Source organism: Xenopus laevis, chromosome 5S (assembly GCF_017654675.1).
Source record: "Xenopus laevis strain J_2021 chromosome 5S, Xenopus_laevis_v10.1, whole genome shotgun sequence".
Lineage (NCBI taxonomy): Eukaryota > Metazoa > Chordata > Amphibia > Anura > Pipidae > Xenopus > Xenopus laevis.
The window spans coordinates 90,290,767-90,362,855 of record NC_054380.1 but is presented as its reverse complement, the minus strand read 5'-3'; the positions used below and the strand labels follow the sequence as shown (position 1 = coordinate 90,362,855).

The 72,089-nt window shown below is 39.2% G+C and overlaps 1 protein-coding gene across 2 annotated transcripts; it reads right to left on the bottom strand.

Annotated features, from left to right (window-relative positions):
* Window positions 1-13,546: 13,546 nt before the first annotated feature.
* Window positions 13,547-50,192, bottom strand: masp1.S (MBL associated serine protease 1 S homeolog). Of its 2 annotated transcripts, NM_001088871.1 has the most exon segments (11): window positions 13,547-16,829; window positions 19,584-19,658; window positions 20,911-21,048; window positions 24,827-24,905; window positions 26,504-26,622; window positions 28,338-28,485; window positions 29,161-29,357; window positions 32,460-32,591; window positions 33,329-33,506; window positions 44,727-44,952; window positions 49,930-50,020. In NM_001088871.1, coding segments are annotated over 11 exon segments (2,154 nt in total). In that variant the 5' UTR covers window positions 49,935-50,020; the 3' UTR covers window positions 13,547-15,972.
* Between the last annotated feature and the right edge of the window lie 21,897 nt (window positions 50,193-72,089).

Below are 72,089 nucleotides of genomic sequence, written 5' to 3'. Positions count from 1 at the left end.
GGTTCCACTAGGGCAGTGATCCCCAACCAGTAGCTCGCGAGCAACATGTTGCTCACCAATCCCTTGGATGTTGCTCCTAGTGGCCTCAAAGCAGGTGCTTATTTTTGAATTCCAGGCTTAGAGGCAAGTTTTGGTTGCATAAAAACCAGATGTACTGACAAACAGATACTCCTATAGGCTACCAGTCCATATAGGTGCTACCAAATAGCCAATAACATCCCTTATTTGACATCCCCATGGATGCTTTTTTCATGCTTGTGTTGCTCTCCAAATCTTTTTTACATTTAAATGTGGCTCACGAGTAAAAAGGTTGGGGACCCCTGCACTAGGGTAATGTCAAACTGGAATGTTCTGGGTTTGTAGTTAGGGTGGAGCATGAGGTTCTTTGCTTGGAAGGTTTGATCTGTGTTATCCTTTTTTGAAGTCCTGTGTTTACCTGCCAAGAGTGGAAGAAAACGACACATTCAGCATACAGAACAGTTAATATGTAGGATTTAATATTTGTGTGGGGCACTTTCTGTACAAAATGCAAATTATGGACAGAGCTTATATATGGGAAATAAAATCGAAGCAGTAATGATGAGCAAATCTGTTACTCTGTTCATGAAATGCTTTGAGGCCATTGGGCATTTTTCCTCTGCAACTTTTTGAATGCAAAAAAACATTGGCATTTATAGTCTTTTTTCACTGCTACTGCCCATTGATACTACATTGGAGTCAATGGGTGTTTTTTTTTTTCAATACTGCCATGTTTTTTCATCACTACAAATAAGTGATTAATTTAGTAGCTTTAAACCAGAAGTTCCCCAGTTCAATTCCGGCAGAACAAGGGACAAGCTGTAAGTGATGTCCGATTGTAAGTCTAATATTGCAGGTATATCTGCATGTCTATGGCCAGCTTAAGACCCCATTGTTAATGAATGTTGTATTTACAAGTCGTGCTTTTCTTGGGTGCAGTTTCAGACATGGAGAGATAAAATTCCAAATGAAATAGGACTTCACAAGAGGCAACCACTTCACCTCTCACTCTAAGGGTAAGGCCACACTAGGCGATAGCGCAGCGATTTGACTCGCGGCGACTTTTCGCCGCGACTTTTAATCCGCAATCGCTGGGATTGTGGCTCCTGATTGTCATACACAAAATCATATCATGACTGTTTTCCATATAGCCTGTGTCATTTTTTATGGGTTTCAGTTTACAATAATATTCCTTGCTCTCTGTGTTGGAGATTTGCACATCTAAAGCAGCTCAATTATCAACTTTATCATAATTTGTCAGTGATAATTGGGATAACTGTTTCTGGTATGTCTTGGACTTCTGTCTTCCACCAGCCCTGAACCCCCAGCCTCTACCTATAACCTGTCAATAGTGGTGACCCCACAGGTTTACTGCTGTTTGGTTGAGTTTGGGTTGAAATTTGGCCAACTATTACAACAGGGTAAGTACTGTATACACCTCCTCTGCTCCTGAAAATTTCTTGTCTTTTAACCTTTTAACCATAGGCGCACACAGGTGTAGCTCAGAAGTAGCGGAAGTATGTCTTCACCGTGCTATGGCTTCTGGTCATTATCTAATCATTATCAATATCTAGTAACTATAAAAGAAGCAGACCCCGTAGTCGTGAGGGGCCCAAGAAAAAGGGGGCTTGTGGACCTCTATATCACAGCAAATTTACATGTGCACAAGCTGCCTAAGATAGCAGGCACACATGCGCTTGAGTGGGAGGGGAGAACCAAGGAAGCTGCTCCCTGCACAGGCAAGCTCGCTCAAGCGGAAGGGAAGAGCCGGGCAGAGGCAGGAAATTTTTTGCAGGGGTGCACTGCACTGTCTTGTTATGCCACTGTATTTACCCAGGGTTACTCAGCACACAATCTCCTACCTGCCAGTCCATAAACAGTGACTAGACCTAACATAAAGTTACTGAGCAAAGAAAAGAAAAAGCTGTTGTTAAAATTCATTGTATCAGCAATGTAAAATTGCTTATATCTGGTAAAAAAAAAATCATCATTCAAATACTGTATTATTGAATTAAAATCATTAATTGTAGCACACCCATGAGTGTGTTATGAAATTGTGCTAATGGGTATGATCTTGCAAAGTATACTGGTGACACCCCAGATCCAGTGAACAGGCAAACAAGAATGGCAATGCAACAGGCACAGCCTTACTTAATTAAACAGCTGAAGCTGTAAGAAAAGGTTAGATATGGAGTAAAATAGGTAACGTATTACTGTAACAACAATGAAATTTTAATAAGAATAGCCCCAGCATAACCCTGGTGTGCACACCTAACCTCCCCCCGACAAGTTGCCAGCTGGATAGTGTACACCGGTGGGGGCCCCTTGTGACGAAAGCAATGCTGTCAGCCTTACTTACAGGATACAACAATGTAGGACTACGCACACCCTTCGATTCAAACAGAGATGCCTGGTGCACAAAGGTAGAGGCTCGGCAACCTCACAAACTTCTTAGTAGAAAAGGAACCAATAGCACACAGGACTGGTGAAATCTTCCAATTATTTTATTGTGCAAGCGGAGTGCAATGCAACGTTTCGGGGAACAATACCCCTTTGTCAAGCATACGAAAGTGTGCAAAAAATGCATTTAAATACACAGGTGAGTGTGTTCGATTAACATATCGAATTGTGATTGGTGTGCATCATAAGTGTCAAATAGCAACAGTTACCTCCTTCATTTAGAGGGTAAATGAACCATATATCTCATTAAAATTCAATGTGTTTAAAACATGGGAAATTAAATTTTTTACACAAACATTAAAATACAATGTGTATAAAACGTAAGAATTGAGCAATGATTAATGCAAGTGTATTAGTGTAAGATAAAAACGCACATACAAAAATATCAACAGAGGATAAATCGATGGAAACAACAAACAAACAGCTGTAACATAATTACTAGCTTACCCTACCACATGTGTGCAGGGCAGGACACTGATTGTTCATATAAGGTAAGTTCATTCCCACCCAAGTAATCATCTGTGAAAAAAACATTAAAAAAAACAATCTTTATTAAAAAGTATCACAAATCAGATGTTAATCTCTATAAAAAACAAGACATGTTAAAATCCTCATTCAACCCTTTGGGAAAACGCGTTTGCAAGAGCCAAATCCAATAAGCTTCACGTTGGAGCAAAGTCCTTTTTATATCCTGTCCCTGTCTCCTATTCACCTTCTCAATAATCTGCCATCTCACCTGTGACACCTGGTGACCCAGTGTAAAGAAATGTTTGGCTAGGAGTGTTTCCTTCCGTATTGACCCTTTATCTTTTTCTTTTCCTTCTTTGCTCAACTCGCCTTTGTAATTGCGTATCACTGATTTGTGCTCATTTAATCGTATTTTAATTGGTCTCGAAGTCTGTCCTACATAGGCTTTGCCACATGGACACTTGATACAGTATATCACATTGTGGCTGTCACACGTTGAGAAGCTGTTAAGCTGATGTCTAGTGCCTAAAAGAGGATGCATTATTACTTCACCTGCAATGATCCCATTGCAGTGGCCACACTGTCTACAAGGAAAAGTACCCTTAACCTGGGTGGTTAAATGCAAATCCATGTTGCGATTAGGTTGTGACTTAATCAGATCCCCAATGTTTCTACCTCTACGATACGAAAAAACAGACGGAAGAGAAAAAAGATGCCCATATTTGTGATCTGCTTGTAATATACTCCAGTATTTTAAAATGATTTTCTTACAAACTGCTGAATTAGCATCAAAGGTAGAAACAAAAGGGATCCGTGTGTTATTAGTATTAGCTTTTTGCTTTTTCTTTAGGGTTTCTATCCGAGGAATTTCTGCCACTTCATCTTTAATTCTGAGGAGGTCCCTTTCATTATAGCCTTTCTCTGCAAATTTCTTAACCACCTTCCCAGCTTCTCTATCATATAACTCATCTGCCGAGGTGATACGTCTAACCCTCAAGAACTGGCTTTTAGGAAGACCCTTAAACACCCCCGGAGGGTGGTGGCTGGTGGGGCGTACCAGGTTGTTCCTGTCAGTGGGTTTGGTGAAAAGAGATGTCACAAACCTACCTCCTTGTAATTGGATATTCACATCCAAAAATGAAGTTCACTGGCATGTGCTTCAAAGGTAAATTTAATGGACCTATGTGTACCGTTCAGATAGTCCACAAATTTGGTTAAATTCTGGATGTCACTAGTCCACAAAAAAACGTATCATCCACATATCTCATGAAAGAGTATATGTGGGATGAAAACTCAGTATGGGAAAATATGTGTGTTTGTTCAAATTGGTCCATAAATATATTGGCATATGCGGGAGCCATGTTGGCCCCCATTGCACAGCCTTGCGTCTGTAAAAAATATTCCCCTTTAAATTCAAAATAATTATTGGTTAGCACATTTTCCAACAGTGTGCATACAAAATTAATTGTGTGAGTGGGTAATGATCCTTGAGACAGATATTCCCGTACACACTCGATTCCCTCCTCGTGGGGAATCGAGGTGTATAGGTCCTTCACATCAAGTGAACATAAAAGAAACGGATCAACAGGTATTGGTGTGGTGCCCAACCTGTTCAAAAATTCACTGGTGTCAGACAAACACGGCTTCAACCTAGGTAATACCTCCTGTAAATATGAATCCACCAAAATCGCTAATGGTTGCCAAAGGGACATCTCATCTGAGATTATTCCCTCAAGGTTCGCCTCATTTAAAAGTATGTTAAGAGCATTCTTAAAACGGATTCATATTTACAGGAGGTATTACCTAGGTTGAAGCCGTGTTTGTCTGACACCAGTGAATTTTTGAACAGGTTGGGCACCACACCAATACCTGTTGATCCGTTTCTTTTATGTTCACTTGATGTGAAGGACCTATACACCTCGATTCCCCATGAGGAGGGAATCGAGTGTGTACGGGAATATCTGTCTCAAGGATCATTACCCACTCACACAATTAATTTTGTATGCACACTGTTGGAAAATGTGCTAACCAATAATTATTTTGAATTTAAAGGGGAATATTTTTTACAGACGCAAGGCTGTGCAATGGGGGCCAACATGGCTCCCGCATATGCCAATATATTTATGGACCAATTTGAACAAACACACATATTTTCCCATACTGAGTTTTCATCCCACATATACTCTTTCATGAGATATGTGGATGATACGTTTTTTTTGTGGACTAGTGACATCCAGAATTTAACCAAATTTGTGGACTATCTGAACGGTACACATAGGTCCATTAAATTTACCTTTGAAGCACATGCCAGTGAACTTCATTTTTTGGATGTGAATATCCAATTACAAGGAGGTAGGTTTGTGACATCTCTTTTCACCAAACCCACTGACAGGAACAACCTGGTACGCCCCACCAGCCACCACCCTCCGGGGGTGTTTAAGGGTCTTCCTAAAAGCCAGTTCTTGAGGGTTAGACGTATCACCTCGGCAGATGAGTTATATGATAGAGAAGCTGGGAAGGTGGTTAAGAAATTTGCAGAGAAAGGCTATAATGAAAGGGACCTCCTCAGAATTAAAGATGAAGTGGCAGAAATTCCTCGGATAGAAACCCTAAAGAAAAAGCAAAAAGCTAATACTAATAACACACGGATCCCTTTTGTTTCTACCTTTGATGCTAATTCAGCAGTTTGTAAGAAAATCATTTTAAAATACTGGAGTATATTACAAGCAGATCACAAATATGGGCATCTTTTTTCTCTTCCGCCTGTTTTTTCGTATCGTAGAGGTAGAAACATTGGGGATCTGATTAAGTCACAACCTAATCGCAACATGGATTTGCATTTAACCACCCAGGTTAAGGGTACTTTTCCTTGTAGACAGTGTGGCCACTGCAATGGGATCATTGCAGGTGAAGTAATAATGCATCCTCTTTTAGGCACTAGACATCAGCTTAACAGCTTCTCAACGTGTGACAGCCACAATGTGATATACTGTATCAAGTGTCCATGTGGCAAAGCCTATGTAGGACAGACTTCGAGACCAATTAAAATACGATTAAATGAGCACAAATCAGTGATACGCAATTACAAAGGCGAGTTAAGCAAAGAAGGAAAAGAAAAAGATAAAGGGTCAATACGGAAGGAAACACTCCTAGCCAAACATTTCTTTACACAGGGTCACCAGGTGTCACAGGTGAGATGGCAGATTATTGAGAAGGTGAATAGGAGACAGGGACAGGATATAAAAAGGACTTTGCTCCAACGTGAAGCTTATTGGATTTGGCTCTTGCAAACGCGTTTTCCCAAAGGGTTGAATGAGGATTTTAACATGTCTTGTTTTTTATAGAGATTAACATCTGATTTGTGATACTTTTTAATAAAGATTGTTTTTTTTAATGTTTTTTTCACAGATGATTACTTGGGTGGGAATGAACTTACCTTATATGAACAATCAGTGTCCTGCCCTGCACACATGTGGTAGGGTAAGCTAGTAATTATGTTACAGCTGTTTGTTTGTTGTTTCCATCGATTTATCCTCTGTTGATATTTTTGTATGTGCGTTTTTATCTTACACTAATACACTTGCATTAATCATTGCTCAATTCTTACGTTTTATACACATTGTATTTTAATGTTTGTGTAAAAAATTTAATTTCCCATGTTTTAAACACATTGAATTTTAATGAGATATATGGTTCATTTACCCTCTAAATGAAGGAGGTAACTGTTGCTATTTGACACTTATGATGCACACCAATCACAATTCGATATGTTAATCGAACACACTCACCTGTGTATTTAAATGCATTTTTTGCACACTTTCGTATGCTTGACAAAGGGGTATTGTTCCCCGAAACGTTGCATTGCACTCCGCTTGCACAATAAAATAATTGGAAGATTTCACCAGTCCTGTGTGCTATTGGTTCCTTTTCTACTAAGAAGCCTTACTTACAGTCCTTGCAGGTGGATGAGGTGGCTGTGTAATCCCTGAAGTCACCTCAATAGCTTTGCAGATTCACTCTCTCAGATGATGACTGTAATAATGAGGGAGACACATCTGAGCACTGTGGAAACATCCAGCAACTTAGGTGGTCCTCTGTCCATAAAAGCCACACAGTCTCACAGATACTATATGGGCTGAATATTAATCTCCCAAAATGGCAAGGTAGGGGTTAAAGGTGACTCACAGTTCAAAGGGAATTCTGCTTCTCCTCTCACTGTAGCTTTGTCCTGATCAAATTGGCTGGAAGGCCACAACTAGGGATGCACCGAATCCAGGATTCGGTTCGCGATTCGGCCAGGATTCGGCCGAATCTTTCTGCCCGGCCGAACCGAATCCAAACCCTAATTTGCATATGCTAATTAGGGACGGGGAGGGAAATTGTGTGACTTTTTTTGTCAGAACAGTAAAAAAGGAAGTAAAAAATGGTTTCCCCTTCCCACCCTAATTTCCATATGCATATTAGCATATGCAAATTAGGGTTAGTATCCGGCCGAATATTTTGTGAAGGATTCGGGGGTTTGGCCGAATCCAAAAAAGTGGATTTGGTGCATCCCTAGCCACAACCCAGGATTACACTGGCTACTGGGACCTTGTGCACTTTTCCACCAGGGAATAACAGGAAACAACTTTCAGCAAACTGCAGTGTCTTCCGCTGCAGATTAGTGACAGCGTCTCTTTCTGGCTAATCACTAAACTGGCTGCAACATAAAGGCTCTTATACATGAGCGTTCCGACCTGCGCTCCCCTGCATTCCGTTTTTTGGCGTTCAGCCGCAGGGGAGCGCAGGAATAGACGCAAGTCATTATTTGAAATGGGGCTGTACTCACTCAGGCGCGTGTAGGCGCCGAACGCAGGAAAAATGCAGCATGTTGCGTCTGAACCTGCGTTCGGCGCCTACACGCACCTGAGTGAGTACAGCCCCATTTCAAATAATGACTTGCGTCTATTCCTGCGCTCCCCTGCGGCTGAACGCCAAAAAACGGAACACAGGGGAGCGCAGGTCGGAACGCTCATGTGTAAGAGCCCTAACACTCCCAGTCATTAAATTTTCCAGCATAGCACAGTCCTCCTTGCTGGCTAATCCCCCCTCCTTCCTTCCGGTTCCATGGGCCGGGCTCTTATTGGCCGTCTCCATGCACTTCCTGTAGCAAGGGCTTGTTGGAAATGTAGTTCTTAACCCCAAGCAATATCAAATATTTGCAGTCTCTGTTTTATCAAATCAGGTGAGCAATTTAGTAATCCATTGTCCATTTATACTAATAATTGTCCCACAATATAATGTTCAGACAGTCTGAAACCCATCTTCCTCTCATTTTTGAAACCGTTATGAAAAGAAGGTTTAGTGACTTTGACTGACTGTAACAGGAAAGGGCAATCTGCAGACTACAATATGTGACCATTGAGGAAAGTGCACCTGAAAAAGGATGCCCTGTTGAATAATGCTACACGCCAGCTTTTGAACAAGTATTTTATTTTCTTGGAAATTGTCTGATGTCAGGTACTCCTCAAACTGTGTTATGCAACACATTGTATAAAAATGGTTCGTAAGTATAAAAGTTGCTGGTTACTCACACTGAGTGAGCTAAAATATGCCAGTTCTTCTCAGCTCACTGAAATTCAGTTAATATATACCTGTTGTTTAGAAAGACTTCAGGCAGTAAATACCTGCAATTTGGGACACCTGCTGACTAATTACAGTATAATTTTATGATCTATTAGCACTTGTCAGTGGCTAAAAAAGAAACTTCCAATATTCCAGGTGCAGACACCTTATATCTAGTTGTTCACAATAAAATGCAGCATACCCGTAATCTAGTATGTCTGGCACTCGCTTATCTAATAACTATAATTTAACTCCAAAATGTGCTAAAATGTGTGATGTAATGCACATCAGTTATACATAAAAGAATGGAGAATAGCAATAACAATGCCTTTACACTACACGTAAGTATGTTATATACATCCAACTGAAACATCAGAAAATAAGAAATGATACATAACAAAAAAAAAACAGTGATTAGAAGGTAACCCGATTTGCAGAGTAAAATCCTTGGACAGGTTAGAAAATGGCGGTTCCAAGGCAAATTTAGACCACACCCACTGTGCAAGACACACATCCATTAACCACTCCCCATTTTACAAATACACCCTCTGTGAATAAATAAATGAACGCGGTGGCTATTCTGTGTATAATATCCCCAGAATGCATAGTAGGTTGTCACAGAGATTATTTCATGTATAAATACCCCAGAACTCATAGTAGGTTGGCACAGAGATTATTTCATGTATAAATACCCCAGAACTCATAGTAGGTTGTCACAGAGATTATTTCATGTATAAATACCCCAGAACTCATAGTAGGTTGGCACAGAGATTATTTCATGTATAAATACCCCAGAATTCATAGTAGGTTGGCACAGTAGGTTGGTCATAAAACAAATTCATTTTTTTTTTTTCATTTTCAAATGTCTATTAAGACTGATAAATTCAATGGAAAAGCGAGCTGAAGGAGGTTCCCTTATCTTATTCAGTAAGTAGGGTTAGAAAAATATACAGTACAGTAAGGGAAATGTTTTCACACCCTCTAGTAAAAATATGCTATGCAGTCTGTTTAAAGAAACAGTTCAGTGTACAAATAAAAACTGGGTAATTAGATAGTCTGTGCAAAATAAAACATGTTTCTAATATAGTTAGTTAGCCAAAAATGTAATGTATAAAGGCTGGAGTGACTGGGTGTGTAACATAATAGCCAGAACATTACTTCCTGTTTTGCAGCTCTATAACTCTGAGTTAGTCAGCGACTTGAAGGGGGGACCACATGGGGCATAACTGTTCAGTGAGTTTGTAATTGATCCTTAGCATTCAGCTCAGATTCAAAAGCAAACAGTTATGATCCATGTGGCCCCCTTTCAAGTCACTGATTGGTTACTGCCTGGTAACTAATCAGTGGAAACCTGGGGGCTTTGCAGCGATCGCAACACTTCGCCAGGCGTAAATTCGCTCAGACAATGCTAATTCACTAAAATGCGTCCAGGACGGCGAATTTTCGCTATCGTTACTTCAGCAAACAAAGCGAAGATGTGCTAGCTTTGCATACGTCGGGAAATAATAAAGTTACATGGACATATATGTTGCAGCAAATATATTATATCACACAAGTCTAGGGAACCTTAATAAAGAAAATAGAGTTGTTATAATGCCCTACACATGAGCCCACTGTAAAGTTTATGTTCCATATGTTAAAAAATGTAGGGGGGAACCCAGTAACCCAAAAAAGTTTCTACGTACATTTGCAGGCTATCACTCTGAAAAAAGGTTTTTTGTGACTTTTTTCCACTAAAAATTGTCCTATGTCCTATGCACTCCACTGCACTTCACCTGGTCTGAGCTGGCGAAGGCAAGTCTGGCGAAAGAGGTAACGTTCAGTAAAATCCGCAACTTAGTGAATTTGCAGAGTTACGTCCATTCGCCAGAGCGAAATTTTGCCTGGTGATAGAGTGCGAATGATCGCTAGCGGCTGTCTATTTCGCTAGCGAAGTTACGCCTGCGCCCGCTAGTAAATCTGCAAATTGCCTGAATGACATCACGCAAAGTCATTTCGCCCTTTAGCAAATCTGCCCCCAAGAGCGCTGCAAAGCAGGAAGTTGTGTTCTGTTCTGTTATGTTAAGAATTCAGTCACTCCAGCATTTATACATTACATTTTTGGCTAACTAACTATATTAGAAACATTTTTTATTTACCCAGTTTTTATTTTCACCCTGAACAATTCTTTTAAGAAGAGCCAGCAGAGAGATACTAGCCTTGGGGTGCTTGAGACTAGTTTTAAAGGTGGCTTAATATTATAATACCATAAACATTTAACTAAAACATATTGTGTATAAAAATTCACAGTTGTGATAAAAATCAGCAAAGAACTATAACTTGGTCCTCAGCTTTTCAACTTGTTTATTAATGACCTGGAGGTGGGCATTGAAAGTACTGTTTCGATTTTTGCTGATGATACTAAATTGTGCAGAACTATAGGTTCCACACAGGATGCTGCCACTTTGCAGAGTGATCTGTCTAAGTTGGGAAACTGGGCAGCAAATTGGAAAATGAGGTTCAATGTTGATAAATGCAAGGTTATGCACTTTGGCAAGAATAATATAAATGCAAGTTATACACTAAGGGGCAGATGTATCAATGGTCGAATTTCGAGGGGTTAAATCCCTCGAAATTCGACAGGGGGAATAGAATCGAATAGAATCGAATAGGCAATTCGGGCGAATTTACGCGCTGGCGAATAGTCGAATTGGCGAATATTCGCCAGGCGAAAAGGCGCCCGATCGAATATTCGCTCGAAGGATTTTCGTTCGATCGAATGCCTTTTTATTCGATCAAAAACTTGGAAAACAAGTATATGGGACTTTCCCATAGGCTGTTAAAGCAATTCGGTAGGTTTTAGGTGCCGAAGTAGGCAGTCGAAGTATTTTTAAAAGAGACAGTACTTCGATTATCGAATGGGCGAATAGTCGCAGCGTTTTTGCGCTCGATCTATTCGAATCATTCTACTCAGGCGAATTTACGCCAATACGATAGTCGAGGAGCACAAAAAAAAACACTCGAAATTCGAAGTTTTTTAATTAGAATCCTTCACTCGAGCTTGATGAATCGGCCCCTAAATGTCAGTGTATTGGGAGTTTCCTTAACTGATCTGGGTTTTTGTAGATAACAAGTTGTCTAATTCTGGGCAGTGTCATTCTGTGGCCACTAAAGCAAATAACTGTCAAGGTTGGGGTTGTTTTCTCTGGAAAAAAGAAGCATGTGAGGGGACATGATTACACTGCCGGATGTTATTGTGATGGCTGATTCTGTTAATGCCTTTAAGAGTGGCTTGCAAGGATAATATCCAGGACTATTGTGATACTAAAATCTATAGTTTGTGTATGGGTATATATAGTTTATATGAGTGTATAGAGGGGCTCAGTGTGTGTATGTATGGATGCCGGATTTCATTTGGAGTGGTTGAATTGATTGACTTTGGTCTTTTTTCAACCTGATGTAACTATGTAACATTACTATTATAAGGTCCGATTAGCTTACTCATCACCATCAAATATTTGACTGATGACATTTTCACTGAAGAAGCATAAATACTGAGTTGACTAGTAGCCACTTGCAGGTAAGGATACATGGTCAATGTCCAAGAACAGACAAAGGTTATGACAAAACACTGCTGAGAAAGAAGAAGGTTTCCAAGAAGTAGCCTTACACAAACGCAAACACACTCACACTCAAAGTCGATGAAATATAGGTCCACTTCAGCTCTGGTCTAAAGAGATATTAAAATTTATATCTACTCCTTCTTCTGGAACACACTGCTCTTTGGTGTGTTTTTATAAATGACTATATGCTAATAGAATCTTCTGTAAACTATTACAGCGTAATACTAAAAAAATCTGGACACATTTCATGATCTGCCATGAACCCAAGCCCCCCTAGGGTCGAATATCGAGGGTTAATTTCGTCCGTTGAAGTAAAATCCTTCGACTTTGAATATCGAAGTCGAAGGATTTTGCGATATTCCTACGATCGAAGGAATAATTGTTCGATCGAACAATTAAATCCTTCGAATCGAACGATTCTAAGGATTTTAATCCATCGATCAAAGGATATTCCTTCAATCAGGAAATTGTAAGGAAGCCTATGGGGACCTTCCCCATAGGCTAACTGTCACGACCGGCACCCAATACCAGAACAGGTGCCAAGTACCCTGGTCTCGGTGTAAGGCCAAAGGCCTCAGAGGTAGTGAGGACCAAGGGAGGAGGTAGCAAAAGTCCAAGTTCGCGGTACAAATAGGGATGAGACGAGAGAATGGTCAAACAGGCAATAATATCAGTCCAGGCAGAAGAGGTTCGAAGTCGATGAATCAGGCAAGAGGTCGGTACACAAAATAGACAAGAATATCACAAGAAACACACCCAGGAATAGCAAGCTAAAACCTATAATTGGGCACTGATGACTTCCCAGAGTTCCTTCTTATAGGCCCAGGTTTGGCGCCAATTTTGGACGCATCGGCGTCATAACGTGTGCGCGGACGCGCTGACGTCAGCGACCAACGCGCGACTTGTGCGACCGACGCCGGCGCCGATTATTGACGCCGACGCCCATTCCGTCGCCGGCGACCAATCAGAGTGTGGGAAGAGGTGGGCGTCATCCGGCTGCGTCCGCGAGGAACCAGGGAGCCACCATCTTGGACGCCATCTTGGTCACCATTTTGGAATCCTGACTCAGACTCCATTACACTCGGCTCGGCTTCACCAGTAGCTAAGAGAGAACATATAAGGAACTAAGCTGAACTGGAGGGAAGGGGTTGCAACTCTTACTGCATTAAAGTCCAATGGGGACAGGGAGGGCAATGTTGGGTTGCAACTCTTACTGCATTAAAGTCCAATGGGGACAGGGAGGGCAATGTTCAGATTAACGTCTGTAACACCACCTGCAATTAATACCAGCCTGAGTGATAATGGAGCAAATGCAAATTTATATTTATATTTTAGTTTGCTTCTATAAGCGCTCTAATGAAGCCAAAACATCAAATGACAACAGAATGCGCATGAGTTCATATATCTTTATTATAAAATATAAGCACGAATATATACATAAACATAACATGGAAAATAGTTTGCAATCATAGAACAGGCAAAGAAATGTACAATTGCATCCACAGCTGCATTCATATGTCTCTGGCTATTTTTGGTAGGAGTGTTTTAAAAGGGAAATAAGATTCAAAACTATACATTAACAGCACAGTAAAATAACATTATTTCACAGTATTCTAATTCTATGAGCACATTTATTGTAACATTTTTGCTTTAAAAGCAAATGACCATTAATTTTTTCTTTTTTGTGTTTCCTTAAGGGCTTTAACCCTTTACGCATCATCCAATGACAACTCATAATCTCACCAAACTAATAATAATGTGTTATCCTGAAATGTAGAGCCTACTGTATTTGAACTCTGTATCTTGAATTTCAGTTCTGTAGATTTTATGCCCTAGGGCACTGTCTTTCTGTATATATTCCTGGGGGATCCTGAGGAAGGGATTTGGTTACACATGAAATGTTGTATATACATGTGAATATATTTTACAAAGATAGAATATTTTTCATAAACCACACAAGGCTGATATTATGCTTGACCTACTGTGCCAAAGCACAGTGTGCCAGCAATAAAAATTCTATATTTCCAAATTCCAAAAAAATTTAAGAAAATTAATTGCTAGGCCATGCACAGAACAAAAGCAGCATCCATGGTGTTTATTGTGAAAGTTACATACTGTATGATAAATGAAATTGCAGGCAACCCTAAAATTCTGATTTGATTTGTTACAGACTAAACTTAACTGGCCTGTGGTTTTACTGCCTGAGGAATGCTATTAGCTGATAGCTAAAATAGGTTGAAAAAATCTTGCTATTAAAAAGCAAAATCACTGGAAATCACCTATAGATTATAACTACCTACTTCAGTCCCCACACCAGAATTCTATGCTGCCAGCTTGTTTGCTTGCAGTGGCATAACTATACAGAGCTGACAGACCCTATGACCACAGAGAATGTCACTGGTGACCTGCAACACAAGCAAAATTGTGGGTGAACCATGATTTTAAGTGCACTGAAGGCTACCTCTGCTTTTTCAATGGAAGGAAGCTATGAAAAATTTTTTTCAGAGGAACGGGCCCCCTAATTTATGCCCCTGTGCAGCTTTTAGTGTTTAAGTACCAATTTTACTCTACTGCACATATGCACAGCCAAAGGCATCTACCAGGGAATCCTGGTTAGAAATTGGCCGATCTGTTAAATGTCTGATATCAAACAGGTAAAATTCAGGTACTGCATAATTCTTAATAAAGGGAGCCCACAGTCAATGAAGAGATAGAAACTCTAGCTGCCTGATCCTATTTTCTTACACTAACCACCTCTCCTGAGCTCAGCTTAAACATTACAGTGCTCAACCCAAGCAGAACCTTTTATCAAAGTATTGTGTGCCTTTGTAAACCTGCATTCTGCATTGCATGAACTTTACAGCATACATGTTCTGTTTGCAGATGTCAATGTTTGCTGATAATGTGTCAGACGGAAAATGTCCGCCCGGTGAAAGATGCTATTTGTTTAAGGAAAATGTGATGTTGATAGCAAATGGAGGGGGTATATACAGTACAAATGATGTGGCTTGGGTGGGGAAGATACAATATGCCCATCTAATATACAGAAAAATGTAGGCTTTACATGTCCTTTAATTTAAAAAAAAGACCCTCTTTGTATTACTTAATTCAAGTAGAGTTTAACTGACACTTTTAACTGCTGTTGATTAAAAATCACTTTACTTTAGACTCCCTGTTTTATCAACAGAATCTCTTTATTATACTATTTGGTTGCTAAAATATTTTTTCAGTTGGAAACACCAAATTTGTTAAGAATGTTTTTTCTCCATAGCATCAGATTATTGTTCTACATGTCTTAGCTTATATTATTTTTTCTTTATTTAGACAGTTCTGTTCATGAGATATTTCATTTTGAACTTAGATTATTCTGCCTCTACAAATGTGAATGTATACATATGCATGCGAGATTCCATATTGCTAGCTAGGTACAGGCATTCTACATTGAAACATTTTCATAACTACTTAAAAAAAAATCCACGAAGATGGCTCTACTGAAGCAAGCAATATCAAATTCCACAGTTGCATACATTGTACATTATTTGCACATTTTGCTCAAGACAAAGTTGGTCTTATCAGAGCCTTGATTTTGAATACCAGGATTGAGGTATTTTAGGCAGTCTCCTGAAAGCAGTAACACTTCACTTTTTAGTTAAAATAACAGTTTAAAAAGCAAAACTATATAAAAAAAGAACAATTATTTAATGTATTCATAAATACTTTTATACAATATTGTTAAAATATGAGCTTTGATTGTCTGACTACTTTCTGGGTTTTGATATTGTGGGTTACAGCTATAATTCGTAGTTTATCTTAGGCCAGTTTAGGACTTAAGTTTATCATCTACCCAGTCCACAAAGTTAGATACTTTGGTATAGACACCATATACCTGCTTGCTCCCACATTCTTCAGGTCCACCCCAAGAAACTAACCCTTGTGCCACCCAACGCTTTGTGTCAGTGTCCTGCATAATAAATGCACCTCCACTATCCCCGAAACAGGTGTCTTTCCCCCCTTCATAATAACCAGCACAGAACATATTTTCTGTAACACTATAATTTCCTGAGCGGGATTCATAGCTCTCCTTGCACACTGCATGAAGCACCACTGGAAGCTTGACATACTGTAGGATAGCAGAGTGTGTCCTTATGTCTGAGCTGATAACTTCCTCTACAGTGATGTTAGCACTGGAAATGCCCCAGCCTGCCACAAGGCCTAGAGTGTTAGGCTGAGGTCCTTCCAACTCATGCTCAAATTCTGGCAGGCAAACTGGCATCACATACTGGTTCATAATAACTTTCTCATTTAGCTTCACTAGGGCAATGTCATGGTTATAACTCTCTGGGTCAAACATTTCATGCAATATGATTTTCTCTATAGTTCTGTTCACTGAATCTGTCTTACTCTGCACATCATGCAAACCCAAATATATGGTGACATGCTCTTTGGAAACTGGCATCACTGTGTTGTCACGACGCTGGGATCTTAAGTTGTGAGCAGCTGTCAGTACCCAGGAGTCTGAGATAAGAGCTCCACCACCAAACCATTTGTTCATAGGAACTCGTGAAAGATCTTCCACAACAATAAGGACTTGCCATGGGAAGAATCCTGGCTCTGCATTCCGTCCTCCAATGATCCGCTTCACTATTCCAGGGAGAGGCTGAGTTGGTTTCCCACATGCTGCCCAAATATAGAAAATAAAGGAGATAATTGTATCAATGAAGGGCTTCTGTCACAAAAACTATGATAGGTATCTTCATACAGATTATGCCAAAACTGCAACTGAAATTCAAATTGTTTTCTAGGAAAGGAGCTAGTTTGCTTCTTGGCAATGGCCTAATCTACTAGCAATGATGTATCAATGTACAGTGACACTATTCATCATTGCATATTTGAAAATCGGAATACCTTCTAGTGATATCGTGGTCTTTTCCACCACAATATGTTATCCTGATGTAGTTCAGAGCATCAAAGCAAAAAGACTGTGTACCAATTTAATATCTTCCAATCCGTTCCAATAAAAAGATCTTCACCACATAAAAACACGACAGACAAGCAATTGCAACAACAGAATGAAGCAGCAGGCAGAACATGAAAAAGCCACCTCCATGCAATCATGTGTGTTGACTTTTTGTAAGTCAAGTAATGACCAAATATTAAATGCTGAAAAACAAATTAAAACCACAGCTGTGTCCTGGCATTCCTAGAGTAAAGCTCACTCATAAACACCAGGGTTCCATAGGAAACCGTGACAGACTGTAAAAGAATTTCACGTTGTCTGGTGCAGATATAGGGGTATATTTATTAAAGAGTGAAGTAATAGTGAAGTTCCGCCACTAGAGTGAAATGCCGCCACTCCCCATTCTTTTCTATGGGATTTTTAAAGGCGTATTTATCAAAGGGTGAACTTTCACTTTCACCCATTGATAAAAACGCCTTTAAAAATCCCATAGAAATGAATTGAGAGCTGCGGAATTTCACTCTAGTGGCGGAACTTCACTCTTTATCGCTCTTTGATAAATTTACCCCATAGTTTTTGATATTTGTGGTACATTATACTGTCATAGGCATTATAAATGCTGCTGTCTTAGACTTCATGGTTTTATAAGCATGAAAGGGGAACTATTCTGATATAATAAAGTTACTCTTCACTAGCATTTTATCAGCATCTGTCTCTCCTCATTCTCTTTTTAGGAGTCATGTGTCAAATTTTCATTCATAAGATTCAATATAGCTTTTAAAGGGGATCCCATTTCTAGCAGATGTGTTACAGCTTATTTAAACTCCAGCACAAACTGAAGCTAACAAAATAACCGACTTTGGGACAAATTCTGCATGTAGAGACGGGATTTCTGGTGATTTTAAAAGATTGATCTCTGATGATCTTTTAGACAAAAGAAGCAGGGCTGGGCCAGGCCGACCGGGTGCTCTAGGCAACTCGGCTGGTCACCTGCCTCCCCCGACTGCTAGTTTCATGGGCATGTACAGTAGCTGGGGAGAGGACAGGGGAGGGAGGGGAGAGCGGTAGAGGGGAGGAAGGGGAGAGTGAGAGATGGCAGTGAACTTGGACTAGGGGTTGGCAGAAGGCACTTTTATAGGTACCTGCCCAGCTCCCCCCTATCATTGCACCCTAGGCAGATGCCTCTTTTGCCTAGCCCTATTTCCGGCCCTAAAAAAAAGCCCCCTAAAGATATATTGGATCTAAGTGCTATTCAAAATCAGACACCTAGCTTCTGTATGAAAAGAGAAAGATGCTGAGATTGAGATGAGAGTGAGATAAGAGTGAAGAGTAACTTGATTATTTCAGAAATGTCCAAAGTTTTAATCTATAAAGATTAATTAATATATATAACATTTCTTATTTCAAAATGATGAAGCTCATATTTATTTTGCATTTCCCTGATAGTTCCCCTTTTACTAGTAAAATGATGCTGATAGTAGAGCAGATATTTACGGTTCAAAATTCTAGAACTGAGAAGATAAGGGCTCTTTGCCTTTTATTATATAAAGAACTTTTTATTTTTTATGTTTTTATGGTTTTAGGCTGGACTTATTAGGCAACTAATCATCAGTATGACAGAGAAGAATACTGCTGCACTGTAACAATGCACTGGGGTGCAGGCAAAGAAACTCATTAACAACAAGGCCCATACATATGTAATACATTATCCTGCACCTCCAAGTATTATAATAATAAAAAAGGCTTTATTTAACTTAAATATGTACAAACCCCACAAGCTTTAGTCTTACGCATTTCCTTTCCTTAGCACTTATTCATAGACATTAGCTTGACTAACTGTGTATATTTTGTATTGTATTATGAACAATGTTGTATAGTTATATAATTGAATATTTTAACTATTTGCCATATTTAATTATATCAAACATAACTATTTGAATTACCATTTCAAATTTGTGCAGATTATGTTATAAGATTTAGCAAATGAAAAATTAACCTAAGTGGCTATTACAAATGAATCATAACACACAGTTTGCTTAAATATGTCGCTCTAAAAAGGCAAATTTGAATTTGTTTTCATTTCTCACTGTATGACTGAGCTAAAGAGGTCATATAAATTTAAGCAGAACAAATTAGCATAATAATGGCAAACAATGGCATCTGGTTATTTTTCAGTTTACATTGAGGTGAGTCTTGATAAAACCCAAATTAATTCAAAGAGTGCATGTTTTGCAGTCATTACTCTAAAAATAGATTTTGATCTTTTAAAGAAAAAATAACTTAGAAACATAGAAATGAAAAAATAAAGAGAAATAAAAAAGACAACAATGCAAAACAATATACGTTATGATACTAATACTATTTTTTCAAATAATTAAACTATATTTAAGATATACTAATCTGATGTTAAACATGAATTACGTAACTAATTATGACTGCTGTTAATAGCAATATTTGGATGAACTGGTCTGTACCTGGCTGACAAGTAGGAATCTTTGCTTCAATCTCCTGGCTGGTCCACTCTCCATTTGAATCACAAGTATACACACCTAAAGGACAAATGTAGATACTGTATATGTAAGAAGGCAACTGTTAATAGTATGTACACTATAGAATCTTATTTGTTAATACATTTTATTAAAATAAGCCCAGTAATGCTGGAAGGTGGTATAAACTTTTGGAGCGTAATAACGTAATAACTATTTCATTAAGATGTTTCATTACATACACTACTCACTATCGTAAAATATAAAATTCACAATCGCTATCCTACTGTTGTATGAAGGGCAAAGTATTCACAAAGGTAATTTTTTTCACTTTGTGACCATTTATGCGCATTGTGAATGTTTTTTGCTATAGTGACCAATATTACATCCCCCATATATGTTAAAATTTAAATACTGCATACAGTATTGTTTCTGGACAAAAGGGATTTATTCAAGATAGGTTCATGCTATTAATAATAAATTATGTCAGCTAGAGCATTCACATAATTATGATGTTTATTCTGCACAGGGTTTGGACAAAATGGATATCAATCAGGTCCTTGGCAGTTGCAAATACTTATGGGAGAAGATATTATGCACCATGTATTTTGATCCTGTGTAAAAGTAAAAGTGTAGCCCTACTGTAGCCCTACAGATTCTATTGTTACAATTATACAAGTACAGTATAATCAGCTGAGAGATTTGGTCTTGAACCCAACTACTGTCTGTATTTTTCTGTATATTTTCAAGAGACAATATAGTCTATTTAAATTAGCACCAAAATGATAATAAAGTGCACCCATCTCATTGTGGTTAACTGTATTTTCCAATAGCCTTAGGACATTGATCTGTTTTACTATTAATTTGGCAGCAAAGCAAAAGGGTCAATCCATAACGGGAGAGAGGGTTGATATTTCATTAAGCAGATTATCATGATACAGGTATTGGACATGTTATCCAGAATGCTCAGGACCTGGGGCTTTCCAGATAAGGGGTCTTTCCATACTTTGGATCACCATACCATAAATCTATTAAAAAAACATTTAAACATTACATAAACCCAATAGGATTGTTTTGCCTCTAATAAGTATTAAATACATTGTAGTCAGGATCAAGTACTGTTTTATTTTTACAGAGGAAACGGAAATCACTTTTAAAAATGTGAATTATTTGATTAAAAAAAGGCTATGGAAGATGACCTTCCCGTAATTCAGAGCTTTCTGGATAACAGGTCTCCTGTTAATAGATGCCATATCTGTATTAACATGTTTGTTTGTGGCAACCATATTTTGTGAGAGTAGTAAAATCCACTTACTTGTTATGTTTGGAACCATAATATAGTAAGGTTCCCTGCAGGAATAGTTAAAGCTGGACTGGTATGTGGTATGATTATCTGCTGTAGGGTAAGTGATGAATCCATTCTCTATCTCCTTTGGTGTCCTACAGTCAACAACTAAAAAACAAATGTTTGGTCACTGTGATTAAACAATGCAGCACTAGAATTACCCTGGTCTATGAACCCCCCATAAAATGTATGATCGTTTGTAATCTAGCTCTTGCATGTTCTTGATGTGAATGTTGGGTGTACACTGATATCAACTCTAAAAATACTACATCAAGGGGCCCATTTACTAAGGATCGAAGAGAATTCAAAGTGAATTTTCAAATTCAAAAACTTCGAATTTCGAAGTAATTTTTGGGTACTTCGACCAACGAATATACCAAAATTCGATTAGAATTGAAAAACTTCGAAAATTCGACCATTTGAAAATCGAAGTACTGACTCTTTAAAAAACTTCGACACTTTGGCACCTTAAACCTGACGAATTGCTATGTTAGCCTATGGGACCTCCTAGAACCTATAAGCCAGTATTTGGCTACGTTTTTAGAAGTCAAAGTTTTTTTTGGAGAATCTTTCGATCGGTCGATGAAATCGTTCGAATCATTCGATTCAAACGATTTCTACATTCAATCGAACGATTTGAATTCGATCAAAAACGGCTAAAATCATTAAAAGAAAACTTTGACTATCGAATTTCTACAATTCGATGGTCGAATTTCAAAGTTTTACTACTTTGAAATTCGACTCTTAGTAAATGTGCCCCCAAATGTTGAAAAAAAGCTACATTGATGTGAAAAAGTATAAAAACTCCATGAACATTGCACCATGTTGAGTCTTTACTCACCTTATTTTCAACAAATAATATTCTTCCCAAAACAAACAAAATTCTGAGCTGGTACAAATATTTCTGATAATGAAAAAGCTAAATAAAATGTAAATAACAGGAAAAAACAATTATACCATAATAAAAATAGTTTTATATTATCTGTATATCTGCTCTGTTCCTTCAACACAACCACCAATAAATAGCAGATTATAAACTATTCTAACCTGGATTTTGGATTTAGCCAGTTTGGTACAAAATGACCCTATATTAGCAACCCCTGAATGGCAATCAAAAGAATGAATGGGAAGTTTGTTTACAAAGAATTAAAAATATCATCAGTTAGAGAGCAGAAAAACAATTCCACTGAAATACAAATCAGGATTTTGTATCCAAAGAAATTATATTTACAAATAACGGGTAAGAATAACAAGTACTGGAAATGAATCATTTTCCAAATGCAATATTGGTACCAGAATTTCCAGTACACCAGGATGTTTAGAAAAAGTACACTTTTTTATTAAAAAAACAGAACATCAGAAAAATAATCTAAAAACATGTTGCAACCAGCCTGAAAGCAGGTAATCCATTCTGTATAATGAATTATCATTTCTTTCTTCTGACAAAAATGGTGCTCTTTGTAGGAGTGTGAGTCTTAGACTGATGGGTTTTGTTCAGTTCTAGCATGGAGTCTATATTGTGCCTCACACATACACCCTTCTGCCTGAATGACACAAAGAACATCTTCTGCATTATCAAGTGCAACAGGCCATTTTGTAAAGAGATCTTATTCCTGTCTTCAGCTCATCCTGGCATCCTTTTCAGTTTCTTTATAAAGGCAAGAGGGACAAGAGAGCAGAGCATCCGTTTAAAAAAGAGAAAAGCAGAAAAGAAAAAAAAAGAGATGGAAAGGTGGGAATTAGTATTCATGCAGGCAGATTTCAGAGAGAAAACCAGAGCATAGCCAATTAACCACTGTGAATAAACAATTATAGAAATATAGAAACCTAATATCCACTATGATGAACTATACAGTATACTCCTATATATACCTATTTTAACATGAGCAAAATAAATAGAACTTTTGATAAAATAAATTTTTCCTAACATTTTTAAAAAAAACTTTTTATAAAGCAGTAACATAAAAGTGCTTTCACACTTCTTAAGTCCTGTGTAATTAGCTAAGCTAGTTCAACAATATATACCATGAGCCCTGTATAAACAAGTCTCTCGGTTCTTTCTTTTGGTGTTTCTGTTTTGACATACATATAAACAGAACTATGGATGGATATATCTCTCTCCACTGGGAATGCAATTATCTAACTCACAAGGACCAAACATGTAATTCAGACAATAGGCAAATCATATGTTTTGCACAAGCACAATTTATTGTTCAAGGAGGTTTACTATCCATTTAAATTCCTTTACATCTGGAGTAAGGGGTGTGCCTGCCATGAGGACCTTGCCCCAGGCACATTGCCCCAAAGATTATCAGAGGTGGCAATTTTAAACCACAGAAAAAGTTTGGTGATAACTTTTATTGGTTAACTGAATTAACTGAAGTAAAAATTGCAAGCTTTCGGAGCACCCAGGCGCCTTGGTCTTGGTCTAGGTCACACTATGTGACCTGACTGAATACAGACCCCTGGACTGTTTACAACACACTCTAATTACTTTTATTATCTCTACAAGTTATCTCTGTCTTTCTGTAACTTTCTAATTTATTGACCATAAACCCTTGTTCAGTGATTTATTTATATATCATGTGCCTTTCCAGCTTTCATTTGTATTTTGCCTGACAAAGGAGCCTGGGTGCTCCAAAAGCTTGCACGTTTATTGCGGTATTTGCACTGCTATACCGCAATAAACGTGCAAGGTGTTCCTTGCTTGCATCAGTTCTGTGTGCCTCTGGATTGCTTGACTTCTAGATTGGATTTGGGGTTGCTGGACCCCTACCATTGTGCACCAGACTGCACTATAATTATCTCACACAAGGGTGTGCGAGAGCCAGATTTCTCTTGGACACTGCTCCAAAAAATGCTCCAGTCTGCATTATTAATCAGTCTTGCTGTATCTGCTTCTGGCAGATATTATTTGACTTGTGCTGTTTTAATAATTTATGATGATCCCTAAGCCTCCCAACAGCAGCCCAGACCACACTGACCATGTGCATGGTCTTGCAGAGATGTTTAACAAAGTTACAAGATGGTGAATTTATGCGGTCAACTTTTAAAGCATAAATCATTTGTTTAATCATGCTTCTGGTGCAGTACTGTAAGTTCATGTTTATGTTTACTATACAAAATACAGCATTTCTAGCATTGTTCTATTTTAGACTTTAGTTTCCCTTTAAGGTAAGTGCGGTAGGGGGGCGGCATCACAGGAGCCGCCTCAAGGAGGTTTAGGCCCCCAAATCACCCTAGTCTGGAGTGCACATATAATCACTTTCCAGCTGCTGCTGAATGATCCCAGCTGGGGTATGTAGTTCAATAAAATATGATTGCCATAGATTTGGCATATAGTTTTTTTATGAAGTATTTACATGCTGCTGAATGATCCCAGCTGGGGTATGTAGTTCAATAAAATATGATTGCCATAGATTTGGCATATAGTTTTTTTATGAAGTATTTACATGCCCATTGGCAGGGATCTAAAGCTAGTGGTCCTCAAGTTTTTTTGAAATGCAGCTTCAGCCAAAGAGACAAATTTGGGATCCATTGCCAATTCTGGTGACAATTGAAGATTTTAAATAGTAAGCACATTCATTATTTATTTAGTGATTAACATAAAGAGATATGAAACATAAAGAAAAAGCTGTGAAAGAAATGTGGAAGAATAGCAGATGCAACAAAACGAACATTTAAAAAGGGGGGGAGGAATCTTGGTTAAACTTTACATCAAGAGATTAATTTCTATTGAGCATTGTTAATTATGCATAACAGCCTTCCATAACTGTGTACATTACCATCATAGATATAATAAGAACTGAAAAAGAACAAAGCTTCAAAAGATGGACAAATTCACTCTTTCAAAGAAAGCAACGTCTTAACTCTTTTTAGCTCTTACTTTGACACGGTGGAATTTGGTTACTCCATGTTCCATCTTTTCGACATTCAATCTGGAAACTCTCCATCTCAACATTATTCTAGGTAAGAATAAGAGCACGCAGTTAACTCTGAGTATATAAATAAATAAATACTGTATATATAACATAATATATACCTATGTGTATAAAAATATATAGAGTATATTTATGTGCATCCTATCTATCATGTGGAGAGCAATTCCTTCTTGTATATAATATCATATAAAAGTTTGGGATATTTTATCTGGAAACCTGATATACCCCGAAAGCTCTGAATTATCTCCCACAGAGTCCATATATACATTTTCTCTCTTTTTCCATAAGCAAATCCAAATAGTTGCAACTGTTATTAGTTAGTAAACATGAACTTACTGCATCAGAATTAAACAAATGATTTATGCTTTTAAAGTTGGCCACAGGGGTTCACCATCTTGTAACTTTGTTATACATCTCTGCAAGCCCAAGACCATGCACATGCTCAGTTCGGTCAAGAACATTTGCAGACCCGAATAAGCACAGCTACACATGTGCATAACCAGCAAAGCAGTATAGGAATTTTTTGTTTTTGCCCTTATACACAATTCAGAGATGAGAAGGAGAAACCAGGCTGATACCCCAGACTGATATTATGAGCTGAACTGCACCCTGCAACCTCTGAATCTCAGCACTACAATTACTGTCCCTATTCTTCTTTGTCTTTGACCTGTTGTGCACCCCCCAGCACCAGAACCACATACAACCAGGGCAAGTACGAGGCAAGGTTCATGGCTCTTATGTATTATACAGTAGATAATGTACCCCCCCCATGTAATTTACAAAGACATGAGAAATAATTGAAGCTTGCCTCGTATAATACAGGCTTCAGTCATTTTATTCTGAGATTACCTACACCCACATGTAATAAAAGGCACGTCCAGGTGTAGCAACCCATAGCAACCAATAAGATGATTGTAATTTTAAACAGGTGACCAATAAATGCTACCTGCTTATTTGGTGCTGTAGGTTACTGCAAAATGCTGATACCAGAGGCGCATTCAGGGTTGGACTGTGGGCGGCCCGAGGCCCACCAGGACTGTTGCTTTAGGGCCCCCAACCCCCTGTCCCAGTGGCAAAGACACCTCAGGCCCCCTGAGCCGCAACCCCCCTCTGCCCGCAGTGATCCCTCCACCCCACCACGCCTACTTTTCTTTCCTGCTCATGGAGCCAAACGGGCCAGAAGGGAGTTCAGGGAGCAGCAGTGGTAATAGTGGATCTGATCATGGCAGGTGTTAGGTAAAGGGGTTCCCTTATAACAGAGTGTAATGCACTGCAACTGGATTATTGGCACATGGCTGAGGCTTTGGGTGTGCCATTTTAATAGCCACAAATCTGCATAAATTTCTGCACCTATCACTGTGCATTGTGCTAGTAAATTAACCCCTTATATATCTAACTATGAAGATTTTCATTCATCCAGGTTATGGTATATCGAGTACACTGTAGGTACTGTAAATCTAAAAACAACTGGACTGAGTAATCAATGAAGACATTTCATGAGGATGAGTAGTGAAACGTCTTCATTGATTACTCAGCAAGTCCAGTTGTTTTTAGATTTACCTATACTAGATACACTTATATATCTAATATTTGGCCAATTTGTTCAGCTAAAGAGAACTCACCTTCAGCACTTGGTACCCTTGGTTGCAGCTAACTACAACCTGATCTTTAAATATATATTCAGATTGAGAAGGTTCAAGTTTCCCATTGATTGGCGGGTGCAGATTTGGACATGGTGCACCTAAAGAGAAAACATAATAAACCAGATGGATAAAATGTTTTGTGTGTTTTTTAATATGTATGGCAATATGAAGCATGGATTCATTCAAGAAAAAACTCTGGTGCTCATCATGTTTCTGGTTTAAATGTCACAGTCATGGGGGGACTGAGAGAATAATGGGTTATATGTGTTCTCTGCTGGGAGAACTTGTTTATTTTCCTATGTAACTGTAACTGTAGCAGTCCTGCATTTCCCACTTGCTAAAGGACATCGAACCTTATGTTAATGTTGTCAGCTTGATCCCATATGGCTGTGGAACTGTTGGACGTTCTCAGTGTTCTTGCCTTAATCCAAACATTATAAATTCCTAACCCATCATATGTAATCATATTAATCATAAACACTGTAAAACTGAGAGAAACTACAGCAATATAGATACAAAGGTTAACAAATGGGGAAGAAGAAGACTTTTATGTAGAAAAACATGTCTGAAACAGCGCTGCATGGTGTTTGGTTTGTTATCATTCCACTTTTAAAATGACAATATGGCATACAGATTCCTTTGGCCATGGAAAACAAACATATTACCTGTGTGTTTTGTACATTATGTACATATTGGTATTTATATTTTTGGGGGACATACTGTATTAATTCAATAATTCATGTATATAGTTTTGCATTTTAAATAATATTTTAACTTCAGCACAGAACACTGCAAAGAAATTAATGAGCATACCTAAAGCCATTTTTAAGCCTGCTTGAAGCATTTCTGTTGGCTACTTTGTGTACAACATGAATAATATTATTATTATTAATATTATTATGCTGCACAACAGCATAGTAAAATATCTGTAATTAATTCTTATGAATGCAGAGAGTAACAATAGGAGAAACACACAAAGCTGGTGGAAATTATACATCATATACTGTAACAGTCGGCACCCAACACCAGAACAAATGCCAAGCACCCTGGTCTCGGCTCGTGCTTCACCTGTAGTGTGACCGCCTTTGGCCTCGGGAGGAGCCCTCAGCTACTTGGATGCCACCAGGATTTAAACGAGAGGTGCAAGGCTAGAGGTTCTGGATAGGCCGAGGGGCACGTCTGTTTAGCGAGAGTCTTTGGTCAGAAGGTCACAGTACAAGACATGAGACGAAATCGAAGTCAGATCAGGCTGGGTCGAGGCAGGCAGAGAAATAGCATAGTCAGGCAGGCAAGGGTCAAACCGGGAGATCAATCAGAAGGGATTTAGCAGAAGGGGTAGTTGGTATACAGGCGAGGGTCAGGATCCAGAGTTCAGAATAGTCAAAAGCCAAGCAGAGGTCACAACAGGAAAAAAACAGGTTCAGGATACAAGATAGCAAAAGCTCAAAAGCAACAGGTATAAACCTATCACGGGCAAGGTCCTGTAGCTTTAATAAGCTATTTATACTTTCAAATTTCAAGCCATGGTGTGATTTTGCGCGCTGACGTCATTTCGCCAGCACGCCCACGTCAATATTAACACCGAGGCGTGCGCGCCCTAACTAGCCGCAATGACGGCCGAAGAGGAACAGCGGGCGTCCCCGCCGATGGCGCGGCTGGCGTCCCTGCCGCACCACTGGACCACCAGGGTGAGTTACTTTTCTCACATATACTTAAGGGAAAGAATGAAGATGATACATGTTTCAGTTGTTAGTACGTGTATGTTGGCCAAGTGGCATTTATGGTTGAAGAACTCCACAAACAAATATATTACCTGTTGCAGAGTAGGACAATCTCCATCCTCCATTTTCCCCAGAATTGTCACTATTGAAGAGAATCTGAACGCTGTTGCTTCCAGTTTCTATTCTCCCTGGTGACTTCTCTCCACACAGAGGTCCAAATTCTTTTTTGCCACTTTTGATCTTTGAACAGACATACTGTAAGTTATTGCACAACCTTAACATGCATGGAATACAGCACTTCAATCTTTTGTAGGACTTGTCAAACTTTGTGACTGTAGCACAGCACTTGCCCTTATTGCTTAATTGTGATATTACTATGGGAGTGCAAAGTGCAACAAATTGGTACTATTCATTGTACATGTTACTCACAAATCCCCCCTTCTTTCCCTGATTTCCAGCATAATTACTCTCACCACAAATCTTGGTCAGAGGTGCAAAGATTTTGGCTGGGATTTGAATTTATGGGGACCTTATTTGTGACCCTTAACTCTGCCTGCTGTCGTGTTTCTCACAAACTCCTCCTGCCCAGATCTCAACCTATCCTCTAGAATAGAACTATTCTGTTGCTCCATAGTTGGGTTCTGCTCTGCATTTATAACACAATTCCTGTGCAATGCAAACTGAGCCTTCTAATTAATGCCTGATTAACACACTTTACCTTGTGTCTAATGCACAGACACAAGGTCATATTCTTCTATCCATGGTGTATAGGAAATCTTGTAAATTACAGCATCACCTATGCACTATGAATCGAACAATATGACCTCTGCAGTAATTCGTGTATACTGTTAAGCAGATGTAATGTGCAATAATAAAGCATTATTGAATTACTGTTTCACATTGTGACTGAAATACCTTTACGAAATCATAAGGGCAAGTGACTTGAGGGTGATCCTCAACATCAAAGCTGTCATCAAAATGGAGATTTATAACAAAACCTTCTTCTAGCTCAATCCTATAGCGGCAGTTTGAGCTCTTGGGATATGGACTGGGATAGTCTGGACTTGAAATGAACCCACTTCTTTGGGTGAAAAGATTATCACTGCATTCCACTGGAAAAGAGGTTAATAGAAAAGTGTGAATATAGTGATCACGAACCGTAGCATAAACAGCTCAGCTCATTTTCTACTCATATGTTCATTATTCTGCATATTGAACACCTATATATCTTTGTAACAAACAAAACATGTGAAACAGCATAAATTAATAGGTACAGGTTAAGGAGAGAGCATGTTATTATTTTAGGAGATTTAAAGGGGCAGAAAAACTTTAAATTTACTTTAAATATGATGTAGACAGTACTATTCTGAGACAAATTGAAATTGAATTACATTTTTTTGCAATTTTTAAATTAATTACATATTTTGCATCTCCAGCCTGAAAATGCAGGCTGTTCAGTTTGTTAGTCTAATGAATTAAAATTATGCCAGTGAAAGGCATCAGTTATGCCACACCAGTATGTTTCTCCGTATGGTTCATTAAAAGCTAATGCATTACCCCTTGGTCATACTGATTAGAAACTCTCCCCAGGTCAAAGGACTCACTTGTGGCACAATAAAGGAAAACATTTCACTCTTTGCCGATGATCTCTTAATCTACCTTAATGATTCAAACGACTCCCTTGCAGCCATACTTCAGCTGGTAGACCGATTTGGCTATTTCTCCGGATTTCAGATCAACTGGTATAAGTCCATCCCCTTCCCAATAGGCCCAGGCCAGTTACCACATCTACCCACACTACCCCTAAGTATCTAGGGGTCACCGTTCAACCAACTTAAGTAAACATATTTCTCTCAACCTTGATCCCAACCTCTCTTCGCTCTCATGCTCCCTACTGCAATGGACCAAACAAACTCTCTCACCATATTAACATTATCAAAATGATCTATCTACCCAAACTTCTATATCTTTTCCATAATGCCCCTATTTACATCCCCAAAGCCTTCTTCGAAAAACTTTCCTTTATATGGAACCACAAAGCCTCTAGAGTTGCATGGACCAAATTATGTGCTCCCTATACGGAGGGTGGGTTAGCACTCCAAAACTTCCAGATGTACTACCTAGCATCTCAAGTCTCCTACCTTTTTTGGTGCTTCACACAGGATCCATATAATCCTAACATACAAATTCAGGCCTTAATACTATCCCCTCTTGAAAGCTTCACTAATTTTCCATACAGGCACCTGTGAGACATGGCACCCCTACCAACCACACTTACCACCCCCCACAAAGCATGGACAACTTCCCTAAAAATACTACGCCACTCTCCTCCAATACTGTCCCCCCACCTGCCACTCTGGGGGAACTCATAGCTACATGACTTTAGTCACTTCACAAACTTCATATTCGGCCTGCATCATAAGATCAAATATCTAGGGGACCTGATGGAAGGAGCTACTCCAGGGTCCCAAACCATTTCAACTAGCAATGGTGGACCACCAAAATCACTGAACTGACAGAAGATGAGTGGGAGGAAGCGACAGAATAGGCCTACACCAGCTTAATCTCTACTGGAGACAAGCTAGTGCATTATAAAACCTCACAATATCCAAGGAATAGAAAAGAACCCCCACTTGAACAATCTAAACTAAGGCAGTCACAAAGTATTTTTGACACACTTATTAAAAGTCGGTTAAATAGTAAGCACTTAAATAAACACCACTAATCAGTGCATAAGGTTGATTGTAACACTTGTTGAAAATTTATAAAGTGCTGTGCAATAAATTATAAAGTGCAGTGCAATAAGTTAATTGTGAGGAGCTCAAAAGCCAAAAATCTATAATACCACAGTAATATTGAGCCAATTAATAAAGTGATACCTGAATTGATCACTAATTTCTAAATTAATTGTAATGCTAAAAAATATAATTAATTTGTATAAGAAATTTACTAAGATGAGAATATTAAATTCATTAAATATAAAGTGCTGCAGTGCTGTATAAATTAATAATCCTTCCTAATTAATAAGGTTCAATTTGATAAATTAACTAGACTGCCATTAAATAGGATAAAAACTAAAATCAATGCTCAAATTCATGAAGAAAGGAGGAAAATGAAATAAAAGGAGGTGGAGTTGTCCCAAAACTGGATGGAGAAGGCAGAGTAACCGGGACTGTGGTCTCGTAGTTAACTGAGCCCTAAGCTGATTTGAGAGGCTAAAATATCCTATAAAACCATAATTCCACGATCTCCTGGGAGTTTAGTTTGTAGAGAAAGAGAAAGAGTTGGACCGAGCAGAGATTATTTCCACCACCCTCCACGAAAATTGTTTAACCCCAAGTTTTTTAAAAATTTAAAAAGATAACCAAGATCAGGAAATGAAACGCCGACGCGCGTTTCGCTATGTTAGCTTTGTCAAGGCGTAATGAGGCATTATAAAACCTACCATCACTTATATATTACCCCTGGGGGGCTCCCCTGATGATAAGTGCATCAGATGCATGAAACCAAATGCTGACTTCTACCACCTGATTTTGGCATGTCCACAAGTCCAATATTTTTTGACACATATAATTGACTTCCTAGCCAGTAATCTGGAGTTCCCCAAGATAAGATTACCTACTACCTGCCTCTTTGGGGTTCTAGATGCATTAATCCCAAGAGCACATGCAAGGCAACGACTGCATACCGTTATTCTATGCCAAAAAAAACCAATTGCTGCCCTCTGGATGGGAGCGCACCCCCCCCCCCACATCAGTGCCTGGCTGAAGATGGTAAACGCCACAATTCCACACTACAAACTCACAAACGAGACCAGAGGTTCCCCTGACAAATTCGAGAAGGTGTGGGGTCCTTGATGTGACATACTCTCAGAGGCCCTCCAACCAACACCTCTGGAGAAACCATCAAGATACAGTATGCTTGAATGTTAATTAGAAATGTATCTAACAATCTAGCTCTAACTCTGTGTAAACGCTTTTGACAACATAACCGACCCGATTAATGTCTATTGTTATTATATTTGGTTTAATAAAAATAAAATTGACCTTTAAAAAAAAAAGCAATGCAATGCAATGCAAATGTGTCAAGTCATGCCCAAATAACAACGAATTGTATAGTCGGCATATAAATAGATGGAAGGCTGGACAAATAAGGAGATGTGCCAGCATTTGCCAGAAAGGGGGTGGTGACCAACCCTAGTTGTTAGGAAGCACCTTTGCATGTTCTGTTATCCGTGTGCAAGAGGTAACCAAATCTGCAGAAGCAGTAGAACCCTCCAATGTAATTGTGGCAGTGATGGTCACAAACTAGGTCTTCATCACTTTTCTCTGTACACTCGTCTATATCTGAAAAGATAAAAATGAAAAAAACCAAAGGTTTTATCCCTTGTGGTATAGTTTGCAAAAACGACTGCAGTATGTAGCCATAAAGGCTGCATTGCACATTCTATTAGGGCTCACATTTGTTGTTTATTATAAAATCATTATATTACTCGGTAATAAGCATATATCCATAAGCAGGAAGGAAATGCCATTTATACTCTAATATTCTAAACATGAGATAGATAAATATATATTTCATAAAATAGCAAACTGTTAAAGATAATAATATTTTTTTTGCAAATCATGGGGAAACAGGTAATTTATAACTGCCAGACTCTAGCACATTGTACAGGTTCTCCTTTTATTATGGATTTAAAACATGACAAAGAGTATTTTCAGGGGTGGCTCACCTTTAAGTTAACTTGCAATATACAGTTACAGAATGGTCAATTCTAAGCAATTTTTAATTGCTTGTCATAATTAATTTTTCACAGTTTTTAAATGGTCTCCTTTTTCTGACTCTTTCCAGCTTTCAAATGGGGGTCACTGACCCCATCTGAAAATATTTTAGGTCACAGTGGGGTAATCGATAGATACATCATAAGTTGTTGCAAATTCAGCAATTATCTTGGTAATACATAACAGTACAGCACATGAAGGCTGCCCTCTTTATTCATATAATCCAGCAAATGAAAACATTTACAATTTTTGATTGTATGTGTTTCTAAAAATGAGACATGGGTAAAATCAGAGGCAGATACCTTTTGCACTATAATGAGCATCAAAACCTGTGAAGCGCTCCTCATTGGAGAAGTCAGACCGAAAGGTGAGGCTCAGGAAATTACCAGGGGATGTAATAATCCGTTGACCTGGAGCTTGTTCTTTGTCAGTGCTTTCTTTCCCGCAGAAGGTGGCAATAACCTGGTCCTCAGTTTCCACCTGTAAGCCAGACGACAATGCTGGGCAATAATAATTCTTCACTAATGCAATAAAGAATGACAGATATGGGGTGCTAGATTATCTTTCTGCGTAGGTCATGCAATAACAAAAAATAGATAATTTCCAATTAATTCTGTCTTGGAAAAACATGTTTTTTACAAAATGCATCAGTTAATAGCGCTCCTTCAGTAGAATCCTGCATTGAAATCTTTTTTTAAAAAGCACAAACAGATTTTATTTATTTTCTAAACTTGTTAGTTTGCCAGGTGCCCCCAGCCGCGTAACTTGTGTTTGACTTTTTACTGCTGCACAGCAAGGTGGAGTGATATCACCCTCTTCCTAGTTGTAGATATGAGAACAGCACTCAATAGTAAACATCCAAGTTTGGCTAACATAATTTGCGACTCCTCCAGTTACATTAAGTAGGAGAAAAAATAGCTTATATGAAAGCAGTTCCATTGTGAAGTGGTGGCTTTTTCTGAAAGCACAGGATTAGGCACAATGGCTTGAGAAGGCTGCCTACACACCAATATTATTGCATGTATTGGTTCAATAATAACATTCTAAATTGGACGGTCTGGGTGCACATTCCCCAGACGTATAGCTCAAGGTGGTGGTATTAAACCATGGAAGAAAAGGCAGGCACTCACAGATTCCACAGACAGGCAAAGTAAAAGAACGGTAGACTATTTAGACAAATAATAGATGTGCACTTAGGCACTTAATCATAGGCTATGTTGCAAAATATGATGGAGGCAACAGTAGGTGGTGGTTATTACTACCATTATACAAAAACATTTAGATACAATTGACATAAGTCGTAATGAACACCAAATATACAGTTGCTGTGTTTCAGGGTAACATAAACATTACAGAAAAAAAAATATAGTAAAGTATAGTATATTTTAAGGGGAAACCATTATGCGTAGGTTTGCACAAAACCCTTAAATATTTTTGTAAACAGTTAAACATTAGATTAGTTCATAATGTACTCTACCCTCCAGGTCATTATCACTTGTTGTAAATACTCAGAGCCAAATGTAGATAAGGCAGTCAACTGCTCGGAGAAGATCTATGCCAGAGACTAAGCACTCTATCAGCTAAAAGCTCAGGCACCGACATCTACTACTAAGCTTGTATTACAAATAAATAGCGTTGCACATCATCAAATACAGTGGTCTACAAGTGGGGCCATTACAGACAAGGGATATCATGTGAGGAGGATGGAATTTGTGTTTGGGGAGGCTACCAACAAATGGCTTTTCGTGGGATAGTTTTAAAATACATATTTATACATAGCAGGCAGCCACTTTTTGGGAATATGAGCCTGCCCAAACCTTATGACTTTGTTGATAAGCACTTAACAACTCCCCCCATGTTGCTGCTTTCAAAAAGATTCCATAGAGGACAGAGGAGGGTGTTTTGACAGGGGGAAAAAAGTTGAAATCTCCCTATGTGCCATTGCTCCTAAAGTCACAGCATGACCTATGGGAATCTGTGGCAGGAAAATGCAGATAAGAGAAAATTAGCTGCTGTGTTTACAGAAACACTACTGTCTACGCATGCCCATCTCCCCAAGCAAGTAAAATACAGCTTTTATAGTTGGAATTAAGGAATTTTCTAAGGTGTGATTATACCTTTTGTTTACTTTAAATGAAGGATAAAACTTATGGCAGTTAAAAAAGGGATAATGTCCCTGTAAGGTGTAAATGTGATCTGAAGGAAACTATGACAGTTGAATGCAGATGAGAAAGACCAGCCATAGCTGCTATGATTACATATAGGCTTCTGTCTATGCAAGTATTAAAATACAGTGTTTTTTGTTTAAATCTGAAAAGAGGTTTTTTTTAATAGATTTATATCATTTATGTTGTCACAATGGAAAAAACTTCAGCACTTTTATAAATGTGATTTTGTACTACAGGACAGATGGCTTAAAGGGGATGTCCATCCAAACATTGTTTTTGAGAAATTGAAATAAATAATTCTAAGCACTTTTTTATGTTTAAATAGAAATGAAATTGACAAAGCTGTGTTTGTTTATCCTTTTCTGCCCTCTGCACTCACTTTTGACTCTTGGAACAATGTAGTATGAGTAAGTTCTCCTCCACCCTGGACAGCCAAGTGGGCATCTCCGTTAGTTAAAACATGTTCAGGGGTGAATAAAAACTTTCTCTTAAAAGCTCCATAATCTGAATGGCAACAGCAGTATCAGGGCTATGGCTCAGCCCAACAAGAAAGTCATATGTGTGGAATTAAATGATATGTTACACTATACACCACCTAATGCTAATATCACATGATGCATTTTCTCCAACTGCATGCTGATTGTGTACTACTCAGTGGTGTGAAAATGCATCCCTTAGTGCTTACTTACCAAGTACTTACACCTTGTAGCATAGTGTTTTTGTGATAAGTGCTGAATCAAGAACTGGTGCTCATTGGAAGCTTGGAAGCAAGTTTTGGTTACATAAAAACCAGGTGTACTGCCAAACAGAGCCTCCTGCAGGCTGCCAGTCCACAGAGGGACTACCAATAGCCAATCACAGCCCATATTTGGCACCCCCAAGAACATTTTGCATGCTTGTGTTGCTCTCCAACTTATTTTACATTTGAATGTGGCTCATGGGTAAAAAAGGTTGGGGATCCCTACCTTAAGGCATTTGGAGACAGATACAGTACCTTCCATTTTCACTTAAAGGGATCCTGTCATCAGAAAACATGTTTTTTTCAAAACGCATCAGTTAATAGTGCTGCTCCAGCAGAATTCTGCACTGAAATCCATTTCTCAAAAGAGCAAACAGATTTTTTTTATTCAATCTTGAAATCTGACATGGGGCTAAACATTTTGTCAATTTCCCAGCTGCCCCTGGTCATGTGACTTGTGCCTGCACTTTAGGAGAGAAATGCTTTCTGGCAGGCTGCTGTTTTTTTCCTTCTCAATGTAACTGAATGTGACGTATGGGCGCTGTATTTTCCACTTTATTGTATCAGTAACTAGCCATTTAAAAATTTTCTGCTTCTTTCATATGAAAATAGATTTATACCAAAAACAAAAATTCTTGGGAGATTTGGCTTGTGTCAAATTTTTCATCTCATATCTAAACCTAAAACCTTTTATCCACTTAAACAAGTAAATTCCACGGGACACACGAACAAGGAACATTTCAGCTTCCACAGATAATTTCCCACCTATTTCTTTTATTCTTATAAACAAAAGGGAATGTGTTTTTTCACAGTTAGAACAAGGCTTAGTTATGCCATTCTGACAAATATCTCTTCGACCAAATATTAATCACATTTTCTATTTATGTCATGTTAACCCTAACTAGATAAATATTGTAAAGCGATGTATTTCACTTAAACTACATCACAGAAGAGCAGTCAAAAACATCTTCATGTTGTCATTGAGCAATCAGAAGTACAAAACCCTAAAGCTTTAGTATTCTAGTTTTTACAGACATGTTGATTTAGCTTTGGTAAAGTCTTGCAAATGCTTGTGTGTACACAATATTGTCAATGAAATGAAGATTAAAGGTTTGAAGTAAAATCAAAGCTAAAATTGAGTTATCACATAAAAACTTGTTGAAACCTGTTATATTATATACCCCAGATTTTCCAGATATTAATATATGTTGTATACTCTTTTTTCATATTGTATCGTACATAACATATTTATCTGTATGATTACATGTAAGCTCTTGAAGGCATGGATCATATTAATGCAAATGCAATTAATAACAATACGCCTTTTTATACAAGTACCCTGTGTGAACCTTTCTCCACAGTATGTAATTATGTGTGCCTTCATAAGTGGAAGCATAGCTAGTGAGAGCCTGTTATGGCATCTCTGATTTGAGAAATTGCAGATTTCCAAACCTCTCTCAGTATGGAGATATCTGAGGTCTGGTGATGATAAACATAGGAGGGGTGGGCTGATACTGAGTTAGATGACCGGTTTGGCTTCCCATGGAACTTGTTCTCATATAAGTTGAACAGATCCACTTGATCTGCAGAGCTCTAACTTGTGTTTTAAGGTCAAGGGTTACAAAAGCTGTAAGAGAAAAAAGAACAATGACAGAAAATTGGGAAAATTGGTATACTTACCATCGAAATTTTCCTTTCCATTAGTCCGTAAGGCAGCACATCAAGGGTTAATATCCCATGCCTCCTGATAGGACAGGTAGTAAATAGTTAAACACAGCCCCATAGAAAGCCCCTCCCACTCATGTTATTTTCCTAGCTCCTTTATTATCATAAACACACACACTCAATGCTTAAATATATTTATTCGGGTAGGGTATATTTGTGATGCCTTACGGACTAATGGAAAGGAAAATTTCCATGGTAAGTATACCAATTTTCCCATTCCATTACGTCCTACAGGCAGCACATCAAGGGAATTTACTAGCTTCCCTAATTTGGGAGGGACATTATTAGTTTCTTTACTGCACCGCTTGGAGTACTTTGCTACCAAAGGCTGTATCTTGCATGGAAAGGATGTCAAGTTTGTAGTGTTTTGCAAACGTATGAAGGTTGGACCAAGTAGCTCTCTTGTGGTGAAGCATAAGCTCTCTCTGCCCAAGACGTTGCCATTCCTCTTGTTGAATGAGCTTTTAAGATTTCTGGTGGACTTTTATCATCTAGCTCATAGCACAACAGAATTGCTTGTTTAATCCATCTTGCAATTGTTGCTTTTGAAGCTTTTTTCCCTTTGTTCTTTCCACTGAACAGGATAAAAAGATGATCAGACTTTCTGAAAACTTTTGTCTTGTCTAAGTAGACTAGTAAACATCTTTTTAAGTCCAGCCTATGTAAATTTTCTTGCATCTCATTTTCGGGTTCCGCACAAAAAGTAGGTAGATTTATCTCAGCATTAACACACCAAGATGTGGGCACTTTAGGTACGAAATCTGGTAGGGTCCTCAAACATACTTTATCTTGACAGAATCTGATATATGGTTCTGTTGCTCCCAAAGCTTGTATCTCACCAACTCTTCTAGCCGAAGTTATTGCTGTTAAAAACACCGCCTTAAGAGTCAACATTTTCAACTCTACTTGATCTAATGGTTCAAACGGTATTCCACAAAATGTATTCAATACAAGATTTAGGTCCCAAGGAGGAATGTACGATTTTGTACGAGGTCTCAACCGAGACACTGCTTTCAAAAACCTCATTATCAAGGTATTTGCCGACAGTTTTAAACTTAAATACACTGACAAAGCAGATACTTGCACCTTCAGAGTACTGGGCTGTAGACCTTTTTCAAACCCTTCTTGTAAAAACTGAAGTATTTGAGGTATTGTTGTTTGTAATGGATTTAATTGTTTTTGAACACACCAGGAATTGTATCTTTTCCAAATTCTCTCATAGGTACTGGATGTAGACTTCTTCCTGGCTAGCAACATTATCTCCACTACCTCCTGCGACAGTCCTTGCTCTAGCAATGTCGCGCGTTCAGTAACCAAGCTGTTAACTTGAGTTTGCTGAGATCTGGGAAATATATCCCCTTCTGTGCAATCAGATCTGGCTTCAATGGTAGTATCCAATAGTTCCCCTTCGAGAGGTACAGTAACTCTGGAAACCAAGCTCTCCTGGGCCATCCCGGTAATATGGCTATTACCTTTGCTTGGTCCCTTTTCACTTTCTTTAGTACCCTCTGTATCATTGGAACTGGAGGGAATATGTATGCTAGTCGGTGATCCCAGTTTATTGAGAACGCATCCAAATGCGTCGGTCTGTCTTTTCTGTAAATCGAACAGAACTTCTTGCATTTGGTATTCTGTCTGGTTGCCATCAGATCTATCTGTGGGTAACCCCATCTCTTCACTATTTGACAGAAAGTCTCCTGATTCAGGGACCACTCGCCCGGCATGATTGTCTGTCGACTGAGCTTGTCTGCCCATTTGTTGTTCACTCCCCTGATGTGTAAAGCTGATATATGAATCAGTTTCATTTGGGCCCACTGCATTATTTTCACACATAGTTTGATCAATTTCTTCGATCTGGTACCACCTTGGTGATTTATATAGGAAACTACAGCAATATTGTCCGATTGAATTAGGACATTGTTGTTGCTGATCTCCTTCTGAAATTCTTTCAGAGCTCTCCACACTGCTTTCAACTCTCTGTAATTCGAGGATGTTTTCCTCTCGTGTGGAGACCATAGACCTTGCGCTGAAAGATTCCCCATATGGGCTCCCCATCCTCGTAAGGATGCATCCGTGGTTACCACCACTGGAGGGGGAAGATGAAACGATAAGCCTTTGTTGAGATTGCAAATCTTTGTCCACCATCTCAAAGACTTCTTCAGGCTGACTGACACTTTCATCAATCTGTCCAAGCCTGAATTCTTCCGATTCCATGCCATCAGTATTTCGTTTTGAAAATATCTCATCCGTGCTTTTGCCCACGGAACTGCTTCTATTGCCGCCGTCATGTGTCCCAGAACTCTCATTGCCTGACGAATTGGACTTACTTTGGTCTGAATCAATTGTTGAGTTTCTTGAATAAACTTTTGTATCTTTTCTTTTGGAAGAATTATTTTCCTTCTGAATGAATCCACAATTAAACCCAGAAATTTTACACAAGTGAATGGTTGAAGATTTGACTTTTGTTTGTTTATAATCCATCCATGTTCTTCCAGAAAATATATCGTCTGTTTCAGATGGTCTTCTATTTCTTCTAGACTTGACGCCTTTAGAAACCAGTCGTCTAGATAAGGAACAATATATATCCCTCTTTTTCTGAGAGCTGCTGCTAGGACCACAACTATTTTGTGGTCCTAGCAGCAGCTGTCTTAACTTGCCTCTTCACTGCCACTCTGAGGAATTTTCTGCTGCTGTGATGAATCGGAACATGCAAATAAGCATCTTTCAAGTCTATTGTGGCCATCAAATCCCCTTTGTTGAGGATACTGTCCATCCTGAACTTTTCCTTTTGAATATATTTGTTCAAATATCTGAGATCTATTACTAATCTCATTTTTCCTCCTTGTTTTGGGACAAGAAACATTCTTGAGTAGATTCTTTGCTTCCATTCGTGTGCTGGAACTTCTTCTAACACCTTCATCTCTATAAATTCTTCCACAGCTCTCTGCAAATTTTCTTCTTTTTGCACTGACTGTAAGAATCTGCTTATTGGATGATGACAAAATTTTATCTGATATCCATCTCTTATTATATTCAGTACCCATTCGTCTGTTGTCGATCTCTCCCATTGGTCGTAAAAAAGAGAGAGTCTGCCCCCTACTTCTTTGCAAAAGGGCCTGGCGTCAGAAACCCAGCTTTCTATTCTTGCCATCTTTGGTTTTAGATTGTCTTCTATTATTTCGGGCATATTCATTGACTTTATACTGTCTTGGTCTTCTGAAGAAATCTCTATTTCTTGCTGCATATCTTGGTTGCTTTGCTCTGGGTGAACGACTTCTGGACTGGAAAAAATGGTCTTTTGAAACCTTTTGGTCTGTCTTGTGGTAATGTTTTCGCTTTCTCACCTTGGAGACTCTCGATTAATGAATCCAACTTGGTTCCAAACAACCTTCCTGCTTCAAAAGGAAGTGAACACAAACTGATTTTCGATGTTACGTCTGCCTTCCAAGCTTTCACCCACAGAGCCCTACGGCCCACTGCTGATAATGCCATGAGTCTTGCTGATAATTTTACCATTTCTACAGCGGAATCACATAGAAAATCTGTGGCCAATTTAATATATTTAAACGAGTCTAATATTTCATCTCTTGATACACCTGAATCAATATCTTCCTCTATATTGTTAATCCAGCACTTCAGTGTTCTTGAGACCGACACTGAAGCAATTGCAGGTTTCGCCACTGCTGCTGCTGTTATATGTGACCTTCTGAGCGATGTATCTGCTCTTCTGTCCATGGGATCCTTCAGCCCTGCTGTGTCTTCCACTGGAATTGTTGTTCTTTTTGATAATCTAGCAATAGAAATATCCACTTTAGGAGGTTCTTCCCAAGATGCTATATCTTGCTTATGTAATAGAAACATTTGTTTAAATCTTCTGGACAATTCTGGCCTCCTGGTAGGATCCTTCCATTCCGCTTCCATCATCTCCTTAATCACTGGATTGACAGGAAATGTATCGGCTCTTTGTTTGGAGAAAAACAGCAGTGAATCTTTAGAAGTACCTTGTTCTTTCTTTTTGTCTTGATCTTCTACCACTTTATTCACAGCTCTAATCAGTTTTTGGGTTTTGTCTGTCGGAAAGAGAAATATGCCTTCGCTTTTTTCCTTTTTCCCAGATGAAAAAGAAGAAGATGAAGATGATAATTCGCCAGATTCTGAATCCCCTGATACTTGATCCAAAATGATAAGATCATTGTTATTATCTGATGTAGAAGGACCCACAGCTTGTTTCATCTCCTCAAAAGTCTGTGACATCATCCCTTTAAACCAGTCAATAAAGTGTTCTGACTGTTTCACCTGATCTTCTTCCAAAGTATTTTTCATACAAGTCAGGCATAGTCTTTGAATATGTTCATCTGGCAATGGTTGTTCACACGCTGCACATAATCTATGCTTCATTTTTTGATGACGCTTGGATGGTGACTTAGACATCTAAAATGAATATATATGTGCATATATATTAATATATATATATATATCTCAATGTGCATTCACAGGTAACAGATAACATAGTATCTATGTGCATACCTTTCCCTTTCTTTGCAGAGCCTCCAGCCTGGTAGCATCCAGCCAATTTTCTCTCCTTTCAGACCTCTGAAGCAGAAAAAGGAGTACTATTTTAGTAAGTGCGCCCCAAATACTTTCTTTTGGCGTCCGCGCCATTTCGGCGCGTGTAACCGGAAGTGACGTCATTGCGCGTCATACCCGGAAGTGAAGCTTCCCTCAGCCGATCCGCTCCGGTACAATCTGCTGATGCGCAATGGATATGCGCATAACATCTTACTGCTCTGCCTTTGCGACATGCGCGTCCATAGCCTGTTCCCACAGCTATACATTTGGACCGCTTTTTTACCAAGGGGTAACCCCCCCCTCCGCTTACCCTCAGGTAGCTTCGGAACGGTCTTCAAGTCCCTCAGGACCTGGTTCTTGATCCTCTTCGCTACCTATCCCAGGTAGGACAGGAAAAAAAAACATGAGTGGGAGGGGCTTTCTATGGGGTTTAAAGGCTGTGTTTAACTATTTACTACCTGTCCTATCAGGAGGCATGGGATATTAACCCTTGATGTGCTGCCTGTAGGACGTAATGGAAAATAGATTTGCTTTGGGAGGCTTTATTCAAACCAGTCGCAGCTGAGAGCATTGTCAGATATCAGCAGGGAACAGCTTACCCACTTCATGGGTTTCTGCACACAGGGGTTTAGAGCTGAAAAATGCAAACACTTTAACAAAATATTTAAATCATATCTGCTGAGAGCTGAGGAGACAGCTTACGGAGACTGAAAAATCAACACTACAGACAAAGATTATTGCTTTATTCTATCTTTAAAATGAATTTTCTGCACCCTTGCGTATGAGAATTTTGTTTTTGCCACAGGACAATAACTATTATTTAATTTCCTCCTCTGGTTCCCTCTATCCACTTCCTGTTCTTCCTTCCACTTGTTCTCTCTGAAATCACTAAGCTCGTTAAGAAAGGAAACCATCACAGAAAAGAAATAGAAAGATGTCAGTCACGCTCTGAATGTTTATATCGTTATCCGTTCAATGGAAAACATTTCATTAGCAACCTCCCCTCTCTTTGGACAGGCATAAGCCAGGGATCTGGGAAAAACCTCTCCCCTCTGCATTCTCTAAAATGAACCATGTAGTAGATAACGATTTCAACTGCTTTACATTCTCCAGTTTTAAAAACAACAGAAACAGTCTTTAAAATAGAGCTTTGTTTATGAAAATATCTCTCTGTAAATCAATAAAACTTTTTTCTTTTATTTTCTGTACTCACGGGAGGGGGGGGGTTGGAAGATGACTTTCACTGGGTTGTTGTAAGTGCTTGCATGGCAATAGGAGGGAATATAAAGACATTATGCTAACGTGTTCATGTGAATTATAACTGAATTTGCTAATGGGTACAAAGGGGCGTGTCACAGTGCTCAGAGGTGCAAAGAAGCCTGTGCTTTATACTTGCAAAAAGTATAAGTTAGTTAGAGGGCTTCCAAGCAAGTTTACTTTGACAAGCTTATGATAGGGCAGGAGACTATATGCTGTCCATAAAGAATGAGCTTGATTAAGTTAGACTGTGTGATATCTATTTTTATGGAAATAGGTGGATCACTCAAACTCAGTGTGAATGTACTAGACCTGGGCTTCAGTGGCGTAACTAGATATTACTGGGCCCCACAGCAAATTATTTTTCAGGCCCCCAAAATGTTTAGAGGTTGACTTGTTTCTCCAATATTTATTGAAATTGTATATGAATTAGGGCCTCATGGGGCCCCTATACCTCCTGGGCCCCCTGCAGCCGCAGGGTCTGCTTCCTCTATAGTTACGCCCCTGCTGGGCTTGGTACTCTAGATATATTGCTATAAACAAAACTGAGCAATTTTGCTATACACAGCATTGTGTATTTTTACACGCTAGAAATTAATGTTTAGGAGATTCACATTTAGTATACTCTGCAAAATATATATGCCAGAGCATTGTGTCATATCAATGGATATATGCTGCAATGCAAACCATCAATAACTAACTACAGACTTGTGTACTGTTTTGACACAACTTTTGTTCACATTTCACTCGGGTAGATACCTGCTCTGTGTGGCTGTACTTGTGTAAATACCTGCCTGCAGCTCTGTAGCCTGCCTTTATGCCAATGTGTTTACAAATAGATGAGATTTGTGTAAATGCTGTTCTATAGTCTACAGGAAATCATCACTGTTACCATAGTCTACAAACTGTTGTCACTTGTGTAACTTCCCTGCATGGGACAACGTAGTCTACAGGTAAATATGACTTGTGTATACACATGTCCTGTCAGGCACATTCTACAAACAATCCATAATACATAGTTTTATGCTACTCCTGGCATAGCGAGTACATGTTCTCATTTTTGCTTGGATGAAATTAATATAGTAGATACACAGGACTTCACTGCCTACGTATTAATATAGCACTCTTACTGCAACTGCAGTTAGGGTTGGTGGTTTACTGTATACAGTATTTAGTGTGTAGTTTGCTTGTAATTTGGCAAAAACACCAACACAGCAATTTATCGTTTTATATTTCTTTTACCTTGGCATAATCATACTCGCAGAGGTAAGATGGTTCCAGATCAAAGTGCATAAAATAAAGTTTAAGCCGGAAACCCTCCGGGACAGTGATGTTCCACGTCACCCCTGATTCACTAGGGTAAGAGTCAGGAAAGTTGGGTGTTCGGATTTCACCAAACATATCAGTAAGCTGAATGACTTCTGCTTCTGATAACATCCACAAGCAGATGGAGAAGAGCAGGGGTATTCTGAAATATAAAAAGTAAAAACATGTTCATCCTGCAGTTTAATATTAATCACAGCAAAGCATTTTATTCAGTAAATAATAACACGAATGTGGGAACTGTTATTTAGAAACCTATTATCCAGAATGCTTCACAAGCAATAAGATCCTTTCCGTACCATATGTTGTTTATGCAGGACTCCAGGCAGTGGTAAAATCAATTCACTTTATTTCACAAACATCCTGGCTGCCTATGATTACGTGTGTGAACACACGAAGCGCGTTAGGACGATCAATGTTTGTGAAATAAAGTGAATTGATTTTACTGCTGCCTGGAGTCCTGCTGAGTGTGTGCCAATTTGCTGGTTTTAAAAATAGTATAGGCCTTATTATTATAAATTGCATGTTAATACAGGGCAAGCTGCAAAAATATGGTGCAAAGTGCAAAGTGCCATGTATTTTACCCCTTGCCCCATGCGTGGTGCCTAGAGGCTTTATGCTGTCACAATGGATGTTGCACTGCCTGCATTCACTGCTAAGAGTATATGCAAGGCAGAAGAACCAAGGCATGTAAGGCTCCAAAAAGACATTTATTAACTGGCCCTTGATTATGACAGTGCCACAATCTTTGCCTTGAGTAAGAGGTTTATCCAGCACAAGGTTTTGATGGCCTATGTACAATTACTTTTTGTGCATGGGGCTTTTTTTTATACAATCAAGGAAACAGGGCATGTAAAACAATACAGACTTAAGCTTATCAATATGAGAGGTGGAAAGCACTGTCCATTGATCTTAAATTACAGGAGAGGTATAAAAGTAGTACAGGTATGGGACCTGTTATCCAGAATGCTCTGGACCTGTGGCTTTCCAGATAACGGATCTTTCCATATTTTGGGTCTTTATACCTTGTCTACTAGAAAATCATGTCAACATTTAGGAGCATATTTATCAAGGGTCGAATTTCGAATTGAAAAAAAAGTTGAAATTCAAATTCAAAAAGACCAAACGAAATTAAGTCGAAGTTTTTTTGGTAGAATAGGTCCGTTTTCGATCGAATAGGTATTTGGCTGAATTCAAATCGTACGAATCAAAGGAATAGCTCATTCGATTCAAAGTTTTTCCCAAAAAAGTCCACCAATTGACCAATAGGTTCTAGGAGGTCCCCCATAGGCTAAAACAGCAATTCGGCAGATTTTAGATGGAGAATGGTCGAAGTCGAATTTTTAATGAGATAGTACATGTACATTTCGATATTCGAATTCTTGAATTTTTTTCAAATTGGAATTGAATTTGGATTATTCCCTAGTCGAAGTACACAAAAAATAGCTCGAAATTCGGATTTTTTTCATTCGAAAATTCACCTCGACCTTTGATAAATCTACCAAATAGATTGGGTCAAATAAAAAGGTACTGTTTTATTATTACCGAGAAAAAGGAAATTGATTTAAAAAATTTGGATTATTTGGATAAAACAGAGTTTATGGGAAACTGCCTTTCCGTAATTCGGAGCTTTCTGGATAACAGTTTTCCGGATAACGGATCCCATACCTGTACATGATTTTAAGGGCATGTACTATTCCTAAAATCTTAGCCATGAATATAAAATTAGAGCATCACTTCCATACTTGGTTGGTTAAATGAATGAAATATAGAGATTTTTTCATTTACTGTGGGTTCTAAGCAGATCTTTGTAATGATAAGAGGCTTTTACCTAATACTGAGCACCATGCTCCATATATAGTAAATTGAGTTCTGCAAAGGAGCATACTAAACTAAAGATCAACAGCCTGGCTGCTGATAACGAAACAAATGTGTAAGTAAGTATAGCACTCAGATATGTCTTGAAAACAAAGCAAAAATATTTATTTAAAGCCCAATGTTTTTCACAATCTGGTGAAAGGAAAACAAATTTTGTTGATATATTGTTTACAAGATTATATAAGATCAGAATTGATATTATGTTTAACATCATCCATGTGCATATGTTATTAAATCCATGTAACTAACATGACATTGTGTCACACGCATAAATATGTCTGTGATTTCTAAAAACTGATGGGAAAAACAATAATTACTAAAACACATATCTTGCATCCCCCGTCATGCGGAATATTACATATAATAGCAAATACTGCTGAATTACTTCTGTAGAGGGTTTTCCCGCTGATAATAATTAAATGTTCTCAGCTGTCTGAAAGTTAAGTAAAGCAGCTTGCAAATACTCCCAAACAAAGTGTTAACACATAAAAGAACAAAGAAAGTCCGGCAGTTGGACAGTCCAAGAGGGCTGATATTTTGCACAGACACTTTGACAGGAAAAAACAAGTACTGAATAGACAGCATGAGACAATCATGATCCAGAGCTATTATAGAGAGCACTTTATACTGAATGCAAAAAGTGGCATGTCGCTTTGCAAAAAAAACTATAAAATGAATACAGGGAAACAATAAAGGTGCTATTCTCTGCCTTTTGTGATTTTCAGAGATATGATTACACCGAACCTCTCCTAAAAAACATATCAACAACCGCAATTCGATGAACAAGATTTCACTTATTGCACCTGTTTGTATGAATTGATCATTAGTATCTCAATAAAAAAAAAAAGGATTCGACTATTTGTGGCATGTCAAGTCTAGCAGGACCTGGTCTTTGGTCAGCAAACTGAATAAATATACTGAATGTACTAAAATAATACCCTCCCCCTCCTAATGTGTAGTACATGTTCACTAAAAGGAAAACTAGTAGTATGTGCCATTTCTTAATTCTAAATCGAAAATTGCCATTTTAAAAAATAATGGTCACCCCCTCGGATCCTACAATTCCCGGTGCACACAAACCAACGAAACAAACCATACTTGTTAGGTCACATGAGCCAATTCACAGACAGGTCTGTCTTTTGCTTCCACACTTCTTCCTGTTACAGTTAGAGTTGTAGTATTTCAGGTCAGGTGATCTTTGACCCAGCACACAGACCATCATGAAATGGTGGTTCAAGACAAGAGATGTAAAAGGGCAATATTTACTTAAATATATTCACCAGTTTGGAAAGATTCTTTAATATGTCACTTAATTTGATATAAAAACACTCTGTTGCTTAAGTATTCATTTTCAGGGTATAGTTTTCCTTGAAGACCTTTGTTATTTTAAAATAACGTTTTATATTTGTGCTTTCTTAGATATTTCTTCCTATGAAAACACCAATTGACTCAGGCTTTCTATATATATGACAGGCATGTGACAAATGTGAGTCAGTGCCTGGAGTTTGGGGAGATTGTGGCATCTTTTAGGGTAAGGCCACACTGGGTGTTTTGGAGAGATTTGGTCGCCTGGTGACTAATAGCTTCATCTTTGCGGCGACCAATCTCCCCAAACACTTCCCTCACTCTGCGTCGGCTAAAATTAAAAATGCCGGCGTAAATCACACGCATCGATTCGCTTTCCGAAGTCGCCCGAAGTTTCCTCGTGAGGCAACTTCGGGCAACTTCGGAAAACGAATTGCCACGTGTGATTAGCGCCGGCGTTTTTTCAGGCTTGTATACAATAAAGGTGAAATATAAGCCTTGCTGTAGAAGTAACCAATAAGTCACATAACCATAGAGCAGGGGTCCCCAACCTTTTTTGTTACTCATAAGCCACTTTTAAATGTAACAAGAGTCATCAGGGAACAACACAAGCATGAAAAATTTCCCAGGGGATGCGAAATAAGAGCTGTGACTGGTAGTCCCTATTGAACTGACAGCCTACAGGTGGCTCTGTTTGGCACACCTGGTTTTTATGCAACCAAAATTTCCATCCAACCCTGGAATTCAAAAATAAGCACCTGCTTTGAGGCCACAGGGAGTGACATCCAATGGTCAGTGAGCAACATGTTGCTTACAAGCCACTGGTTGGGGACCACTAATATATATATCCTTGCACCACCATGTCTGGGAACAACCCATAGTCACCAAGGTGAGCCAGCTCTTGCTGGCAAACCATACATAAGGCACTATTCTGCGCCAGCTTTAGGAAATTCCTCTAAAACATTTTTGGCACCAATAACTGCAGGCTGCTGCTAAAGCATGTGCAGATTTAAGGTTTCACAATACTGAAATATACTAAAGGCATAATGAACCTTTTAAACAAAACTGTACTATTGTGGTTTCTTCCCCCCCCCCCCAGATTTCTATGGTATATCACAAATACCTCAAATTTCTATGTTAATCTCCAATACTCAGATGGCAACGTATTTAGTGTTACTGTCATAAGTTCTTTTATTACAAAGGAGACATTTTTAGGATAAGGCAATTTCCCCAGGCTCTCAGAATCATAGGGGCTGACATGCTTGGTATAGTGAATTTTACTTACCTACTGAATACATCATGACTTCATACTAGTGCTTAATAAAATATAACACACTGCATGGCATCCTGAGTAGCAACAGGTAGCTCTCTTGTGACACCGTATTTCACATTCGCACACACATTAGTAGTTGGTGGCCCAAAGTAAAACTACATGCCACTTCATGGAACTCAAGTAAAATAGCAGGGTGTAAGGAATATTAGTGCCTAATACTGCATGAAACATAGACATAAGAGGAACTGAATGGCACACTATGTAATACATGCCACCCTGTTGGAGGTGGATGCTGTTTGCATATGCCACAGAATGCAACTCTTCATTAATACTGAACAGCACTGCATGGCACATAACATTGCAAGGCTTAAGCAGACTGAAACTACCGGGCACACAGAACAGAGACTGAGATGCTATATAGGTAGTGGTAATAAAAAAGAAGGCGGTACAGCAGCAGAAACTGTAAATGCCATGCTGTGCAGTAAAGTCATGCCCTGCTACTTGCACCCAATCATTTACAGGCTTAATTCATTCAGGGGTTGTAACTTGCCCACAAACTCATCAACTGCATAACATCATACAAACTGACAGTTTCAGTATCTGCAGTTTCATTTCAGACATCATGATTTGACCACCACCTTGGCACCCTGCACTCTCATTACTAACCTCATGTTGGCAGAGATTTTCCTTCTCCCTGTCTTCTATCTCCTTTGTGTTTGTGTATTTGCTCCCCACAGCTGCACTGCCTGGCTTTAGCTTTGTTCTGTGCTTGCTGGTGTGTGTGTGCCGGCGAGTAAGTGCTGGTACTCTGTACTCTGGTCACGCCTCCCAGTCTGTAACTGTTCCTAACCAAATGGGAGAAACAAACCTGATGGGACTTTAGAATGAGTTCAGGCAGGGGGGTGCCTGGAAAGATGTTGTTGGTAAAGAAACAAGCACTCATTCCTGTAAACAGAACACTAATCCCACTACAAATGTTGCACAACTGAATTCACAAAGCATGTATCCAAGCAAGCTTATCTTTCAGCATCCAGCCACCCACTGGTTCTCTCGGAAAAGTACATGCACGGTTCGGTTGATGTACATGTCCTACTGTCTTCATCATACATGGATTATCATAGAATAATATTGTAATTCCATACTGTCATTCAAATTTTATTAAAGGATTCTGTTTTCTCTGCACAGCTCTGTAGGACAATACAGCAAGGTGATATATCACAGTTTTAAAAATATTAGCAGTCATGCTTTTTGAAAAATGTACAACTTTAGGTTGTTTACAAAAGCAGCACTAGCTAATTACTGAGACTCATTTATCAACCTTCCAAGCAGCTATACTGTTGGCCACAAATACATTTCTGGGGGAATCTAATAAAGTTTTTCAAGTAAAGTTTTTTTTTGTGTGAACAGTGTATGAAATTATTCTGTTTATGCTATTGTTCCTGTGGGGACTTATACTGACTAGTGGTACTTGCGATTATATGACTATCCAGTGCTGTTCATGTTCCTGCTTATCTATGATTGAACTCCTGTGGAATTACTTTGTTCTCTAATAAATCTGTTCTATGGTTAAGTGTTTAAGAACCACTGGTATCCAATTATTGACTGTTATAGTTATGCTACACCCTGCCTCCACAACGTTGCAAGGGCTTGCTCCCTGAGAATTAAGGTCTCATCCAGGGCACATATTGGTGTAAAGCTATAAATTGGAACAATTTTGCTGCTAGGCATCAGACTACTTGTCCTGCATAAAGAAATAAAACCTATTGCCATCTGTCTAAATGTAGCAACTTCTAATCTTTAGGTGTGCCATTAGCCTAACATGTGCTTTCACTACTCTGTCCCATTTCACTGAAACATTACCAAAACTACAAGAAAATTCACAAAACTGTGAAAATGTTGTGAAATACATTAGTCTATGGACAACATCTGTGTCCACATTTTTTGTCTCTGCAACTTTTTTGTAGCAAATTGCATTAGAGTCTATGGGTGAAATTTTTGTCTAGTGTGACATAATTGGTCTACTGTAATTCACCGTGCAACTTTTATTGTCACATGTACAACATTTTTGCAAATTGTTTTACAAAATTTGGCGTTGCCAGGCTCGGATTTGTGGAAAGGCCACAGCATGCTGCCCAACCACACCCACATTGTTTCAAAAACACTGGGGATGCGCTGGAGATACAATAATTTTTTAAATTTCCCGTGCACCAATCCCCATTGCTCCAGTACAGATGATGAAAATTTGCACGGATAAAAAGGAGGGGACAGGGGCAACGAACGGCAGTGGGCCTAGGGGCGTCCACTATGTAAAGCTGGCCCTGGGTGTTGCCAACAGCAAAAGTTTCAAATTTGCTGCAAAACATACATAGATACACTAGCCAGAATGCATCTTGTGTGCAGATGCAAGTAATTGCTCTCTATTACCAAAATTTGGTTGTGCTGGTTTTAAGGGCAAGGACAAAGGGGACAATATCTTACAAGGCATTTTCATGCAATTACACGATTTGAGAAATTCTTAGCAGTGTTTTACACTGAGATCTTGCAAATAAAAAGCGTATTTCACTGAGCAACAGCGCCGGGCCATGCCAGCCGGGCGCTCTAGGCAACTCGGCCGGCCACTCCGGCTCCCAACAGCAGTACGCAGCCAAATACGTGCGTGCGTAAACGTGCGCAACCAAGTACGCGCGTGCGTAACTGTGCGCAACCAAGGACGCACGTGCGTAACTATGCGCAACCGGGGACGCGCGTGCGCAACAAAGACGGCACATGCGCAACCGCGCGTGCGCAACAAAGGACGCACATGCGCAACCGCGCACAGCCGAGTGCAGTTGTGCGCAAAGCACTTTGACTTCGCAGAGCGCACCCACTTTTCACTTATGTAACATTTGCCGGACTAGGGGTAGGCTGCATGTGAGCAATAATTTTTTAAATATTTGGTTTTCAGGAAGTATTACTGAATATCTATATTTAGGAAATTCTGTCAGATCAGCAGAGAGAAGCTTCATGTGAGCTTATTCAGAATCTTCTAAATTAAATATGTAGCTGACACAATGTACTTACTGTAAGCTGGTGCAAAATAAACTTTTGAACTTAAAAGTGTATCCACAGAAGGGACATGTTTTTAGTCTAGTTGCTGCAAAAGAATTTAATTTTTTTCTGCCTACTGTCAGATAGAGCACATGTTTTTCAGTGGTTTAGAATAGGTAGCTGTGAATTTAATCAAGTGTTAAGTTGTTTTAGTGACTGTACAAGAAGTAAAATGTTTGGATAAAAAGGCTCAGCGGAAATCAGTATAAAGAAAAACAAACATTCTCAAGATGTGTTTTAACATATCAGATATGTACATTAAATGCCATGGATTAGAACAAAGCTTAGCAAGAACATAGGAAGAAACACTTTTGTTAGGTAGGAGTAGTGAGTGGAAATTGTGTATTCCAACCGGTGGAGCAGGGTGACCTATTTGCATCTGGAGGTTTCTTGGGAATTGGGGAAGCAAAAGGTGATTTCACATTGTCAGTTATGAGGAATTTCCTATAGATCCATACACATTAAAAAAAAATATATTCACATACACTTACCAGGATCAATATAAACAGAATCCAGTAGTGTTGGGAAACCAGACTAACCAGATAAAACCTGCACTGAAATGGACAGAGCATGCAAAGCCCATTCAAATAGATTTCCTGAAGGGATCCAACCAGTAATCCCAACATGTCACTATTCTGTCCATATTTGAGAACAATTGGATTGAGGGTTGTTTTTTTCTTGCGTTGTAATTAATTGCTCCCCTTTCTCAAATAATTGAGCTCCAAGGTGAGACAGACCATGTCATGCTTGGCAAAGATTATATGGTATGGAAAATGTATTACATTTTTACTCCAACCTATAAAATGGTTTACCTACTTGTCCTGCCTAACAGTCCCAACTTTCCTTGGATTGGCAAGTTCAGCACATTGTAGTGCAGAGGTAACAGGTGGGTTTGGTGGAATCTTGGGAAAATTTAACAATGTGCAATTCACTGTTGGGGCAATGGCACATGGTAAGATTTGTCAGCCGTGATTAAATGTGTGCTATAATGGGCGACAAATCTCCTGAAATTACTTGCCAAAGCATAACATTGGGATTGCCGCAAGTAAAACTCAACATTACTCATGGCAAAACTCAACATTACTCACTTGCAGTCAGTGGTGTAACTACTGGGGGAGGAGGGGGTGCAAGCGGGCCAGGGCCTGCACCCCCTCAGAGCCCCCCGGCAGCCCGCGCGCCACTGAAATCCGGTGTGCATGAGGGGGGGTGGCCCGGCTGCGCGTCACGCACCAGGGCCTGCCCCCCCTCTAGTTATGGTACTGTTTGCGGTAGCACATATTTAATTGTGGGCGACAAATCTTTCCATGTTCCATTGCCCATAGAGATACATTCCCATCGTTCATTAGTTGTTGACAGTATTTTATCTTCCAGGGAATAACAAAGCTAAACATTTATTAGACCACGGAATAACTCTGCATGAAAAGCCCTCCAGAAAGCATTATCTGAGTCCATAAGTGGCTTACCTAATAGCGCTTTAAAACCCAGATAATACTTGTCAAACACAAAACAGAATCAAACAGCTAAATTCAAGCACAAAATAAGAATAATAAGAGAATAGACAAGGGAAAGCATTTACAGTAGTATCCATCCAAAGGACTTATCTATCCAGTTCAGACAGCACTTAGATTCAGTCTTACATTTAGAGCCCTATTTATCATACTATGTAAAAATATGGCGACAATATATACCAAACATCACCAGGTATTGCTGCATAAAACACATATACAGTTACTGTCTATGTTTGTGTAGCACTATAGTAAACTGACTTGTGCTAGGGCAGTTTTAGCTACTTTCCTTGGTGGGCTAAGACCACCGATGAGCTCTCTTTCTCAGGGTTAAGCCCTCGCAGCGGGGTGGAGGCAAGGGTGTAGTGTAACTGTAACCTGATGCGATAGCACAATGATGGGCGCCAGTAGTTCTTTAACAGTTGAACAAAGAGCAGTATTTATTGAACAATAGCACATAGATCATTAGAAGCATATACTCACAGCACGTATAGGCTGAATCCCCACAGGCTAGGGAATATACAGCAGAGAGTAAGTTGACAGCATGTGATGGGTATTGCCCAGTTTTCGGGATATCTTCCAGTGGCAGACTAGGGGAACTCCTGACATCCCTATCTCAACACTTGGTTCCTTACTCTGGGTCAGTAATACCCGTATAGCTGTCTAATTACTAGGGCCAAGGCGCCTAGGGTCAGCACTACCCATTCCCTTCCAGCCTGCTTGGTTGGGCTAAAGGAATGGACCCAGAGCACATGGTTCCTAAACCTTTTATACTCTGGCACAGTGCCTCTAGAGTACACTGTGTGAACTGCAGGGGTTACATAAGCACAAGGTCCCCATAAGGACCCACTGAGGTGTCCATATTACTAGGGATGTGCCTGTCTGTAATGGGTAAGTGTGTCTAAGATTTTCACATCCCTACATTCTCCCCCTGGTGAATTCCTTCCGTCCCGGCAAGGAACCTTTCAAAGAGCAAATACTGAAAATATAGCAGTTAAGGCACATCATGCAAGAAACCTTTTCAGAGACCAAAAATACATTGCATTTCTATACCATTACCTTATAACCTCTTCGGGGTAACTCTCCTGAGTAACCCAGGTACAATGGCATAGCTGGAAAGAAACATATTAATAGCAACAGTTTCATTCATGGGCAGGTAAACTTTGTCAGTAAACACCTGCAAAAGAAGATACAAGTTAGAAATACTGCATTTCAAACACATCAGTATTCTAGTCCATCAAATAGTCAAACCCACAGTCCTTTTTAAATGCACTTAGGAGGGTAAAAGGGAAAAATTGGATGAACCTACCAACAGGCAGGTGTTAACTAAACAGTCCTTGGACCTAACTCCAAGAGGAATAAAAGAAGAAAAATCCTTCCCTGAAGAAAGTTCAGTCACTTTGGAGGGACAGGAAAATGATACTGGAAACAAAGTCCCAACGGAGTAACATCAGTGGAAAAACAAACCACCACCCACCAGTAGACTCAGATCATGTGAAGAAACCTGGCCTTGGTGTCTTCGTAGGGGATGTAATACTTGGGATGGGGTTTGTCCACCCATTGTCCATCTCCCAAATAGACTTCCAAATTAAAGTACTTGGTAGGGTTGTACTTCCCACAGCTATTTACTGCATTCTGGAGAATGGTGCGACCATGCCACCACTCTTTCTCGATGGAGCGCAAGTACTGCCAATCCTGCTCACGCCTCGCCTTGTCGGGGTTTGTGAGGCAACTGTGGTGCATCTTCTCCTTTCTTAGGATCTCGTCAATCAGCCAATTCTCATAAGATGCAGCCACCTTTTCGTACACCCACAGAGGAGCATAGGGCATAAAGTAACCCCATGTCCGGTGCACATGGAAATTTATCACTCTCTGTACTCTAGACACAGATGTGAAAACGTTGGGATCTGCCCATCCTGGCAGCACCCAGAAATCTTTTTCCTCCTCGGGGCCTATGATAGGAGGAGCAATGAAGCTACGAGGCACTTCTGTAGGAGGACCTGGACCATGCTCAGCTTCTGGAGTCTCCTCATATTCTTCCCATCCTGGAACTGGTCCTAAGGGATTGTCGTCCTTAGGCTTGGGAATAGCAGCCAGCAAATTCTTTTCCCTCTCCAGAGATATCTTTCCCCACTCATAGTGGTACAATTCAGCCACTTGAGTGCTCTCTCCAGGCTCACTAGGAGTTTGAGGCACAATCACTTTGGGGCATACAGGTTTGGTTGGCTCACTCACCACAGACCTTTTACTTTGACACCGAATCTGTGCAGGAACTTCCAGTAGGGATTCATCAGCACTGTTCACACTGGAGGACATCAACTTATCCAGTAGATCCTCATCATCCTCCAATATTGGAGGGTCTCGAATGGAGGGTGCTATGGGTGCAATCGGCCCCAATCGGTTAAATGAAAACTTTCTCCAATCCACATCATGGCCTATGACTGGAGTTGGAGTAGGAATGGTGTATAGATGGTGACAGTCAAATCCCCACAAGGCTTCGAATCACTGAGCAACACTTTCCGGGATGAAGACTTTGATTCAGAAGAATTAGACCTCACATGAGGAGCGGCAGCTCCTGGAACAACCATAGGAGTTTTGGAAACTTGAGATTCAACCAGCGGGTTCTCTGTTCCAGAATTAGAAACATGATGAAAGTATTCCTCCTCCGAGGATATAGAAACGGCGTCAGGCCTGCATGCCACATTAACTTCAGGCACGTGCCACGCCCTTTCCAGACAATCCTCTGGTAGCAGTTCTGGTGCAGGCACACAACAAACGGGGGCCCCTATAGCAGAAGGGGTACACACTTCTCCCCCTGGTGCATCCAACACTGTGGTAGACACAACCAAAGGTGTAGGCATCACGGCCGTCAAAACATCACACAAGCCCTCAGGCTTCAACGAAGAGGTAGTGGAGCACACATCTACCGTCCAGCCGGCCGGGGTGATTTCACTGACCGCAGCCTCGGTCACAGGCACATCTCCCTCAAGCGGAGCCACTTCGGTTAGGGAGGCACAAGCTGAGGTGAGCGTAGACTCACTGGGTGACTCATCTAGTACGGGTACGGGTACAAAGGCCGGCTCTAGCGCGGGCTCTGGGACCTTCTCTGGGACAAGTTCTCGTGCGGGGGCCGCAGCCGCTGACACCCCCGGGGCCTCCTCTATCTCTTGGTAGACAAGAATAGTTTTGCCGCTCACCTTGTCCCGTATCTTCTCCACCAATGGTGGTTGATCAGCCCGGTTGAATGGTCCCATCCATAAGCGGGCCTCGCATTGTGAACACACGCCATCCGGGTCCTCCAAGGCGTTGGGCGCTTTCATATCACACACGCCACAGGCCGGAATCATCGTTCCCCTTTCGGTCGGGGTAAAGGTACCCTGATACACATACTGCCGCTCGGGCTCCACCCGGGTAGTAGCACAGGGCAAAGGCTCCATAGTAGGCTCCGGAACCTCCGGTTCAATAGCAGGTTCACCCACAGGCTCAACAAACGGTTCGGCAACGCACTCAGCAATTGGTTCGTCAACACACCTATCTGACTCAGCCGAGTCTAACAGCATGGAAACCAAACTCAATATGGCAGCGGTACTATCCTCCAGGGTGGGACGTCGCACCATAGCTCTGGTAACACCCCCTTGGGATAATCTGGTACGGCCTTTTCTACTTTTTCGCGCGTTTCCCTTCTTAACCCATGCAGGGTAGGGCGTTGGCTCTGGAGGTTGCGCAACACAAAATTCCTTCACAGCAACTTTTCCTACACGAGGTGGTATAGGTGGCGGTGAAGGTGGTGGTGTCGCAGGGCAACTGTCCACCAATGGTTCTGTTCCCAAGGCCAAACAAACAGGTTCCTCAGCTAGCATAAAGTCATTAAAGTCTATGGCATCAGCAGCTAGGAATGGATTTAGCCCAGGGGTAGACATTTTAATTTCTGCGTACTCTGAATCCTTGATACTACAGCTTTTTTTCTCTTCCCATAGGCTGGAGCTATAGTAAGATTCATCTATCATCGGATCCTCACACTCAAATTAAGCAATGATAGAGGAGGGGGGCTGCATATAGGCTGGGCAGACTTAGGCAGGCTCTGATACCGGCACGAACACCCCTCTGCAGAGACTCCCATAGGGTACACCTTGGAAGGCCATGTATCACTGCTAGGTACGGCAGGGACCCAATACAAGACCCGGACAAATCCTTTCTCATCAGACGGTTCTTGTGCAACATATTCAAAAGCATTAAATATGGGGTTGCCCCTTAAGGAATGATTCACAACATCTATAGGGCACCCCTCTGGGACATTATCCACTACAAACGTGTAGTCAGGATCCGCTCCCATTTCTAAGGACCAGTCCCACAATGCTGCTTCAGACGGGAGCCATTATGCTTTTGCTGTGACCGAAATGGGAGGGATACACGCTCACAATATAATCAGTAGGCACACCGCTCGGGGAATAAGAACTACAGACTTTCCCCGCCTAGGTGCCTTTTTCCTACTGAGTCCGCACACGCAGCGCCTGTCACACTAGGCCGCGTGCAATGTTACAGTTAAACCCTTTAAGAGCCCCACGTACCGGGCGCCAAAATGTAGCGCTATAGTAAACTGACTTGTGCTAGGGCAGTTTTAGCTACTTTGCTTGGTGGGCTAAGACCACCGATGAGCTCTCTTTCTCAGGGTTAAGCCCTCGCAGCGGGGTGGAGGCAAGGGTGTAGTGTAACTGTAACCTGATGCAATAGCACAATGATGGGCGCCAGTAGTTCTTTAACAGTTGAACAAAGAGCAGTATTTATTGAACAATAGCACATAGATCATTTAGCACATTGATCCACAATGGAGTATAGAACATACACAGCAGCATAAAGGAAGCATATACTCACAGCACGTATAGGCTGAATCCCCACAGGCTAGGGAATATACAGCAGAGAGTAAGTTGACAGCATGTGATGGGTATTGCCCAGTTTTCGGGATATCTTCCAGTGGCAGACTAGGGGAACTCCTGACATCCCTATCTCAACACTTGGTTCCTTACTCTGGGTCAGTAATACCCTGGGATCTTAATCCCTCTAATCTCCTCGGCGGAGCCTTGAGCTGCTCAACTAAATAACCTCTCTATCACTCCTAGAGCGATCTATAAAACGAGTATAGCTGTCTAATTACTAGGGCCAAGGCGCCTAGGGTCAGCACTACCCATTCCCTTCCAGCCTGCTTGGTTGGGCTAAAGCAATGGACCCAGAGCACATGGTTCCTAAACCTTTTATACTCTGGCACAGTGCCTCTAGAGTACACTGTGTGAACTGCAGGGGTTACATAAGCACAAGGTCCCCATAAGGACCCACTAAGGTGTCCATATTACTAGGGATGTGCCTGTCTGTAATGGGTAAGGGTGTCTAAGATTTTCACATCCCTACATTTGTATTGATTTTCAGCGACCATGTACCTCTGTGTAGAAAATCAACATAAAAGTAGGGAGCCACTTCAAAATTCTATGGGAAAAATATGGAGTTCAACCATTGCATTTTTTACATGTTTTATCCCTGAGTGATTTCCTCCAGAATTGACTTGACACTTTCATTTGTTCCATTGACGTTAATAGATTATGTGCAGTGTAATATTATGGCATCAAATGCATTCTTGGGCGCTATAAATGAAAACACATACCTTTTTTTTTTGGTGTTAATCTCTACACAGTATGAAGAATAAGTCGCTTAGTATTGTGTAAAATTCAGGAGATCACCTGTACAAGCCATATTAGATGTTCCTGTAGACAGCTTCACTTCTTCCTAATTAATATGATTTATGGTGGTCTTGGCTATTGCTGATGTTTGAAGTATGGAGGTACACATCTCCTAGCCTTGCCTGTACCCATACATTTCTTATTGCATACTCTATCCAATGGGCTGTGGATGGGTTTTATGTTTAGATTTTGTTGGGCTACTTGGGCTTGGGGTACTTTGTTGAATAGTGTTGTTTTTTATCCACTTAAAAGCTTAAATAGCAGCCTTTGGGGCAATCTTTATGTTCACATTCATAAAACATACTTTTCTGGTGTTTCAATCAGAAATCCTGATTAATTGATTTACTATGTGCTTTCTACAGGAGAAAGAGAGTAAGAAAGCATTTGAAAGGTAATGGAAATTTAGGGAAATGTTTACTAAAATTAAAATACTTCTGTTCTGGAGTTTTGCATAGCAATCACCATTTTCTAGGCCCCTATTATTATAAAAGGGACAGGAAAGATGTACATATATGACCAGAAGATTCAGTTTGGTGTGTATGATCAGGTAGAAATTTTTAACTGGTTATAGGCAGGGGGCTGGGAGAAAGGAAAGTCAGAAAAAAACAACTAATAAAAACTATAGTACAAAATGAAAACAATACCAATATCCTGGAACAACCAAGGTCACCAGCAGAAAGAGACAGGGATGCTTATATTGTACATGTTTAATGGGGCAAGGCACAAGCTCTGCTGCTCTCAGCCTGCATCAGCCTTAAGGTGATGACTCTGTCCCTTTGTGTCACAAAACCCTCCCACCCTTTTATATCTAGGGTTGCAACCTGTCTGGTTTAGACCCTGACAGCCTGTTTTCAGAAGGGCTGCCCAGGTCAAAACTACTGATCCCATCACCATGTCAATATCCTGCCCTCATTCCGACATCACCACCCGCTCTGGAACATTACATCCACTCTCTTGGGATGTCATAGGAAAAAGTGGCTCCGCTATTTACATCGCTGCCTCGTCTCTTCACAGACCCACCCCCTTTCCTGTCGGTAAATTGTTTGTTTAAAATTGGCAATAGTATAAAGCATTTGTTGCCAGACTTTCAGTTAAAGACGCCTTGAATGCTCAACTTTTAGTCAAGGCCCCCTTTAGATAATAAACAGGGCAAACTGCAAGGATTGCCCCTGATTGCAGCCAAACCAAAGCCAAAGTGCTCTCTCCATGAACACAAACCCTTCTTGTGTATTCCCAGTGTTACAAAGAAAATGTGAAAAATATCTGTGGAGGGCTCCCAGGTCATAAATCTTTATCTATTAATAAGATTTCATAGATGAAACAAAGCTCCTTTGCCAATGGTAGCACCACATTTTATAAGGGAAAAAGAGAAAATAGAACAATGAGCATGGAAGATATATATATTTCAAAATGTTTAAGTATAAAAACATAGAAATCTTGTTTGGTATGCGATGAATTGAAATTTCATGGTTTAGTACTGTAGGAGCTTATACTGAAATGAATCTCACGCTTTGCATTGTATTTTAATAAAAACAGCAATTTCACACTAAACTATCTTTGTGGGTGAATAAGTCACAATGATTGGTTTATGTCGCATACTGAAACATGGAAAATTTCTAATAAGCTCCTCATTATCTGGTGTTTTTTTTTAGCAACTTGCCATAAAGAACATATATTAATAATGTATTTGTTATATAACTAGATTTCCATTTGGCCTTGCCTCTTGAGAAAAAGTATTATCGTAAGCAGAATAAACGATTCATTTATTGTACTTAAAGCTGACATTTTTAAAATTAATTTATAAATTATACAGGTATGGGACCTGTTTTATATAAATCAGTTATCCAGAAAGTCCCAAACTAAAGTATTTGAAGCAAACAAGCAAAGTTTATATGAGCACAGCAATTATATATTTTTTGTAAACATAAATACATATCCACATATTTCTATTGGCAAATGGCAAAATGCTTGGCACTTAGCTGTATTTTTATTGCAGAATCAACAGTGTACTGATCCACTGAAGTGTTAACATTCCTTATAGGAGAATTAAACCCTAAAAATGAATATGGCTAGAAATGCAGGTGTGAGCACAAATAGAAGCAGTGTCGGACTGGCCCACAGGGATACCAGGAAAACTCCCGGTGGGCCCAGGTGTCAGTGGGCCCTCATGCTTCTAAACATTTGGCCTATTTCATGGGCATTCCCTTCTATGAGAAAAAAGAGGCTAAATAGATGGAATAATAGATTAAAGTGTGTAAAGAAGAGACTAGGAGAATAGAGGTTGAGTGAGGAGAGGAAGAATAATAGCACTTAAAGTGGGCCCCTTGTCTAAAATGAATTGGTGGGCCCCTGGTCAAAGGTTTTTGGGTGGGCCACTGGTGTCCCAGTCTGACACTGAATAGAAGCATCCCTAACTGATTTTATCTTGAGTTGTGTTTTACTCCATTTGCCTTTCATTGCATCTGTTTAGATGCAGCCAGCATGTTGTATTTCCTTGTGCTTGACGCACATTCAGCTATCAATAGAACAGAGGGTTGCATTTGGAACGGAAAAAAACACACGCAGGGGCGATCCTGGCCCCTCCACCACCTGAGGCAGCAGCAGTTTCTGTTGCCCCCCCCCCTCCCCCAGAAATTCGCTCTTAAAGTACCAGGAGCAGCATTTTTGCTGCCCCTGGTACCTAGTGGAGCGCTGCTGCCTGAGGCGACAGCCTCAACTTGCCTCATTGGCGAAGCACCCCTGAACAAACGTATGTGTGTCAACAAAACATGTTTAAATGCAATATATGTTTTTGTTTGCTCTTAGCATGTATTTAAAAAGACACAGAAAACCGCCTGTGTAAGAGCCCTATATGCAGTAAAATCTTGCTGGGCCAGTTTTCATTGGAGGCTACTAAATGCCAACTGCTTGTAATCATCTGAATTAGAGGTGCTCATCTACATTTTACACAGGTAACCAGTGGCATACCTAGACTGCCCCTTCCCTCCCTGCAAAAAATATTTGGAGGGGCCTGGTACCACTGCTACCTGCCCAAAATCCATTTCAAGCTTTCTGCCCTTTTTTAATGTCATCAGTCTGACCTCTTGTTTCAGATATGAATAACTAACTTGATGATATACAGCTTTACATTATTTGAATTCTGTTAGCTATATAATTGTTTTTATTTATTTCACGTGCGCTTTACAAAGTGATTATTGTTGTTTAATATTTCCAATTGGAGAATTTTCTGTATTACTAATAAATCTTACAGGTTGTTCTGCTATAATGTGAAAGTGATTCACCCATAAAATACATAGTGATCTGGCACCAAGGGCCCTCAAGTGGCAGAAATGCAGATGTACAAAATATAAGCAACTCACCAAATCAACACAGCACACATGAGTTTTATAGCAAATCGGTTTTGCAAATCCAAATAGTTAAGCTGTGGTTAATTTTTTTCAATATGTGAAAGCTTCTGTTGTTTGATGCATTTTATCGGATTAGCCTGGCTTGAATGTAATATTCATTTCTGACTGGAAAGATGCTTTCCATAATTTTCAAAGAGACGAGTCCTCAGGCCTTTTCTGAATGTGCTAGTATTTGAGCATTTCAGTTAATCTTCCATTTCTTTTTCTGCTTTAAATAAAGTCAAATAAACACAAAAAAACACCTCCCTGCTCTTTTTATCCTGTTACACTTCAGAAGAGTTTCCCCCTGGGGTTATATACTGTGGTGCCAATCAGTGATTGATTGGAGCTGCTATGAATCAAATTGTCACAATTCCTTAAATGTTCCTTTTCTTCTTCCCTCATGACTGCAAAATAACATTTTATATATTAATGTGCCCAAATATTCACCCAATAAAAATCTAAACTGGTAGTTTAAAGGGGATCTCTAACCACAAATTCGTTTTTTTCACCTTTGCTTAATGAATGAAAATGCAGTTTGAAACAACTTTCTGATATATATTAATTACACATTTTCAATGATTTTAAAGTTATTTGTAAAATAAATTGCAAGTGAAAGCAGTCTAGTATTATGATATTTATTTTATCATTTTTGGAAGACTGCAGAACCAATAAAGGGTTCATTTACAAGCTCAAGTGTAAAAAGTGTAATTTTCAAGTTTTCCATGTTTTTTCTTGTAATTACAGCAGCAAGGGGGAGTTGCCTGCATCAATATTTACGATTGTCATGATTTAGATAAACCATAACAGAGCAGAGACCTGATATTCCTACAAAATAACCAAATGGCTTCAGTTACATTTTTAACTATAATGTCAACATAATTTTATATGTTTGTTAACTAATTCCCTAAGAAAATTATAGAAATGTAATTATCCTCAATTCAGATTTTCTGGTCGAGTTTTTAAAGGGGAAAAAACTTGAATTTTTAGTGGGGAAAAACTTTTTTGAGATTTATTATGCTCTGATGCTGCTAAAAATCTGAATCCGAAAATACTCCAACCTGTTGAAATCATGTAGAAGTCAATGGCAGATGGTCCCTTAAAGGAAAACTATACCCCCCAAACAATGTAGGTTTCTATAAAAAGATATTGCATAAAACAGCTCATATGTAAAACCCTGCTTCATGTAAATAAACCATTTTCATAATAGTATACTTTTCTAGTAGTATGTGCCATTGGGTAATCATAAATAAAAAATTGCCATTTTAAAAAATTAGGGCTGCACCGAATCCACTATTTTGGATTCGGCCGAACCCCCGAATCCTTTGGGGTGGGAAGGGGAAAACATTTTTACTTACTTGTTAAGTGACAAAAAGTCACGCAATTTCCCTCTCTGCCCCTAATTTTCAGATGCAAATTAGGATTTGGATTCCGTTCTCCCAGGCAGAAGGATTAGGCCGAATTCTGCTGAAAAAGGCCGAATCCTGAACCGAATCCTGGATTCGGTGCATCCCTAAAAAAAAATAAGGGCCGCCCCTGGGATCATACAATTCACTGTGCACACAAACATATCAAACAAACTATACTTCTTAGGTCACATGAGCCAATTAACAGACAGAGTTCTGTATTTTGCTTCCACACTTCTTCCTGTTACAGTTAGAGTTGTAGTATTTCTGGTCAGGTGATCTCTGAGGCAGCACACAGACCATCACAAAATGGTGGCTCAAGGCAAGAGATGTAAAAGTGCAATATTTACTTAAATATATATTCCAGTTTGGTAAGATTTTTTTAATATGCTTCTCATTCTCATTTCATTTTGGGGGTATAGTTTTCCTTTAAGTAATTAAAACATGTTTTTTTACCTTTAGAATTCTCTATAGTTTTCGTTTGATAATCTGATAAATTCGAGTTTTCGGGGTGCCAATTCGATAGAGTCAAGTTTTCAGAATGACAATTTGAAAGAGTCGCAGGATTCAAATTGACTCTCGATTTTGTCACACCCATTGTTTCGAGAAGTTTTATTGGTAAATTAAGGGCATTCAGGTGTGGGAGTTTGGTCAGATTTTTTTTTTTTTCAAATAAAATGATAAAAAGTCGAGCTTTAGTAAATAACCCCCCTAATGTATTGGTTCTCTTCTCGCAGGGGTGGAGCAACCATGGATTGGGAGCATAAACTCTATCAGATAAATCTTCTCCCTAAAACTTTCTATATTTGAGACCCTTCCAGTCCCAATATTGCTTTTGGTTCTTAAAAGATTTGCATTTAGTATAATCCAGTTTATATGGGCTGCAAAATAGTCAAGAATCAGTAGAGATACTCTCTATAAATACAATGTCAAAAACTGCTCAGTAATCATTGTAGATCGATAAATGATAGATAGATAGATAGATAGATAGATAGATGATAGATAGATTCTAGAAACATCTGCAATTAAGTGTTTATTGACCCTTGATCCCTCCCAGATGAAGGTCCTTCTTTGCTTTTACAACATACAGTCCTCAGGGCACAAACACACTCAAGGTACACCATTGCTTATGAAAGGGTTATAGGCTATTTTTTAAATTCAATTTCTGCAGGATTAATGGACTGCAACTTTCAAGTTGAAGTAACTGACACTTGGAAATAGAGGGGGTCTTAGGCCTTTGACTGTTTAGGTCTGTATAGTCTATGGTAGAAGAATCCATATACAGGTATATGACCTGTTACTGGGACCTGGGGTTTTCTGAATAAGGGAACTTTTACTCAGATCTGTACTATTCAGATCTGTACTAAAAAATGTAAGCATTATACAACACATCAGGATTGTTTGGCCTCCAATACTGACAACTTTTATCTTAGAATTAAGAGCAAGGCACTGTTTTATCACAGAGAAAAAGGAAACCAATTTTTAAAATACAATTATTTGTTTAAAATGGAGTCTATAGGAGATGGCCTTCCCATAATTTTTCATAACAGGTTTTGGATAAAGGATTCCATACCTGTACAAGAAACCTTGCTGCTGTATTTACAGACAACTATACATTTGCCTAGACAAGCGCTGCTGCCCCTCAAACATGGAACATGCTGCCTTTTAAAAGGAGTAAGAATTTGTTTTTATATTTATACACTTTTTATCTGTGTTGAATGAAGGATAAGGGTTACATCGCTTAAATAAAAAATGATATTGCCCTTTGAACAAATTCAGGTCACAGATGGTACCATTTTGCAATCATAGCTAATAAGGAGTTAACTTATAGGGGCCCATTTACTTAGCTCGAGTGAAGGAATGAATAAAAAAAACGTCGAATTTCGAATGTTTTTTTTGGCTACTTCGACCATCGAATGGGCTACTTCTACCTTCGACTTCGAATCGAACTAAAAATCGATAGTCGAAGTACTGTCTCTTTAAGAAAAAACTTCGACCCCCTAGTTCGTCACCTAAAAGCTACCGAAGTCAATGTTAGCCTATGGGGAAGGTCCCCATAGGCTTAGCTAGCTTTTTTAGGTCGAACAAAAATCGTTCGATAGATGGATTAAAATCCTTCGAAATGAACGAATAGCACTAAATCCTTCGACTTCGATATTCAAAGTCGAAGGTTTTAACTTAATTAACCCTCGATATTCAACCCTATGTAAATCTGCCCCATAGTGTTAACCTCAGGAAGTCGGTTAGCTCAGTGTACCGGCCAATGATGTCTAACAGGTACGATATGGAAGCATTATAGATACACTGTTTAAGATTCATGAGACAAACACATGTTCTAAAAGATTCATGAGACAGGCCCAAGCACATGTTCTAAGAGAATTAAAAACAGAATGCAGTTAAAAGCTTATACAGTATCTTTTCTTTTGAAATCCTTCCATGTCAGTTCAGAAAAAAAGGTAGATTAATTCTGAGAATATCTCTCTAGCAGATACCATTTAATTGTGGATAAATCAGCTCCAACGTATAAACACCACCATTTGTGTTCTTTCGCCATCAGAGAGAGGGCAATGTAATTAACTGAATCAGTAATCTTTTTGATGCAAGAAGTGTAGATGGAAGCTGTTTGGATGCTAATAATTTTATAAAGGATATTATTTCCTAATTCATCCTGACAAAGACATTAATAAATGTACATGACTTATGGAAACCATTTTTTTTTAAATCCTGGAGGACCATCACTTTGCTTTTAATGAACCCTTAGGCTTAATTCTTGCATTTCATACCATGGGAAGGTATCGTCTAAAATCATCTTTTTTTAAAAAAAATATAAATGCTACCTGACTTCTACCAGAGCCACGTAAAGGACAAAAAAACCCTCTTCTGTGTCCAGTTATGTCCAGACAGGGAACTAAATCCCTGATGTTTCATTTTCAAACAGTTTTACACATAGGTTACAATGGTTTACAATCTGAATTTTAAAGAGAAAACCAATGGCCAAATGAAAGTATGCCTTACTAATAAAGTTGCTGCAAAAACGAAAAGCAAATTTGGATTGCCCACCTTTTTATAAATGGGAAAAAAATGACCAAGGCAAAAATATATAATCCATTCTAAATCAAGCAGGGGAAAAAAACCTTGTGGATGCATCTGCAAAGAGCCTTAGAAAAACCTAGAGAACATTTGCTCCATTCGTCAGGCAAATTTTCTCTCTGGCAAAGAACCGAAAATCCGGTAATTCATCAAAATGCAAAAGTTTCTATTTGTTACCCTTTTCGCCAAAGTCTAGGTCGCCCATTCATCATTAAAAAGATAGAACAGACACTTTTAAATCAACATCACCTTTTCCATGCTAATTTTCTCCAGGGCCATAGGCGGAGGGTGATTTTTGAGCTTGGGAAGGTTACTTAACCCATTCCTACTTTGATTTCACCACTTATGTCCTGTAAACACAAGGCATTCCATAGAAGAAAGTTGTACTGTATATGAAAGCTAACTCTCTAGAATTTAATATCTGTGGCAGGCAGGGGAGTAAAAGAAGCTGTTCTAGTTTGTATAATGACCCTCTTTTAGTACCCGAGTAATAAATAAACAAAATGCCAAGTCATTTCTTGGCCTCTCACTAGTGGCTGAATTGGTATGTGTAGTACTTATTCCTACTGCATAATAGACTGCTGCTTTAAGAACAGTAACAACAAAGGGCAAACTGGAAATCTAATTATCTATTGTGCAAGGACCAGACATTGAGTAACTTCAATTTCCCCTTTAAACATCTATGATTCTCAGACAACGCCCACTTAATGTCTTTGCCTATCTAAGGATATTGAGAGATGTTGTTCAACACAAGCTTGGAATCTGTCAACACACTTGTATACTCTATAAAGCATCCTACTGAAAGTCAAGTGTTGGATGAGGGTCCCCTTTAAACCTGTTAAATGTAATCTATGAAATGTAAAAGGGAAACTGTTTGTATTTTATTAATCATAAACCTATTGGCTGAAACAATGTGGCAAGAATTCATTAATATTATGTGAAGTTACAACCAACACACTTTCATTAAAACACACACTAAGTTAAAAGCCTACTACAATTACAGAAAACATCATTAATATTGAACTATCAATATGAACATCCTTTGCTTAAAAGAAAGAGAGAGAAGGGTCGCATTGATTAAACAGCAGATGTCATCACTAGATTGTGGTAGAGATTGATTTGCGTTGATTAAAAATAATGGACAATTATTTGTTCTGTACTGCAATGTGATTCATTTAATGTCTAATGAGGCTGATAATCAGATGTGAGCAGAAACCATTAAATAACTTGGTTACTGAAGCAGAAATACATATAAATTAAAAAGACGTGAGCAAAGTGACAATGAAATGGCAAAAAAGTACACGTGACAGTTTTCCATGATCAATCCGTGCCACTCTCCTAAAAAGCAATGGGTTTTGGTCTTAGCATAAACAGAAAACAGCACAGTTCTCTATCTGTATGCACCACAAAGGGAAACTCTAAGTTGTCTGGGCCTGGGAACTTAACATAAAGCTGTCATTACCTCAAAAATCAGTTTGAACTAAAAGGGACAGTTCAACTTTGACATAGCAAAACATTTCATAGTACAGTTATCCAGAATGCTCAGGAACGAAGGTTTTCTGGAGTCTTTCCATAATTTGAATCTCCATACCTTAAATCTACTAAAAAAAATAATTTACACATTAATTTAACCCAACACAATTGTTTTGCTTCCATTAAAAATTTATTACATCTTGGTTTGGATCAGGTACAAGTCACTGTCTTCTTATTAAAGGAAAAAAAGGAAATACATTTTTAGAATTGTAATTATTTGATTTAAATGAATTCTATACCAGTAATTCAGAACTTTCTGGATAATAGGTTTCCAGATTATGAATTCCTTACCTGTATTAGAATTTTGAAATAAATGTCACAGGATTTTAGTTTTTCTTTAGCACCATTTAAATTACGTTTTGTCTTCTTCTGGGCCCACTTACCTGTTATCAATGTTATATTGGGCTGGCAGGACACCAAAAAGACATCAAAGAAAACGCCATGGGCACCAACTGCTCCAGAGCTGCTGCCTGCTGGGACCTGCGATGGGATTGTTTGCGTCGGACACAAATTTTTAGCAGCAAGGAAGATGATGTATGCTGTGGAAGAACACAGTCACGGCTATTGGCCTAATACCTTCGTGGTTGGGTTGGTGGGCCATGGACACCGAGTCTAACACTACCTGTTGTGTCTTTCTGTTTTATTCTAGCCATCTTTATAACATAAAGGGGATAGCCGAATTGAGGCCTGCTGAGGACATATGCACAATATGGAAACCATTGAATAGCACTGTATTAGGTCTATAGGGCCATTTGGAAATCTGAATGTATGAGGAAGCTGAAGAAAAGGAATGAATACAGAGGGGTCAGGAACAGGCAGGAAGTCAATAACCAGTGAAATCAGCAAAAACTTGGTCATTTTCACTGCACCCAGGAACTAAGACCTAGAATTTGGCATTGAACCCCATTCTAAACAAACTAGAATAAAGCAGTTTAGATAACTCATGACAAGATCCCTTGTACAGTATTTATATGTGCAGCTATTTACTTCAAGATTACAGTATCATTAGGTTATATTAAATTTATTTATAGGTTTACTTTACCTTGGTGAAACACCTTGATACCTTGGAAATACCTTGGAAGAAATAGGGTACCTTTTCTTTGAGTCTCCATAGGAGACACAGGAGTAGGTGGCAGGTTGAAACGACAACTGGTATTTTAAATGATTCAATACAGTTCACCAATTTACAGTAAGATAATGACTAACCTTTTCATCTCACAACCCCATAGAGCACAATGTACGTGCTGGATCTTACAGGAGATAAGCAAGGGTCACTGGAAGTTCCAGAAAGCTTGGTTCAGAATTAGTTGTTATTGTGAACATATCTTTATGTGCAACAAAAGGTTAGTTGAAGCTTGGCTAATGAGTTAATTTTATGGAATTAGATAACTTTCATAACAGAAAATGACAGAGCACTAATTGAAACGGTGTAGGAAAAGAATAATGTCATTGTATAGAATATACTACTCTTTACAGTTTCCAATCTTTTCCCATGTTGGACATAATTCTTAAACCTTACATCAACACCGCAATTTAGGTCATTGAAACACAAGAATTTTACAGAATTTTGAACAGAACAGCCTATATATTGACTTACCAGAGTGCTATGTAGTTGCAGGTAAATTTTTAATACCCTTAAGTTAAGCCCCTGGCCCACCCCTGAAAGGAAAACTAAACCCTAAAAATTAATGTGGCTAAAAATGCCACGTTTTATATACTGGACCAGAATAAAGTTTCAGCAGCAGTATTCCAGGACATCAAACTTGTCACAGGGGGTCACCATCTTGGAAAATGTTTATGACACTCATATGGAAAGTGGGAAAGCCTGTAATTCTGATGCTAGTTGAACTGATTTCTGTGCTGCCATGTAGTAATAATCTGTATTAATTACTAATCAGCCCTAGTGAGATGCACAGAGCATGTGCAGTGAATCAGCAGAAAAGAAGATGGGGAGCTGCTGGGGCATCTTTGGAGACACAGATTATTACTGCTAAAGGGCTGTGGTTGCCTTGGGCTGGTACAGAAGCCCAAAACATAATTTACAACATTTCTAACCTACTGTAGTTTTTTAGTTAAGCTTTAGTCTCATTTAAATCTCCAAAACACTTCTAACATTTATCCTTTCTCTTCATTTTCTCTTTCCCCAACCCCCCAATCCTCGGTAAGAAATCTGTGACATCAAAGCTTTGCTCTCTTTCATCATTAACCCATCATTTCTAAGGGTTGGGCAACTAATCTCCCCAAATCTGCCTGTGTGCCCTGACCTTAAGCCCCTTTTCTTTCCACCCCCTGCTGGCCAGAAAGTTAAAAGTGACAACACTGGCTGAGACATGCGGTGTGCTTTTTATTTTTACAAACTAATAGTAACAAAAATACTTATTTATTGTTGCCCTAAATACTAAGGATGCAACTTGTCCCCCTTAGCTCACACACAGAGCACTTGACTCTTGAAAAATGTCTGTACTCTGCAACCAATGCAGATTAAAAATCTGAATAATGAAACATATAAATGACATGCAAGCTAGGGGGTGTTCTTCCAGGAGATGCCCATGTGCTGCCCCCTCTGAACAAATTGATACTGGTTATAAGTAGTGGTGTACTCAGAGCAAGAAAAGAGTTGCACATCTTAGCACAACATGCAGGGAAGAGTGCATGCTTTTCCATTTGCAATTGGTCACTTTATAAAGCACACATTACTATACTGTGATTGGCTGGGTTTACTGAGTGCACCAGAGCCCAGTTGGGTTTTATATTCATTACTTTCTTTTATATGGTTCTTTATTATACCTTAATAGTGTAAGTCTTTCTGTTTCTCTTGAGTCTGCATGTCATGGGAATATTTTCCTTTACTGCCATGAAAATAACAAAAGCCTTCATCTCCTAATAAGTATGTGGCACTCATTTGAATTGAATAGGAGAAATTAGAGGACCATTCAATCCAAAACTGCTTAATCAGTTAGAACCAGTAAACATTCAAATAAAAATACACTGCACGACATTCAAGATAAAAGAACAAGCTCTGTATCATCAGTTTCTGGTGATCCGTGTGCGTCAGACTATGTCCTAAATCTGATCTCTGTTTAGGCGTTT

Bases quoted from the DNA above. Each gene is read 5' to 3' on its own strand.
- masp1.S (XM_041563923.1), bottom strand. The intron at 33,507-44,726 runs GTAAAAGAAATA...TCTGGCTTACAG, and splicing joins GCGAGTATGATTATGCCAAG to GTGGAAACTGAGGACCAGGT. The intron at 26,623-28,337 runs GTAATATATTTG...TTTTCTCTTTAG, and splicing joins ATTGTCCTACTCTGCAACAG to GTGCACCATGTCCAAATCTG.